General features: G+C 34.4%; 1 protein-coding gene across 2 annotated transcripts; it reads left to right on the top strand.

Moving 5' to 3' along the window:
* The first annotated feature begins 31,077 nt into the window (after positions 1-31,077).
* On the top strand, positions 31,078-32,613 carry LOC107902516 (uncharacterized protein At5g39865). Of its 2 annotated transcripts, none has more exons than XM_041112257.1 (2): positions 31,078-32,098; positions 32,228-32,613. In XM_041112257.1, exon 1 carries the CDS (start codon positions 31,262-31,264, stop codon positions 32,063-32,065), a length of 804 nt encoding a protein of 267 aa, XP_040968191.1. In that variant the 5' UTR covers positions 31,078-31,261; the 3' UTR covers positions 32,066-32,098; positions 32,228-32,613. The 2 variants fall into 2 exon arrangements, with proteins under 2 accessions (XP_040968191.1, XP_040968190.1); XM_041112256.1 differs by having other exon boundaries at positions 31,083-32,098; positions 32,191-32,613.
* The last annotated feature ends 33,896 nt before the right edge of the window (positions 32,614-66,509 follow it).

Here is a 66,509-nt window from a genome sequence, read left to right as displayed (position 1 = left end):
ATTCTATACTTGATTATGGTTAATTCTATACTTGATTCAAATTTTATCACTTAACTTATTAATGAAACAAAATTGTAATGTTAAATTTTAGTTCTTTTTATTATCACTTATTTAAGCATTTTATGCATGGGATAGGTTACTTGTGATAGCCCATTTTCGCTCAGGCCATAAAACAATAACCAAAATAAAATAATAATAATAAAAATATTAAAGTCCACAGTCCATTACAAAATATTATAGTCCAAATTTCCAATGGCCTAATATGGTCCAAAACCAACTCAACCCTAGCCCACAACACATAAACATTTTCAAAAAAAATCCTAAACCTTAATCCATGTGTGTCGCACAGCCTTCCTGATGCCTCCGCAGCACGTTCGTTGCCCGAGGTCTGACATGCGTCTACGGCCTTGCACCAAAATGGCAAGGGTCAACCTTTCTCTCCTCCGTTGACTCTGCTAGAGATATCTGCAAAGAAAAAGAAGAAAACAGTGACAAAAGAGCAACAGAAACAACGAAAGAAAAAAGAAAATATATGTTGTAAATCGGCTATAAAAGCCATCACCATCAATGTAATATTTTACACACAAGATTAATAAAAAACTGAACTCAAAATTCCAAAAGGTGATTTTTTTATATATATTTTAGTTTCTTACAAATTTATTTGATAAATAAAATATAAAACAAGTAGTAAAAAGGGTTGAAGCTTACCTGCCTCTTCGTACCACGCCACTATTGGAGGTTTCCTCCATTCACGAAAGCCATAGAAGCCCTTTAGGGTTTCGTTTTGGCTTCATAAAAAAGGGGTATACGAGAGGTCGGGAGGCAGAGAAGGGCGTCAGCCGAAAATTTATTTTTCTGTTTTAGGCTTTCGCCTTTGTATCTAAACCTAGGTTTAAAAAGGGCTAAAAAAAGGCTATTTTCGGCATTTCTCGACCACCGAGAACGGCAGAGCCCGTCACCGTCAGCCGATGACCGCCATGGGACTCACAGGAACCCTAGGCCGGAAGGGGAGAGAGTTTTGAGAGAAAAAACAAGAGAAATTTTTTTTTTTAGAAAATAAGGTAGAAGTGTTTTTTTTCTTCTGATTTTTGTTATTTATATAGGTGTCTATACGGCGTCGTTTTGGACTTAAGTATCAGTTGCCAAAACGACATCGTTTTGCTTAAAACCCGAAATCTGACCCGATCCACCCAGAGGATCCACGCGTTTTTAACTAATGGTCTATTTGCGCGATAGGTCCTTCCGCTTTTGAGGCTTAGTTTGATCAGGTCCTATTTTTTTATTTTTTTATTTTTCCAAGCATTTTTATTTTGTTTCAATTTGGTCCTTAGACCATTTTAAAAGGGAAAACCCCTAAAACGGTGTCATTTTGACACGACCCACGTCCGACCCGATCCTTCCCCTAGGATCCGCGTGTTTTCACTAGAGGGGATATTTGCACGATAGGTCCTTCAGCTTTTCAAGCGTTTGCAATTAGGTCCTAGTCCTTTTTTATTCTTTAGGAATTATACCACATGATATTCGTGTGCTTTAATTTAGTCATCGGTTCGCTGATCTCCTAGAGAAGGGACGCGTGTCTATAGGATCGAGATAATTGCTTATTTGGCCTTCGTTTGTTTTTGCGATTCCCACTTTGGTCCGCTATTTATTTACTTTATCTTAATTTATCATTTTAATTTGATTTGGGTTACGATTAAGTCCCTCAATCAGTTTAACTCTTTATCTCATTTACTTATTGGCTATATTCAATTTTTTTATATTTTCTTTTCACCGAGCCTTTGATTATTTATTTATTTTATTATTTATTATTATTTTGTTTATTCATTTATTTATTACTCCTTTTTACCTACCTAATAATTTATTTATTTATTTGCAACCCTTTTCATGGATTTTTTATTATTTATTTATTTACCTATTTATTATTATTACCTTGCTTTTATTTTAAAATCCATATTGTTCATATTTGTACATATTGTCATTATTATCATTTTTTGTGTGTGTTATTTTAGTATTCCTATTATTATTTTTGGCATCTTTAAGTCGTGTCTTTTCAATCATGTATTTTTTTATTTTAAGTTACTTTATCATTTTAAATACACATCGTTTTAAATATTACACATGTTATTTTTCAGAAAAGGAAAATTTAAAAATAGGCAATGTATCGTATTTGGAGATTCAAGAAGTCGTACCCTAACTTACGGGGTTTCAATTTTCTCGTTGAACCTAAATGACTGAATATCCTTTTAAAATTAAACTATATGAGATTTAATTAAATAATAAAAAGGCAAGCTTATTTTTAGATATTTCAAGGTGTTGTATCCTAACGTACGAGATGTAACCTTTTGTTACCTCGAGATAAGATGGCCTTTAACATACGTTTTGATTTATTCAAGTAATTTTTAAGTAAAAATAACATTAATATAAAGAGGGATCGTATTTTAAATTCTTTTCCAGTTTTCAACTTTCAGCATTAAAGACATCAAGTACTCAATTAGGTACCAATTTTGGGCATAACAAGGGTGCTAATCCTTCTTTGTGCATAACCGACTCCTGAACCCATTTTCTGGATTTTTGTAGACCAAAAACATTGTTGTAATAAATCAAACCTCTTATTAAAATAACCAAATTACAAGGTGACCTGATCACACCTCTTAAAAGTGATTGGTGGTGACTCCTATTTTTATTTTAAAATAAAAAGTCGACCTTTCAAAGAAAAAAAAGGTTTCGACAGCTTGGCGACTCCACTGGGGATACTAGGAGAGTCAAGCCGTAAGTTGATTACTTTTAGTCTTTTTTAAAAAAAATAATTATTTGATTTAAATTTACGATCCCTTCATTGCATTTCATCCTTAATTTTTACGGTGTTACATAATGATATATTTGCTTTATTGGTTCAAGTCTCTAGGTATATTTTCGCATATTGCATTTGCATAATCGCTCGATTTTACCCTTCTTAAGTGGGAGTGAAAGGCTATTCCTTTGTGAGGTTTTCACCTCCATATAAGATAGTGAATCGCTTTCGAGATACATCTGTACCTATGTCTTCGTGAGATTTTCATCTCCGTATAGCCATATAGAAATGTATTCCCCTGAACTGAACTTGGTTCGTATGAGCTTATAATGGGTGAGGATCGAGGAATCTGTCGGTTCAGGTACCTTTTTTTTAGAATCGAATCGCATATAATGAGCCCTAAAAGTCTACCCTAGGCAAGACCATACCAAACCCTAGTGGTCACCCGAATAAGTGTTCTATTTATTATTTCTTGTTTGCTTTAAATTCTAGCTTGGTATGGAATGTACTGACTTGTTTTGTTTTGCTTTGACTATGATTGCATGGCATTTTCATCATAAAAAAAGGTGTTGATTCACGTTCAGTTACTAAATAGAGAGCTTGCCATGGAAAAGGGATTTCTTGATAAAGTGGAAGATAATGCGACTGTTCGAATATGGTCCAAGAAAATGCAACCAGAGAAGGGTGATAGTCTAACAGAGGGGTACATGTCAGAATTGTGGGATTTCACTCCCATCAGTGTGACTCAGAATAATCTCCAAGAATTGAAAGAAATATAGGACCAATGAGAAGATAAAACAAAACAATTATTCTACTGTAACTATGGTGATACCCTATTTACTCGATGTCAAGGTAGATAAGCACTTGTTTCGAGCTCTGACTCAATTTTGAAATCTCGCCTACAGTTGTTTTACCTTTAGGAAGGTAGATTTGGTACCTATTGTGGAGGAGTATACAACTTTGCTTCGATGCTCGAGGATTCCAGTCAACAAAGCTTACTCTAGAGCTGCCAATGTCCCGACTTTCTTAAAGAAGCTAATGAGCATCATGGGGATGAGTGAAAAATGGGTTGCAGTCCGGATTAAGCAAAAAGGAGATAGTAAATATATCTCTTGGAAAAGTTTGCGAGATTTGATTTTGGCACATCCGGACATAAAGAAAATGGTCAATATCTTTTCCTTGAGTATTTACAGGTTAGTAATCTTCCCTAAAGCACTAGGGCACATAGATGAGACAGTTTCAGATTTGTTTGATCAGCTTGGCAAAAAGGTTGCTCGTCCTGGCAATCTTGGCCAAAACATTCAGATCTTTGAATGTATGTCAGAAAGCTGGTAAAGGAAAATTTATCGGGTGTGCGTAACTTTTGTTAGCATGGTTCCATAGCCACTTTTGGAAGGTAGAAAAGGCTATTATCAAGTATTCTCTGAGAACTACTCTCTATTGAAAGAATTAGCGGCTAAATCGAGGTGAGACGAAATTTCAAAAGAAAAATGGATGGCAATTCTCTAGAATCTCCAAGATGAAGACGTTGAATGGAGGGCTCATTGGATGATCCCTGATAAGATTTTGTACCGGTGTGGAGACTTCGATTAGGTCTATCTACTCGAGATATGAGGAGTTGTTGGATATGCTCCTCTACTTGTGTTGATGCAGTATAGATTGAGGCAGTTCATACCAGTAACGCAAGGGTTGGCTCAATGTTAGTTTTCGTATAAGGTTGATAATTATAAGAAAAAGGTTCGAGAAATATCTAACGCTTGGAACCAAACCCACAGAATGAAAAGATTTGCTGTAAATCTTTTGACGACCCCCGAATATGATTGGTAGTGGGGTAAAATAGTCAATGACAACATCCTTGTGCCAAGTCAAGAAGGCACTCGATGAATGGAAGAACACCTACAAGTGATCCCGTCTAAGCTAAAGATCATAAAGCAGGATTTTTAAAAAAAAATTCGGAGCTAGTAAAGAAGATAGAACAATTGGAGGAGGAAAAGATGCAGTTAAGATTAGATGTTGACGTCCAAAAGTTAAAAGCCGAGAAATTGAGAAAATGAAAAAATAAGGTTGAGGAAGACTTGGACAGTCTAAAAATGGATTATAAGAAGTTGCGCTTGTCGATGTGGACTGCTAGGTTGGGAAAAACATCAGAACAATAGCAACAAGAAATCAAAGAAGAAAAGAGTATATCTGATCAATGGGAAAAGAAATTCCAAGATGTTCGAGTTCAAGAAAATGCTCTAGAAAGAGACATATTGGAAAGCCGACATGAAAAGGTAGGATTAAGAGCCCAGGTAGCAGAACTAGAGAGGTCACTGCACCAATATCGTATTCGTAATTCCACGATTGAGCTAAGAGTAAGCCTAAACAAGATTGAAGAGTTGAAAGGAAAGATAGGAAAGCTTGAGGCCACATTGTAAAATTGTGAACTTCGAGTTAAGTTTCTTGAAACAAACAATGAACACTGACAATAGTAACTCTAACGCTCTCAAGGTTAGATTAGGGATAGAGATTACATATGGGTGAAGCTGTAACTCAAGTATAGGAAGTAGCCAACCATCTACAAACCCTAGCAGTTCAAGCCAACATACTGAGCTTAAAATACGAACTAGAATTGGATCGAAGCCAAGAAATAGCTTGGCTTCTTAGGAAAGTTAAGGCTTTGAATATTAGGGCAAAGTCGTATGTAATCTGTTTTATGTAAAGAAATTTATTTTTTAGTAAAGTTATTCTAATAGAATTGAATCAGAATCAATGCCTCTTTTTGTATTCATTTCATTCATCTAAATTACGTTTCATCATATGCATTAAGTTTCATAAAAAGACCCTAATTAATTAAAATTATGACAGTTACCTTCGAAACAAACAAGAGTCTACCAACTAACTATCGTTACGGTACTCGTGGCAAAACCAAAGTAATGGATCAAAGGTTAGAAAGACTAGAACAGATTCAGAATGACATGCAAGATCAGTTGCAAGTGCAGTTGCAAGAGCAATTAGCGAAAGTACAACAGGACATGAGGGATTAAATACAAGAATCCAAAAGAAGTATGTTAAGCCAATTGACGCAGTTGTTGGCTGGAGGACTTGAAAAGGGGAAAAGCACTGTGGTCAACTCAGGGGATGATAATGAAGACCCTGCTTATCCCCCAGGTTTTACCCCGATAAATGTCCAAGCCCAACCAGATGCATACTTACGAAGGGTACTCATCCTCATCAGACCCCAATAGTATCAAGTCGGTACCTCAGCACTGATGAACTATCCAACAGGTTCAGGTTCCAATCTTGGAGATAATCCAACAAATTCCGTTGTTCCTAATCTAAACAATATGGCAGGAATGGATAAAGTAACGGTAGAACTGTCAAAACAACTAGAAGATCAGGGCAAGTGGTTGGAAGAAAAATTCAAAGTAATGGAGAATACTGATTACCATTACGAGATTGATGTTAAAGATTTGAGTTTGGTCTCAGATCTAGTACTACCACCAAAATTCAAGACTATAGAGTTTGAAAAGTATAATGGGACTAGTTGTCCTAAAGCCCACATCACTATGTTCTACCAAATAATAGCGGGATACGTCAATAATGACCAAGTATTAATCCACTACTTCCAAGATAGTCTGATCGGGTCAACGACCAAGAGGTACAACTAGTTGAACCGTGCCAAAATCAACTCATAGAAAGACTTAGCACAGGCTTTCATGAAGCAATACAGCCATGTAACAGACATGACACCTGACAAAATTACGCTGTAGAATATGAAAAAGAAGAAAAGTGAAAGCTTCAGGCAGTATGCCTAAATATGGAGAGAGGTGGCAACGCAAGTCCAGCCACCTCTTTTGGAGAAAGAAACAACACTGCTTTTCATCAATACTTTGAAAGCCCCGTTCATCAACCATATGTTGGAAAGAGCTACGAAAAGCTTCTCAAATATAGTAATGTCTGGTGAAATGATTGAAAATGATGTGAGGAATGGGAAAATAGAAGCGGGAGAAAAAGCCAAAAGATTTGCCCCGAGGAAAAAAGAACATGAGGTAATAATGCAAGCATATATAATAAAGGATATTCCAAACCAGTCACTATAGACTAGCCAAAAGCCATAACTACCAACCATCAGGGCCCCCAAGGTAAGAATCTAACTCAAGGCCAAACATAGAGAGGCTCCAGTTCACACATATCTCAATGACATATAGGGAGCTGTATCAAAGTTTGTTCGATGCATATATGGCATCCCCATTCTAGTTAAAACCCATGCAACCTTCATTCCCAAAGTGGTATGATGCGAATGCTCCACGCGAGTACCATGCAGGAATAATGAGACACTCAATTAAAAACTACATCGCATTTAAAAAGTTGATTGAAAGATTTATTAAAATGAGAATTGTAAAGTTCGACGACCCATTAGGACCTAATGTGGTAGGAAATCTGTTACCTAGTCATTCTGATAAATGGGTAAATACGATAATTAAGAGAAGAGGTAAGAGAACCAAAATTGATGTGACAGAAGTAAAAACCCTATTGAGATAGGTTTAGAAAAAGATGGTAGAGAGAGGATTAATCGTGCAAGATTTAGAGGAGATACTCAAAGGAGTGAGGAACTACTGTGAGTTCCATGATGAAGAAGGTCATGAGATCCAAGAGTGCATTGAGTTCAGGGCCCTGGTGTAAAATTTTATGGATAATAAAGAAATTGAATTTTATGAAGATGTCAAGGGTTTGGAAGGAGGAGATGTTTATGCTTCAGAGGAAGGATCAATGGAGAAAGTCCATAAGGTCAATCACCCGAAAATGATTATTTCACGACCAATAAGCAATGGCACCAAGGGTCATAATTCAAAGACCCGTAGTTTTTCCCTACAAGGACAGTAAAAGAGTTCCATGGAATTATGATTTCAACTTGACGATCCTGGGAAAAGAGAACCCGGTTACCACTTAGAAGAGAACTAGGATGTGAGTTTCTACATGTACAGTGGGAGGCGTTATGATCCATCAAATGCAAGAGCTGAGCCGTTAAAAGGAAAAGCCTTGGCAGTTGAACAAAAGAAAAAGAAGACGGCCAGACTTGAATCACCCGTTAATGAGCCGGTAACTAAGAAAGAGGCTAAAGAATTCTTAAAATTCTTAAAGCATAGCGAGTATAGTGTTGTAGAACAGCTACACAAACAACCAGCTCGTATATCAGTACTAGCCTTACTCTTGAGCTCAGAGACTCATCGTAGCGCGTTGATGAAGGTGTTGAATAAAACTTATGTCGCTAATGATATCGCTATGAACAAGCTGGACCGTCTGGTTAACAACATAAGTGCTGACAACTTCATCTTTTTCAATGATGATGAAAAACCTCCAGGGGGCATGGGATCCACAAAGGCCCTACATATCACTACCCGCTATAAAGGATATACATTGCCAGAGGTGCTAATAGACAATGGCTCTGCACTGAATGTCTTACCTCTATCCACGTTGAACAGATTACCGGTGGATAGCTCTCACATGAATACATGCCAAAATTTATGAGATCATTCGATGATGGAAAAAGAAGGGTGATAGGAAGGATTGGGATACCCCTTTTGATTGGTTCAAACACGTATGAGGTAAATTTCTTGGTGATATGGATCAAGCTTTCTTATAATTGCTTGTTAGGGAGGTATTGGATTCACTCAGATGGGGCAATATCGTCATTACTGCACTAAAAACTAAAGTTCATAACAAAGGGTTGACTGACAAAGATAAATGCAGAAGAAGACATTATTGCATCCGTAACCAGTGACACGCAATATACAGAGGCAAACAATGAAGCGATAGAATATTCTTTCTGATCTTTGGAATTTGTGAATGCAACTTTCATCGTTGAAGGGAATAAGGTCCCGATGCCCATAATATCTAAAACTACGAGGATGGACGTACAATTGACAGTTGGAAAATGAGCCTTGTCTGAAATGAGACTCGGGAAATACTTCCAAAAGAGAGTCGAGGTACCAATTCTGATGAAAAAACGAGATCATTTTGACTTGGGATATAAGCCAGATGCGAAGTAAAAGAATAATCAGCTAGAAAAGACGCAAGAAATGAGAAGAGCGCGATTAAATGGGGGAGAGGTCAAATGGGAACCAATGACTTTTCCTCATATATCTAGAACTTTCATGTCAGGAGGAACTATTCACCCTGAACGGAAGATGTCAATAAAAGAAACCGTAAAAAAAATATTGTGAAATCTAAACATCAACGCCACATCTGAATAAGGAATTGAGGGAGAAAATTTATCAGGTATCTGCCCCTATGTACCTGGAAGTGTTCTGAACAATTGGACTACGGAAGAGATTCCTGTAATTTTTAGAGCTAATTCAAAGTAATGTTCAAAACACGCTTATTGTTCTAAGCCTAGGAGCAATAAGAATCCTTTTCTGAAATAGGCTTATGTCCAGCATCTTTATTTCAATAAAATACATCTTTGCGTATCATCTTGAGCAAATATTCTTTTACTCTTTCCATTTCATTCAAAATCATACCATACAAATAATTATTCTTAGATTATTTTGTTATTTGGATCTTTTTTCATCCGTATAATAGGTCTCCAAATATCAATGATATGAGCGACGCTGCTACTAACTCAGAGTCTCCTTTTGAGCAAGATATGTGTATTGAGGATTTTCAGGAAGATGATTGAAACTGTAACCTATCTGTTGATTTGTTGAGGATGGTAGAACAAGATGAGAAACAAATCCTACCTTACAAAGAGTCAGTGAAAATGGTGAGCTTAGGAGAGGAACAAGAGGTGAAGATTGGAGTTTGCATTGCCACAGAGACAAAGCGGGACCTCATTGAATTACTCCAAGAATTCAAGGATGTCTTCTAATAAACCGTAAATTATACATATTTTTACCCCATGTTTAATGCATTTTATAGATTATTTCTCATTAGAATTGGTGAATTCGATACTCCTAATGCTTTAATTTCATGTTTTGTACTCAGGAAAGCACCAAGAGTCAAAAGGAGCCAAAAACGAGCCAAAAGGGGACCAAACGGACCAAATCGAGAAGATGACACGACCATAGGCCTTGCCACACGGGCATCTCACACGCTCATGTCTTTTGAGGGTGTCGACCAAGGCTTTCACGATTCACACGGCCTGGCCATTGACCTACACGGTTGTGTGCAATTTAACGGATCGAACACGGTCTGGCAATCACGTCACACGGCCGTGTCACACGGGCGTGTCCCTGTCGAGCCCAAGTTAAGTCCAATTCAAAAAAGGCCACTTTTGAGGGTTTCTAGGCATTTTAAAGCCTATAAATATGCACTAGAGAAGGAGGAAAAAGAGACGGAGAATAGGGGGTAAGGAATTACTCCAAGGAAGCCGATTGATCCGTCTTAGAAGCCGAATTCATCATCAAGACTGAAGATCTCTCATCAATTTCCCTTCAGGAGTTTTGGGTTTTCTTTATGTTTTGTATTCTTTATTCTTTTGAGATGTTTTCTTATTTAGTTATGAACTAAACCCCTAAATACCTAAAGGGAATGAAACCTAAGACGAATCTTGTTATTATTTTCTGAATCGTATGATAAATATTTAACTTGTTCTTGATTATGTGTCCTTAATTCTTGTTTTGATATCCTAGGATACTGATTTAAGACACACTCTTATTCAGAGGAGGAATAGACCCTATCTAAGAGCACATTTGTCATAATTAAGCGGAGTTGATTGCGCGCCTAGAAATAGGGTGACAAGATTTTACCGGATTAGGGTGAAACCTAATAAAGGGATCCATAGATCGAGTTAACGCAACCCTAGAGTGTTAATTAGAGAAAAGTCTAGGGATTAGACGTTATTAGTCTTGAATAGGGATAATAACATAACTTAGGGATCCCTACGGAACAAGTTGAATGAATAAATCGTCCGATTCGGGGCCAGAATAACAAGTAAAGTCTAGGTGGATTTTTCCTTAGGTATTGTTTTCATTCAATCGATTTTCCCAAAAGCAATTCCCCAATTCTTTTCTCTGTGCGTTCTTAGTTTAATTAGTTAATTAAAACAAAACCCCATTATTTTTAGGCTAGATAATAAAAAGACAACAATTACTAGTACTTTTGGTTCCCTTAGGTACGATATCACGGTCTTTCCGTTACTATACTATTGTTCGATAGGTACGCTTGCCTTTTCATCATGATAATAGTTAGTCTAAGTTTGATCTTCATTATAAATATTTATTACTTGTTATGAATCACGCGATCATCTTCGCATGGTCATATCAAGACATACTCGGGTTAAGTATTGATATCATGGTACACTGGCTCCCTATAAAGGAAGAGTGTAAGCCAGTTCAACAGAAGCTCTGAAGGATGAGGTCCGACGTTTTGCTGAAAATAAAAGAGGGGGTTAAGAAACAATTCAATGTTGGTTTCTTACAAGCGGTTAAATACTCAGAATGGGTAGCCAATATCGTCTCAATCCTTAAAAAATATGAGGAAGTACGAATGTACGTAGACTACAGGGATTTGAACAAAGCCAGCTTGAAAGATAATTTCTCATTGCCTCATATTGGCACCTTAGTGGACAACACGACAGGTTATCACTGTTCTCCTTCATGAATGGTTTTTCGGGATACAACTAGATAAAGATGCATCCTAAAGACAAGGAGAAGACCACATTCGTAACCATGTGGGGAACATTTTGCTATAAGGTAATGTCATTTAGACTAAAAAATGCAGTAGCAACGTATCAAAGAGCCATGGTAACCTTGTTTCATGACATGATACACAAAGAAATTGAAGTTTATGTTGACGACATGATTGCAAAATCCAAAACTGAAAAGGAGCATGTGCAAGTCTTAAGGAAATTTTTCTTAAGGTTGAGAAAATTTTAGCTAAAGCTCAATCCAGCAAAATGTACCTTCAGGACTAGGTCTAGAAAATTACTATGATTTGTGGTCAATGAAAAGGGGATTGAGATTGACCCAGATAAAGTCAATGCTATACAGGAGCTACCTCCGCCGCGTACCCAAAAAGAAGTTCGAGGTTTCTTAGGGAAGTTAAATTACATCTCTCGTTTTATTTCACAACTAACGGAGAAATGTGACTCCATATTCTATCTCCTTAATAAACACAATCCAGGTGTATGGGATAGGGAGTGCCAGAAAACTTTTGACAAGGTCAAACATTAATTAATTAACACCCCTGTACTGATGCCACCTAGTCTAAATAAACCACTAATACTGTACTTGGCAGTATTTGGAAATTCCATAGGATGCGTGCTTGCTCAACATGATGAGTCAGGAAGAAAAGAAAGAACAATATACTATCTTAGTAAGAAATTCACTGAATGTGAGATAAGATACTCACCAATTGAGAAGTTGTGTTGCGCCTTGACCTAGATACCCCGAAGACTGAGACAGTACATGTTGTACCGCACAACTTAGCTTATCTCAAAAATGGACCCTCTAAAGTACATGGAGTAGACTGCTTTGAATGGAAGAATGGCCTAGTAGTAAATTCTGCTTTCTGAATTTGATATAGTCTATGTGAATCAGAATGCTATAAAAGGGAGCACAATAGCATATTTTCTAGCCAGTAGAGCTCTAGAAGATTACGAGCCTTTGAACTTTGATTTCCCAAATGAAGATCTAATGTATGTTGTGGCTACTGAAGAAAGCGCTCAAGAAAAACATCCTTGGAAACTAAATTTTGATGGAGCTTCAAATGCTGTAGGTAATGGAATCAGGGCAGTCCTGGTATCCCCAAATGGAAATCATTATCCTTTTACTAGTAAATTGGATTTTAATTGCACGAATAATATGGCAGAATACGAAGCATGCATCATCGGTATCTATGTAGTCATAGAACACAAGATCAAAGTGCTAGAAGTATATGTGGATCCTGCATTAGTGATCTATCAACTCAAAGGTGAATGGGAGACTCGAGACCCTCAATTGACCAATTATCGAAGGTGGTTCTTGAGTTCATTAAAGAGTTTGATGACATCATCTTTTACTGCCTCCCATGAGATGAAAATCAAATGGCTAATGCTCTGGCTACTTTAGCTTCCATGATCAAAGTGAACAAATAAGAGGATGTAAAACCTATCCAAATGAGTGTTTGTGAGGCTCCGACTCATTGTTACGACATTGAAAAAGAAGAAAATGATGATCACCCCTGGTACCACGATATACTGCGATATGTGAAGAATCGTTAGTACCCTAATCAAACAGCCAAGAATGATAAAAGGATGTTGAGAATACTAGCCAATGATTATGTCTTGGATGAGGAGATCCTATACAAAAGAAGAAAGGATCAAGTGCTACTAAGATGTGTGGACACTGTTGAGGCTAAGAAAATCCTGGAAGAAATTCATGAGGGTGTTTGCGAGACACATGCTAATGGTTTTACAATGGCTAGGAAAATCATGAGATTCGAGTATTATTGGTCCACCATGGAAGGGGACTGTACTAATTACGCCAAGAGATGCCATAAGTGTCAAATTTATGGAGACAAAATTCATTTGCCTCATTCACCTCTTCATGTTATGACTTCTCCATGGCTTTTCTCTATGTGGGGTATGGATGTCATTGGGCCGATCTCGCCAAAAAATTCTAATGGGCATCGATTCATCTTTGTAGTCATTGATTACTTTATCGAGTGGGTAGAGGCCGCTTCATATGCCAACATCACAAAGTTGGCAGTCAGTAAATTCTTAAAGAAAGAGATCGTATGCCAATATGGGATGCCAGAAAAGATTATATCTGACAATGCATTGAATTTGAACAACAGCATGATAGCGAAAATCTGTAGTCAAGTTAAGATCAAACACCACAACTTGTCACCACATTGCCCAAAAATGAATGGTACGGTGGAGGCTGCCAATAAAAACATTAAGAAGTTCGTGGGAAAAATGACTGAGACTTATAAAGATTGACATGAAAAGTTACTATTTGCCCTCTACGCCTATCGAACGTCTGTCAGAATCTCTATCGGGGCAACACCTTTCTCTTTGGTTTATAGAATGGAAGCGGTTTTGCTCATTAAAGTCGAGATTTTTTCCTTTTGAGTTTTGTCAGAACTAAAGTTAGATGAAGCAGAATAGATCTAGTCTCGATATGATCAGTTGAACTTGATCAAAGAAAAGAGGCTAAGAGCTATCCATCTTAGTCAGATGTACCAAAAATGAATGATGTGAACTTACGACAAAAAGGTTCGCCCAAGAGAATTCCATGAGGGGGACCTGGTATTGAAAAAGATCATTTCTATACAAAAGGACTTCAGAGGAAAGTGGATGCTAAACTGGGAAGGACCTTATGTGGTAAAGAAGGTATTTTCTAGAGGAGCACTGATTTTGAACGAGATGGATGGTAAGAACCTACCTAATCTTGTGAATTTAAACTCAGTTAAGAAATATTTCACTTGAAAAAAAAAAGGGGAGAGGCCAAGGTAAAAACTCGCAAAGGGCGCATTAAGACCAAAGGGGTTTTGAGTCAAAAATCGGGAAAAGAGTAACTCAAATTTTGATCGAAGATGGGGCATGTGGTGGTCTTATCCCCTCAAAATTAACAAAGAGGAGGAACGCTACGTCTTAGGGCATCAAAAAAGTACTCTAGATCTCTTAAACACATATCAGGCTCAAAATGATTCTCAAGAAGTTTGTGCAAAGAAGCTCATGCTGCAATATTTGGGGCACCTAATTTCAGCTTACACATTTTGTATTTTAGCAATGTTTGCTATTTTGATTAATTCATTTCGAGCTTTGCTCCCAATAAATTTCAATCTTACTATTGTTATAATATTTTTCAAGCATTTTTACATTGAAATAATGATTAATGTACTAACAATATTCAAGTAAAAGGATTTCTTGCATATTGCTCTTAAAGTTTTCTAAATAGTACAAGGACTTAAAATAGGACCACTAGTCAGAACAAACCAAATCTAAGAGTTGGAAAGCTTTGGGAACGATTAGTTTAAATTATGATTATTTCCTCGAGTTTTTTGTCAAAGATACCAGCTGAACAAGAAGGTAAGGTAATGTATCAGTGAAAGAATCTTGATGAATAACGAGCAATGTCAACCTAAGCATTAAAAGGGGATCATTCTCGAAAAATGACATTCTACATTCATGCAAACATCATTTATACATATCTAATTAGGACTATTTGATTCATCCTGATCATGACATCCTAATCACTAGGCATAAATAGGCCCATGAAATGGATTTTACAGATCATGTTCCTCAGAAAATGGTGTAACAAATCAAAGAAACCTTAAATCCTATGCCCCTGAAGTTGCAGTGGGAAGGATTGAGGCTACAGTGACGAATCTTATCTCCTTGAAGTTACAATGGAAAAGATTAAATTCATAAATTTTATCTCCCTAAAGTTGCAATGGAGTAACTACAAATCTCATCTCCCTGAAGTTGCAGTGGAGCAGATGGAAGATAGCAAATCTTATTTCCCTGAAGTTGCAGTGGAATAAATTAAAGCTACAAGTTACAAATCTTATCTCCCTAAAGTTACAGCGAATTAGGTTGAAGATAGCAAATCTTATCTATCTAAAGTTGCAGTAGAGCAAATTAAAGCTATAAATCTTATCTCCCTAAAGTTACAGTGGAGCAGATTGAAGTTACAGATCTTATCTCCCAAAAGTTGTAGTAGAGTAGATCGAAGATAGCAAATCTTATCTCTTTGATGTTACAGTAGAGCAGATTGAAGCTACTAATCTTATCTCCCTGAAGTTACAGTGGAGTATATTGAAACAACAAGTCCTATACCTCTAAAGTTATAGTGGATCGGATTAAATCTACCATAGCAAGTCTTATCTCCCTGAAGTTGCAGTGGAATAAACTAAAGTTACAAGCTATGAATCTTATCTCCTTGAAGTTGTAGCGGAATAGGTTAAAGATACTAATATCTCTCCGAAAATGCAATAGAGTCTATTAAAATTACAATTCCTATACCCCTGAAGTTGTAGTGGGTTAGAATGATGCTACTTAAAGAAGAGGAGTACCAAAAAAGTTAAGATTCTGCGAAACGGGGCAAAATTGGTCATTCTTAAAAGTATTTGCTCCATTCTCGTTACACGACAACGAGTAAAGAGGGGCAGCTATAATAGCTCATTTTCGCTCGGGCCCTAGAACAATAACCAAAATAAAATATTAATAAATAAAATATTAAAGTCCACAGTCAATTATAAAATATTAGAGCCCAAATTTTCAATGGCCCAATATGGCCCAAAACCAAATCAACCCTAGCCCACAACAAATAAACGTTTTTATAAAAAAACCTAAACCCTAATCCATGTGAGCCGCACCCCCTCCTCGTGCCTCCGCAGCACACTCGCCACCTGAAGTCTGACGTGCGTCTGTGGCCTTGCACCAAAATGGCAAAGGTCAGCCTTTCACTCTTCCGTTGACTTCGCTAGAGATACATGCAAAGAAAAAGAAATGAAACAGAGACAGAAGAGCAACAAAAACAACGAAAGAAAGAAGAAAATATATGTTGTAAATCGACTATAAAAGCCACCACCATCAATATAACATTTTACACACAAGATTAATAAAAAACTGAACTCAAAATTCCAAAAGCTTTTTTTATATATATATATTTTAGTTTCTTACGAATTTATTTGATAAATAAAATATAAAACAAGAAGTAAAAAGGATTGAAGCTTACCTGCCTCTTCGTACCACACTACCATTGGAGGTTTCCTCCGTTCACAAAAGCCATGGAAGCCCTTTAGGGTTTCGTTCGGGCTTCGTAAAAAAGGGTACACGAGAGGTTGGAAGGTAGAGAAGGGTGTCAGCCGAAAATTTAGTTTTCTTTTTTATGCTTTCGCCTTTAGATTTAAATCTAGGTTTAAAAAGGGCAAAAAAGGGCTATTTTCGGCATTTCTCTACCACCGGGAACGGTGAAGCCTGTTGCCGGCAATCGGTGACCGCCGTGGGACTCGCCGGAACCCTAAGCTGAAGGGGGAGAGGGTTTTGAGAGAAAAACAAAAGAAAGAAATTTTTTAGAAAATGAGGGTAAAAGTGTTTTTTTTTTCTGATTTTTGCTATTTATATAGAGGCCTATACGACGTCGTTTTGGACTTAAGCATCAGTTGCCAAAACAACGTTGTTTTGCTTAAAACTTGAAATTCGACCTGATTCGCCCAGAGGATCCGCGTGTTTTTAACTAATGGTCTATTTACACGATAGGTCCTTTTACTTTTGAGACTTAATGATCAGGTCCTGTCCTTTTTTTATTTTTTTATTTTGCCACGCATTTTTATTTTGTTTCAATTTGGTCATTGGACCGTTTTAAAAGGGAAAACCCCTGAAACGGTGTCGTTTTGACACGACCCGCCTCCGACCAATCCTTCCCCTAGAATCCGCGTGTTTTCGCTAGAAGGGTTATTTGCGCGATAGGTCCTTCTACTTTTCAAACGGTTTGCAATTAGGTCCTAGTCCTTTTTTATTCTTTAGAAATTATACCACATGATATTCGTTTGCTTTAATTTAGTCCTCAGTTTGCTGATCTCCTGGAGAAGGGACGCATGTCCGTAGGATCGGGATAATTACTTATTTGGCCCTCGTTTGTTTTTGTGATTCTCACTTTGGTCCGTTATTTATTTACTTTATCTTAATTTAACCTTTTAATTTGGTTTGGGTTATGATTAAGTCCCTCAATCAGTTTAACTCTATATTTCATTTACTTATTAGCTATATTCAATTTTTTTATATTTTCTTTTCACCTAGCCTTTGATTATTTATTTATTTTATTATTTATTACTATTTTGTTTATTCATTTATTTATTACTCCTTTTTACCTTCCTAATAATTTATTTATTTAATTTCAGCCTTTTTCATGGATTTTTTATTATTTATTTATTTACCTATTTATTATTATTGCCTTGCTTTTACTTTAAAATTCATATTGTTCATATTTGTACATATTGTCATTATTATCTTTTTTTGTGTGTTATTTTAGTATTCCTATTATTATTTTTGGCATCTTCACATCGTGTCTTTTCAATCATGTATTTTTTGTTTATTTTAAGTTATTTTATCGTTTTAAATACACATCGTTTTAAATATTACACTTTTTATTTTTCAAAGAAGGAAAATTTAAAAATAGGCAATGTGTCGTATTTGGAGATTCAAGAAGTCGTGCCCAAACTTACGAGGTTTCAATTTTCTCGTTGAACTTAAATGACCGAAAATCCTTTTAAAATCAAAATATATGAGATTTAATTAAATAATAAAAAGGCGAGCTTATTTTTCGAGATTTCAAGGTGTTGTATCCTAACTTATGGGATGTGACCTTTTGTTACCTCGAGATAAGATGGCCTTTAACATACGTTTCGATTTATTCAAGTGATTTATAATAAAAGTAACATTAATAGAAAGAGGGGTCGTATTTTAAATTCTTTTCGAGTTTTCAACTTTCGACACTAAAGACATCAAGTAATCAATTAGGTACCAATTTTGGGCGTAACGAGAGCGCTAATCCTTCCTAATGCGTAACCGACTCCCGAACCCATTTTCTGAATTTTTGTAGACCAAAAAAATTGTTTAATAAATCAAAACTCTTATTAAAACGACCAAATTACAAGATGGCCCGATCACACCTCTTAAAAGTGATTGGTGGCGGCTCCCATTTTCATTTTAAAATAAAAAGTCGATCTTTCAAAAAAAAAAGTTTCTGACATTACTAATATACCTTGCCAACATTTCTATATGATACATATTATGATTTTAAACTATACTCTAAAATTTCATGTGATCATCTTATAGTTAAGGGTATTCACCGTTCCAGGTGAAATCTAGATTCAAGTCACACTAATTATGTTTGATGTTTGGACTTTACTTTATTATTATAATTAAAAAAAAACAAACTATACCCTAAAACACATTCCTCATATGTTATTAATTATTTATTCATTATAAATTCTTTGATCTCTTACTTCTACTCTGGTCCTGTTACATTTGCAAATCTTTTTATTAGATCCACTTTTCTTTAAATATTAATGGTCAAATTATACTTCATGTCTTCAGTTCCAATTTAGTCCTATTGTCATCTTTCACTACTAGTATTATTATCGATGTGACGATGTCGGAATTTTGACAACATTACATTTCAATGTGAGTTCAGAAAGCAACGGTGCCCGATTTGGTGGCCTTCTCAATCGGAGATGGCGGCACTGACAATAGAGAATAATTGTGGCACAGAGCAGTTTAGGTTATTGTTTTGAGAAAAGCTTTTTCCTTTTTCTTTAGTAGGTGAAAAGAATGAAGAGTTAGCAGAAAAATGGTTACTTCAGTCTGTAATTCTTTGCGTAAAAAAGGTGGAAGTGGGGGTTTTTTTTGCCAATAAAAAGAAATTAGTAATTTCTTTGACCTAATTTGCTTTATTTTTATTATCTATCATTGAGATAATGAGATTTGGTTTAGGAAAACGTGACTGGGGGTAGGAGAATAAGCAATTAATGCATTAAAAAAAATCAAATTTAATAATTTCCTCAATTTAGTTAATTTGCTTGCAAAACGGGAGGGGTAGGTGAGGTGTAAACTGATTTGCATGATGAATGTTCAATTTATTTATTCAGTTAATTTCACGACGTTTTGCATGATTAATTTTGATTTGGATTTTTCGTTCAACCATTAACTTAGTATTAGTATTGGTATTGTTGTTAAATAAGTAAGAGTAAGTGATAAAAGAAAATCAAAAGTGACAGAAAATTAAAGATGGTTATCGAATTAAGAAAAATTTCAAACATTATTTTTAAAGGGAAAGAAATGAAACATCTCAAAAACATCTTAGTCATAAAAAAATATGTAATAAATTCTTAATAAAATAAGGTATTAGACGTCATGAGATACTCAAGAAATTTAAATCATGACGTGATTTATTAATTTAAGATATGGACTAAATCGTAAAAATATAAAAGTATTGTGGTTATAATGTAAATATTCAAAATTTATCCGGTTAAAAAATAAATATGGAAAAATTGAATGACCAAAAGTGAAAATGACCTAAAGGAGGAAAGGACTAAAGTGTAAAATAAATTGGTAAACGGGAACCAAATTGAAAGTGAAAAAATAAAAGGGACTAAATTAAAATTTTACCAAAAGTGAGAAATGACACCAAAGTGATTGTTAAGTGATTACAAGGGCAAAATCATCATTTCTCAATCAATATCAATTTCATGAATTCTCATTATAATAATTGTTGAATTTAGATATTGAAATATAATTGATGGAATATTTTATTATAAAATATTTTAATATTTTAATTAACTAAATTAAAGGATATATTTGTATGGAAATATGAAGAAATTCCTTCATACTCTCCATGCTCCAACGTCGCCAGCACCATTATAAAAGGGGAGAAGTTCTCATTTTCTTTGAAAAATTCCATAGGAAGCAAATCGGAAAGATAAAGTAGAGATCCTAGTGAATATGTTCCAAAATTTATAAGCAAAAAATTATTATATGGAAATGGAAGTTAAGAAAATTAAAGGAAAAGAGAAGGATAGTGATGAAGTTGAGAAAGAAATGGAAGAGAAGCAAAAGAGAAAAATTATTGTCAAAAGAGGTAAGTTTTCATATTAACTTTAATTGTATTTCTATGAGCTGAATTAAATATGTTATGAATAAAATGTATGAGATGTGAATTTTAATTGAAATAGTAGAGATAGAAAGTATTTGATGAAATATGGTATATAGAAACACTAAGTTTTCAAGTGAAAGAGAAGTATATGATTTGTATTATGAGAAGTCTAAATTGAATAGTAATCAAAAGCATAATGATTATGTATGTATAAATGAAAGATAATACAAAAAATCACGGAAAAGTAAATATTATCACTAAAATAGTTTCTGGATAGCAACAAGTAGCTTAACTTTAAAAATTCACCAAAAAATGTAGAAGGTGAGTCTAATTCAAGAGAAATAAACAAAAATATTATACGAATTTTGTATAGAAAGATAAATAATATTTAGTAGAGAAGGGTCAGAACTGCCTAACAGCAAAACATGGAAAGATTTGAAGAAAAATTGGTATTAATCTACTTTGAACTAAATTCTGAAATTTTGAGTTAGTTTCAAAAACAACTGGCTAATCTTAATTTTGATTTTTTTAGGTCGAGATAAAAATAATTTAGTGATTGCTATTTAAGTAGACAACTCTGTTAAGAGTATAAGGTAATTAGTGAAAGAATAATTAATATTACATATAGGCATGTTATACTAAAAGCCAAAGATTCTTATATATATACATGTACATATAGGGTTTGGAATGAGAAGGAGGAAGAGGAAAATAATAGAAGATTTGTAATGCTAAGAAGATGTTACAAGTGATGAAATTGCTAATACATAAAAGAAGTTTAAATGAGGTTGTTGGGACATTAACTGATAATTGTTATATGATGAATTAATGAAGTTTTAGTTGATAAATTGAAGTATTATATAGATTTAAATTGATTGATACACATGTGGGGGATTATGTGATATTGATCTTAACACGAAAATGAAAAAGTTTTGACTTATTTAATAAAAGAAGACTCAAGGTTGCGACATTGGTTACAAAATGTCGCGATATGAGCAATCAGAAAATTTAGTGTCACAACAACCCCATGATATCGCGACATAATATATGTATGTAAAAGATGATAATAGAGAATCTTTTAAAAAACAATATTTATATAAATAAAGAAAAGACGAAAATTACAAATTTAGTTGAAATGGATTTTTCCTAAAAATAAAAAAGATAAAAACAACATTATTGTTTTAAACTCAACTAATAATTTCAAATTTCAAAAACTAAATGATCATATAATAAAAATAAAAATTTAAAAGAATTTTAAATTTCAAAAACCAAATAATAAAAATTGAAAGGAAGTAAAGAGCTGCCGTGGCCTATAAAATGAAGTTATTGATGAAAAATAACAATCAAAAGTGGATTGAGTTTTGGTAGAGAAGAAATCAAAAGACAATGAGAAAAAGTTTAGTCATTACGTTGTTAGTTTTGGTGTCGTCGACAGCATGTTTGAAGGCTGACGCTGAAGCAGATTGCGGTTGTCATTGTCATTGTTCCTTGTCACAAGAGGCCTATGTTATACCACAAGAAGATAAATCTTGTGTATGTTTGTGCTGTACGCCACCACCAGCCTCGGCTAAACCAGTTTCACCGCCTCAAAACAAACCACAACCACCCCCATCAGTGGCTACACCGAATCTTTCCTCTGAACCAAAACCACAACCATCCCCATCAGTGGCTAAACCGAATCCTCCCTCTGAATCAAAACCACAACCCCCACCAGTGGCTAAACCAAGCTCTCCATCTAGGGAGCCATCGACACCGGCAAAGCCAAGTCCGTCATCGCCCAAATATCCGAATCCTTGGGATTATTGCCACGTACCAAAATGGGCTCCGTATATTGTGAAATATCGTGCACAATGTTGGTGTTCATTGGAGAAATTCAGAGGTTGTTTCACCGAGATTTGGGCAGCAGCATCGAATGATTATATGAATGTGGGTAAACAATGTTGTGAAGCCTTTAAGAAGGTGGATGAAAATTGTCATCGTCTAATGTTCGGTCGGAATAGGTGGTTTGCTTATAAGCTCAGGCAACATTGCTCTCAGTTTTAGTAGAGTTGAAATGATAGGGTTTTTAGATTATTTTAGGCAATCGGTGTAACTAGTTGTAATAAGGTTTCATAGTTTTATGTCATGGACGCATGCGGTTGTCGTGGACATGATATATTGGGTAGCGGTCGACGTATAGAACTGTGTTTAAGCCATTTCAGTTAAATAAATAAAACGAGAAACTTATTGTTCTATATTTGGTTTTTATAACAAAATGCACCATTAATTTTTTAGTTAAATATTAAAAATTCAAATAATTACATAAATTTAACGAGCAAAATAAATATTAATTTTTTTTACATTTAATTACTTTTAGTCATGTTATTATGATTAAAATTCTTATCAAATTTATCGAAACTGTTTTATCTTTATTTCATTGTATAGAAAATATCTTTGATCATACATGTTAATAGCAATTAACAGCTCAATAATTAAAATATTACAATATATTAATGTAACTGACTAAAATAATATTTTAAATATAAATAAAAAAATAACTATTTTAATAGTTTCTACTTGTGTCTAATATAACTACAACATTAGTTTTTGTTTTTGTTTTTCTTTTACTTTTGTTGTAATTGATGAGTTCAGGTAAGTGCTTTTTTGTAACACCCCCTACCCGTATCCATTGTCGGAATAGGGTACGAGGCATTATCAGAGTTTACTGAACATTTTCAGATAATTCTGAGTCATTTATTATTCATATTTTAGAAATAATCATAACGTCTCTCTATTGGGCCCTCGAAGCCCCAAACATACATTAGAAACCAACCGGAATTAAATCGGGATTATAAAAAAAATTCGTAAAATCTTAAATTTTATTTTCATCTAAGTACTTACTATTTCAATGCTCCTTATAATTAAACATGTTACCGTTCAATCAATAGTTTGGCACTTGTCTAAGCATCAAACAACATCACTGTTAGTATACTTGCACACATTTCATCTAAATTCAATATTGATATACTTATTTTCTCTACATATCGCACTTGAGTTTAATAATAGTCTCAACTTACATAATTTCCTTGTATCAACATATCAAAGATAATCATATATGTACATGTCATGAAACATATCATGCTCTTACCATTTCTTCATAAGCATATATCATTCATTTCATTATATCAATATTTCATGCTCCATCATTTCCATATATTTTATGTATATTTATTCCGGTAATGGTTTATATCAAACTTGACATAAATTATATTCCATGTACTTATACTTATTTTGTTTATTTATCTTCATAATTATTCCATACAACTATTTTGTACATATATTTCCATATGACCAGTTCTTGTAAACATTTCACACAACCATTTCATATAACCATTCGTCATCTGATAAGTATTACCTGAATATCAATTGTTCAATAGATGTCATAGCGTCTCCCATCCACGGTCTTATTTATCTTTGACATGATGCCATAGTGTCTTTCAACTATGGTCTTACTCATTCATTTTCTGTCATGTTGCCATGGTATCTTTCAACCATGGTCTTATTCTTTTCATGTCACGTTGCCATGGTATCTTTCAACCATGGTCTTATTCATTTCATATCAGGTTGCCATGGTATCTTGCAACTATGGTCTTATTCTTTTCATGTCACGTTGCCATGGTATCTTTCAACCATGGTCTTATTCATTTCATATCACGTTGCCATGGTATCTTTCAACCATGGTCTTACACATTTCATATCAGGTTGCCATGGTATCTTTCAACCATGGTCTTACACATTTCATATCAGAGAGCACACTCCCGCGAACCTCATCCTTACAGTGGAATTGCCAGTCCAGACTAAATCCCCTGTAATATAAACTCATAGAGTATTGTCAGGATTACCAGTCCAGGCTAAATACCCTACAATGACAATTACTCTAATGAGCTTGGATCTGAATTACCAGTCCAGGCTAAATTCAGACCCTAATTCGGATTACCCATCCGGGCTAAATCCATTTTACACGTATTCTTCGGGAGGGTTGTATTAGAATAGGATCACTCGTCCGGGCTAGATCCTTTTTACCGTCAATTCCTTTTTACCGTCAATTTTCCTTTCATTCAACCGGGCTTTATTTTCAATTTATATCGAGTATTAGCAATATTTCATCAATTATCATGAATTGAACATTCAAATCATATTTTCATCACATAACCACATATTTCAAGTATTTAAAATACAATTCAAGTTACACAAACTTACCTCATTGCTTGTTTGTGTTTATAATTTCATTAATCCGATATCTTTTATTTTCCACGATCAAGTCTCATTTTGAGTCGTCTGGATCTTTATAAATAAATTTGATCATCATTTTCATTCATTTCATATTCTAATGCATTTAATTAATGCTTTAGGAAAATTACCATTTTGCCCCTAAACTTTTAATTAATGACGATTTCATCCTTAGGGTCAGGAAAATAAAATTCTTGCAATTTAATCCTTATTTCTAGATATTATTCTCATACATATTGATAAAAATCCATGAATTCTATAAAATATCAGAATTTTCCATAATTTCAACACTTTTCAATTTAATCCCTAAAACATGTTTTCCCTCAATCTTGAACTAAATTAATAATTTCATTCAATTTTATAATTAAATAATAAAATAATCCATTTCATGCAATTTGGTCATTTCTGACATTTTTACAAAATTACCCATAAAGTTTTACTTTTATTCAATTTAGTCCCTGAGCCTAAAACATGCAAATTAGCCATGCTAGATGAATATTCATACATATTTTTCCTCCTCCTCCTCTCCATTCCACATCCTTAGTGTATATAACACACTTGTAAGTAACATTATCTATAATTTTTATTATTTACTTTTATGAATATTCAAGCTGTCCATCTGTGTCATAGTCACTAAATTATTTATAACTCGAGCTACGGAACTCCAAATTAAGATCCGTTAATTTTTACTGAAACTAGACTCATATATCTTCTTACCATAAAATTTTAAGAATTTTTAGTTTAGCCATTAGGTACATTTTATTCTTTAAATTCACCCCTATTCTGTTGTCTGACAGTTCCGACCCTTCTTTACTAAAAATTAATTATCTCACAGTACAGAACTTGGATAATATTCCCATTGATTTCTCCTGAAAATAACTCATTATGAATTCTGAAAATATAACTTTAATCCTCTAATTATTTTTCTTCAATTTTTGGTGATTTTTCAAATTCAGAACAGGGGAACCCTAATTCATTCTGACCTTGTCTCACAAAATTCATTATATCTCATAATTTACAATTCAATTGGTTACACCGTTTCTTCTATAAGAAACTAGACTCAATAAGCTTTAATTCCATATTTTATTAATCCTATAATTCAATTTCTAAAATTTTTGGTGATTTTTCAAACTTATACTACTGCTGCTGTCCAAAATAGTCTTGTGCAAAATGTTGATTTTCTACTTTTAATTTCAATTTAATCCTAACTAAATTCACTTACTTTTCTATCTTAATTCATACTTTATTTCTACTCAATTTTTAACTAAACTCATATTTAACTATTAAATTTCCAGCATATTTTCCTAATTTCGAAATTTCATCAATTTAGTCCCTACAACATAAAACTTATGAATTAATTTACAATTCAATCCTTATTTCATTTCTAACTTGAATTCCTATCAATCTAACCCCTAGTTCATCTTTTTATTCAACATGAACAATATTTAAAATCTAATAACTTTCAAAATATTCACTTAATTTCATCAAAACCTTGTCCCAAAGCTTCCAAAACATCAAAATTAAGTAAAAATGGCTAAATTGACTTACCTATTTAACTTTCAAGCCTTGAAATCCCGATTTTTCCCTTTTTCCTTCTTTCTTTTTTTCCTTCTTTCTTTCCCCTGCTCTCTGTTTCGTTTCATCCTTCCTTTCTTTTTCTATTCTTTTTCTTTTTTATTCCTTTTACTTTATATATATATATATTATAATAACTTAATAATAGCTATAATAAAATATCTATTTAATATCAAATATCTATTTTACATTTGTATACACATATATTATTACATTTGTCTTTCTTTAATCTATTTATTATATAAATATTTTTACTTAATAATAATATATAATTTAATAATATATTTATATAATAAGTAAATATACATGTATTTTACAAATGTATGTATATTAGTATCACATATGTCACTATACATACCATACATTTGTCAACTTTTTATTTATTTATCATATAATATTAATTTAATAATAATAAATACATTAATATTTACTTAAATAATAAGCAAATAAATATATGTATTACAAATGTGTGTATTATATTTATTATTCTTGTATTTTATTTTTGCCATACACTTGGCACTCTTTTTGGTTTATTTACTTATTTAGTCCTTTTAATTTTCTTTATTTTATAATTAAACTTTCACACTTCATTCAATTTAATCCTTTTATCTAATTATCCTTTATTTAAGCTAATTTGCTTCATTAAACTTTAATTAATCACTCTCTTAACTTCGTAAATATTTTTAATAAATATTTACAAATCTATTATTAGAAACGGAGACCCGAAAATATACTTTTTTGATAACTGTAAAAATTCGGGTCATTATATTTTTTCGTTTTTCTTTCGGTGATACTTACTTATATCAAACATTGAATTTCATTTGTTAAATTAATTAATAATTTAACATTTAATATTTACTTCATTTTATTAAATGTTATCTGTTAAACAATTTAATAATATTTATATGCATTTTAAAAATATTAATTTAGTTGTTATTATTATTCAACGTTAATAAATGAAAAGTAATACAATTATATTTTTAAATAATTTCTCTTGGGTGTATTTCCTATAGTAACGTTTTTTTTTCTTACAAATAAAAATCCCTTAAAATGTAAAAAAAAAATTTAATTAGGCCTTTGTATTAAATTCGTACTCAATTAAGTTTTTATCATTAACTAAAATAATAAATTATGGCCTTCAATTAATGTAAAAACTGGTTCAACTGCTCAACTCCAAGTCAACCGATTTAATGGTTTTTTCCGGACTGATACCCTTATTGATTTTTAGTATTTTTTACAATTTTTATTATTTTTAAGATTTCTAATGTTATTTTTTTTATTTTAAGTATTTTAACTTTTTTTTAAAACTTATTAGTTTTTTTATACTTTTATAATATTTAAATTTTTCATAATTTTAATAAGTTTATATCAAGGTTTTCAGAACTAAACTGGTGATCAAACCGATCAAGCCACTGGTTTACCAGTTAGACTAATTCATCCAGTTCAATTAAATAAAAGATTAAAAAAAATCAGTTCAATCGTATGATTCCAGGTCAACCGGTCTAATAGCTTTCTTCGGACTGATACCCTTACTAATTTCATTCTAAATGGTCCAACCGGTTGATCTGGTCTAATTTAAATTTTTGCGATTTTTTTATAATTTTTATAAGTTTATATCAATCTTAATACTCTTTATATTTTTTATTATTTTTATAGAATTTTAATAATTTTTTATAAAATTTTAGATATGTTTTATAATTTTTTATAAATTTTCATTTTTTTAATATTTAATAATTTTTATATTTTTTATATTTTTTATGATAAAAAAGATTAGATTAAATCAAAAGCTGACACATGTCACCATTTGATTAGTTCACCAATTTATTTTAACGGTCAACGTGTTCAATGACAAAAATTATTAATTGATTATTTTAATTAACAAAATTTTTTAACTAAGTGTAATATGAAGACTTAATTGATTTTTTACATTTTTTAAAATTACATATAAACCTTTTTTCAATGTATTTTGTATCATAACTTAGGCTGAATTACTAGAAAATGTCCATTTTTTTTTCAAAATAATGGAAATAGGTCACTTTTGTTAAAATTGATAGAAATGGGTTGATTTTACTAAAACGTACCCTGGTGTCATTTTCAGGGAAAATCCAAAAAGAGCACATTCAACTGAAAGTATTTTTCCTCGTGTTTTGCCACATCAACACTAAAACTAACAACACCAATTTTATTTTTAGTGTCACCTATTAATGTAAAAATAAAACTTACAAAACAAGCATTTATATAGATCCAAAGTCTCATTTCTTTTTTTTTCTTAAGCAATGGGAGATATGAGATATGTGTATATATAGAGTCATGAATAGATTTGCAGCTTATTCCTAGACGATGTGAGATTGCTTCCTTAAATTGTGATATATAGAGAATGTGTATATATAGACTCATGAATATGTTTAATTATAAAAATTAAATTTAATATAATTGTTCAATTTGCGATTTCTTTTTTCATGAAGACATATGATTATAAAATTTAAGTTGTGATCAATATGTGAATTGATTTTTTGTTAAAATACATTCCTTAAGAATCATAAAGTGATTAAATTTATACGATTAATAATAAACTCGATGTCTTTTTTTAATGTTTAACTATTGTATTTAAAGTGATTGATTTATATAAAAAGTGCAAATTTAAAGTCTATATCTAATATATTAAAGAAACAAAGTTAAAAATATATATATTTTTTAAAATGAGTATTTAGAATTATTATTTTCCACATTGCATACTAGTTAAAATCTATATTTAATATACTCAAAAAATAATTTTAAAATTTTTCTAAATATATATTTAAAATAGTTGGGCTTAATTTGAAGATTTATAATTTACTCTGAAAAGAGTTATGATTTAAGGATAATGCTCTTTCTTTTTTCTTGCACAACTTTCAATTTTATCTTTTATTTGATATGATTTAGAGCTACATGTTGGAAATCAGAGTCCAACACTTGTCACAAAATCTAGAATTGATTTGAATTTTTATTTAAATATTTTTGAACCATTAAATTTAAAATCGATGGGTTGGCCAATTTAATCATCAATCTAGATGTTACAATATTTGTAAATTTTTTTATTTAGTCACACCAATAAATTTAACAAAATGATTTCAACAATGTTAACAATTAGACTTGTATTTTTAAATTCAAAAAATAGAGAAATTAAATTATTTGGAATAAAAATAAAAGGCTTAAATTCCAAACTTATCAAGAATACTGGGATTTCAATCTATTTTAACAAATAATAATAATATGTATGGACGAAAACAAAAATCAAGATTTGTCTCTGCACAAAGATAATAGGGGGTCATACTATTCCAAATTCTTTAGGATTTGGAACTGCGATACTCAAAAATTGGTGAAAAAAAAGATTTAAATTAAATAATTTTGGTTTTTATCTAAATAAAATAATTATTTAGGCATTGTGGTGGAAGACCCCTATTCATGTGTTTATATATACACATAGTCTATATATTACAATTTAAATAAGCAATCTAACATTCTCTAATATTGTAAACTTATTCATGAGTCTATATATACAAATATCTTATATCTCATATTATTTAAGAAAATAAGGGAAATGAGATTTTGGATCTATATAAAAGTTTATTTTGTAAATTTTATTTTCACATTAATAAGTGGCAAAAAATATTAGTATTACCATTTTTAGTGCTGAATGAACAAACATGGGAAGAAATACTTCTACTTAAACATAATTTTTTAGATTTTTCCTGAAAATAGCATTAATTGAACGCGTTTTAATAAAATTAGCTCATATCTGTCAATTTTAATAAAAGTGGTTTATTTCCCTTATTTTTTTTAAAAATGGTTCTTTTATGATTATTCAGTCCACAACTTTCATGAAGAAAAACAGTATAATTATTTTGAATATCTATACCACTATATATAAGCGCCTTCCACAATCGACACCAACAATGGACACCTCAACTATTTTTGACACGAGTATAATGGGTAAATTTGAATTCCAAACCTTTTACTTTTTTAGATTATAAAAATGGTTAAATTTCAATTTTATATTTATATTATTCTCAAATTGAAGATTTAATCTATACATTTTAATTTTGACATAATTTGGTATCTCAATTTTTATAATATCATTAATTTAAATACTTTATTGTAATTAAAATGATTAAATGAATCTTTAAGAACTATTAGCATCGTTAAAATATTTTATTAAATTTAGATACACTGTTATTTTTTATTACATAGATATTAAATGAGTTTTTTTATTATGTTAAAATTTCAGACCAACAAATTTAATAAAAAAATTAACAATATTATTAAATGAACCTCAAATTTTAAATTAGAAAAGTATACGAATTAAATTTTTATTTTATAAAAATTAAATTTTAAATATACGAAGAGTATAAAATTTTGAGTAAATTATAACATTTAAAATCTTATTAAATAAATGTATAAGATAAAAAAATTGATTTTGTTTGATTGCAAATTTAAATCCGAAACTTGGTTTTATCCTCTGGTTAATGAATAGATTTTTTATTAAAAAAATTAATTTTTTTTCAACGGTTGAGATGTATCCAAAAACTTATCTAATGGTGGCGATAGGCTTTTCTAGAAAATTCCCAAATGACAGACAACCAAAAACCGAGTCATTCAGAAAAGGCGGTGAGTCGGTGGCCGCTGCCGCTTTCTTCATTTTATTTTTAAACTATTAATAATCCGACCTACAATTTATTTAATTAATATTTAAATAATAAAATGGAATTTTGATCAGTCAAGTTTGAAAAAGGAAATTAAGTTGAGATTTTATTTTAAAAATAGTATTGTGTTTTTAATATTGAAAATTAAATATATTAAAATGTTTATAAAAAACAAAAAGGTAACAAATATTCTTGCTTTGATGTTACGTTCGCATAAAGCAAAAGCTCATTCCCACCATTTCCTTCTTTATCTAAAACAACAAAAAGAGAAAAACTGACAAAGAAAATAATAAAAGCAGCCATTAATTTCCATCCATTCTATTCAAGAAACTGATTTTCCTTTCACTCATTTCCCAAAAGCTTGAATTTTCCGATCTGGGTCGATGGCAGAATTGGACAATAGCAGCACCAGCTCATCATCGGGATCGACGCTCTTCAATCGCTCCTTCACGATGCACGCAAACACAGCTGAACCTGATGCCCCCAAAGTTCATCTTCTTCTCAACAACCCATCGTCTCTTAATCGAGCAGCTTCCATTTCCAAAATTTACAATTCAATCGATTCAGTCAAAGGTAAAGTCAAAAAGCTTTGCAATTTATTCGAGTCCGCGAAATCTTCATTAACCAGTAAAGAACTTTCCCCTAAAGTTGTTTTAAGACCCACGAAATCAATCGGGTATTCATCTTCGTTTTCTTCGAGTTTTAATAACCCATCGATAAGATTACCCGGAACTGAAGATCGGATCGTTTTTTATTTAACTAGTTTACGAGGGATTAGAAGGACTTACGAAGATTGTTATGCTGTTCGGATGATATTTAGAGGGTTTAGAGTTTGGGTTGATGAAAGGGATGTTTCCATGGATTCAGCTTATAAGAAAGAGTTACAAAGCGTTTTGAGAAAGAAGAACCCGAGTTTGCCTCAGGTTTTTATAAAGGGAAAGTATGTTGGTGGTGCTGATGTGATTAAAAGCATGTTTGAAGTTGGGGAATTGGCTAAGATTCTTGAGGATTTTCCAAGGATACAACAGCCTGGGCTTGTTTGTGATTGTTGTGGGGATGTCAGGTTTGTGCCTTGTGGGAATTGTAATGGGAGTCGAAAAGTGTTCGACGAAGACGAAAGGTTTCTTAAGAGATGCTTGGAATGCAATGAAAACGGCTTGATCCGGTGCCCCAATTGCTGTTCTTAACACTTTGATTGCTGCTGCCTGCAGGATGTTAAGGTATATATACATAATGAGCTTGGTTTTTTTTTTTCGATTGCCGAGGTATATCAATGATGGTCTGATGTGTTCTGTATGAACCATTTCATTAGTATTTAGCTGATGATCGTTTGTTGATGACGAAATTAGCATCACCACGTAATCGAAATGCCGTATTTGGAGATCATGCATTTTTCAGCCACCAGGCAAATCGGGAGAAGATGGCCGGGCTCTGTAAGCTCAATCTTATCGTGTCCTATGGAGTAAGGGACGTTGTTCCATGCCAGAGCCATACCATAATGCTGCGGTCGGGCGTTTGGGCATTCGATAGTGAAGGAGATCTTTTGGTTCTCCTATCCTATATGATGCTGTAAATATTTATTTAGTGCTATCTTAATGTAATGCACTTGCGTGTGTTGCAAGTGACAGATTGTGAGAATAGACTAAAATTTATGCTTATAGAGTTATGGTCCTGAATTCACTTTGTAATCGAAGAAACTTGAGTGCCAATATATAAAAATTCATTCGTTGGTACCCATTGTGGCAATGATTTCTGGTTTGTTGTTATCTTAATGGAAGTGTTGACGGTATGCAAAATCTGGTTTGAGTATTGAGTGCATACGTGGTCCCAACTTCTGCAAATGTCAACTATCTACTTTAGAGAATGAATTGAACTGATATCTACTTTGTCCCAATTTCTATCAGGATTTAGAGAGATGTTTTAAATGGTGGATTATTTTAGGTTGTGTTATTCGGATTCAGGTGTAAGTGTCTACTACGAATATGTCCATACCATGTTTAATTAATTATTACTTGAAAGAATAAGAGTGAGGTCAACGTAAATGTTGGCAAATTACAAGTGGATGATGAAGAATGCTATCTCTGTTTTTTTTTATTTGTTTAAGAGTCATGAGTTACATGAGTAGTGCTAACTGGATTTCTGCTGGTCAATGATGTATTTTTCTTTAAATTTTAGCTTCACTTTGACTTTAAATTTTGCTGTAAGTCAATTCCAATTAGCTGTTCTAGTTTCCGGTTTTTGATTTTTTTTTTTTTACTTTTGACTCTTCAATTCTTTGGAAATGCTATCTTTTATAACTTCTTAAAAAATTAAAAAGGGTTAATGTACTACTTGCCTCCAAAATTGTATCTAATTATCACTTTGACACTTAAAAGGATTCTTTTATCAATTTGGTACTTGAAGTTCCCAAATTGTGATATATGTTACCTCCAGCCGTTAACGCATGATGAGGCATGCTCTTAGTGTGCCGCATCATTCAATTCATGTTTTCTCTATAAATTGTCACGTTCAATAATCACCAAGAATGGGTATAAATTGTCACGTTCAATAATCACTAAGAATGGGTGAATTGATGTTTTAAAATTATCAAAAAGAAAAAATCAAAGGAGATTCAAGAATCTTGAAGAAATATTGGGTAGAGGGGAGGGGGTTCGACGGTGGAGAGAAAAAGGAAAAAAAAGTATATTTCTATTATATATATATATATCTTGTGAGTTGTGTTGATACAAATTTGTGTGTAATACTTTCAATGAAAAGAAATTATTCCGACATTAATAATGGTTATAATTTTTTCTCATGTTATATATACACATTAAGAACATTTCGAGACGATATATGAGAATAACACAAACATAGAAATGTTTTATTTGCTTCATCTTCTCTTGTATACATTCATTGTGTGCTGTATTTTCTCTATTAAATTTTTATATTTAAAATTTCAATTTGCAAACACTCATTGCTAGTTTGCTCATCTTCACTTTGTTATAAGAAGCACGCTTAAGGTCTTTGGGGTATAAAACCTTAAATAGATTGTAAAAAGTTTCTAGTTGAGTCACAAAATTTTAGTTAAGTTATAAAAACTAAGAGAAATGTTCTATCTTAGACTTGTGAAAGAAATAAGGTATAATTCAAGTATAGTAAATTGAGAAATTCTTGGTTGAAGTATATCAAGGTAGTAGAGGTAGACAAATACTACATTAACCCAATAAAAAAATAAAGATATGTATTGGACAATTTGCACTCAAATCCAAGTAAATTAAAATTTTGAAATTACACCTAAATATTGGATGTTTATCACCTAAATTCTTCCCAAATACGAATAACAAATATCCAAAAGGTTAATATTCATATTCGTTGCATTTGGATTTTTTTAAGGTAAAAACAAGAAGGGTAAATTACACCAACAGTCACCCAACTTTGGGGTAGCTTACAAAACAGTCACTTAGGTTTCATTTCAATTACTCAACTTTTGAAAAGTTACAAAACAGTCATTTTTGCCGTTTTTCGTCATAGATGTCACGGAAAAGTGACATGGCAGGTGACGGCGTCCTTGGTGTCAAAAAATCGTCCAACTGGCCGGTTACTCTTACGTTAACAGCCCTACCAGCACTGTATAAGTTCGAAAAAAGTGGGAATCGACTTTAAAGAAATGAAAGTTTGGAGTCGCCACCAATCCTTTTTGTTTAGGTGTGATCAGGTCACCTTGTGGTCGATCATTTTAATAAAGCATTTTGGTTTATTAAAATAACGTTTTTGGTCTACGAAAAACTAGAAAATGAATTTGGGAGTCGGTTACGCGTGAGGAAGAATTAGCACCCTCGCAACGCCCAAAATTGGTACCAATTGATTATTTAATGCCCTATCGTTGAAAATTTGAAGAAAAAAATGTTAAAATACGATTCCTTTAAAAATGTGTGAACAATTCGAATTGGATTTTAATATTCACTCGTTCAAAGAAATAAAATACCACATCCAGCACGTTAGGACACGATATTTTAAGCCTCCAAAAACTGAGATCACCTCATAATTTCTAGAACACACAACGAAATCTAAAAAGGGAATCTCGTTATTTGGCCAAACGAAGAAAATCGAAACCCAGCACGATTGAGCATGATTTCTCAAAATTCCAACACGAAACATTGCCTTGTTTTGAGGAATTTCCAAATAAGCAATTATAAAACCAGCTCCAAATGCTTTTTATTTGGTTAGGAATACCATGTGAAAACAATATGTTTAAACCATTTCGCAAATACTAATATTAACAGGCTAATGAATTAAAAACAAATTAAAAGAAATTCGAAGCAAAACAATACAAATAACATGTAACAAAATTTGAAACAGGTAAACAAGTAAATGATATGAAGGAAACGCAATTTAGAAATACCAATATGCAAACAATCAATTATAGACATAAATCTTGAGATAAATAGTTTTGCATGAAGGTTTGAAATAGACCAAGAAAATAATTAAATAAAAAAACAATGTATCTATGAAATTCCAAAATAAATGATGTGTATAAAACAAGGTAAGTGATATGCAAAATAATATATATGTCCATTTAGGTAAAATATATACATGAAATTAAGAAAACTTAATATAAATAAAATATATAAACTCCAATAATATATGAAAATATTTGGGGATAAACAGAATATATGTATATATATCAAGGTAGGAAAATAAATATCATATAAATCTCTAAGGTATAGAACTATATAAAAGAATTTTAAAACCAATAAGTCATATAATAAATCAATGAAAAAAATATACAAAAAGGAAAATAAAAACTTAACAATATGTAATTAATTAAAACAGTATAAAAGAAAATAATATACAAAAAAGATGGATAAGAAATAAATTATAAAGAATATAAAATATGAATTAAAAACTTAATTGAAAAAATAGGTTAAAATCAAAAGGATAATTTGTAAATAAAAAAAACTGTAGGACTAAAATGCAAGGCGCATAAACTAACGAGGGCTAAAAACAAATAAACCAAATGCCTAAAATGAAACATTTAAGCACGGAATGATTTGTAACGGCACGCAAATTCTAGGGACAATTTAAAAGAGTCAAAAAAACATAAATAGGGCTCAATTGAATGTTAGTGTGAAAGAGGGAGACTAATTGCGCAAATCCCCCATTCATAGCCAAAACACGCGGTCAAACTCTCTCCTCCCCCAAATGTTGTTTCATTTTATTACTTAAAACCTGCTTTAAAATTTTGCTTTAAAGAAAACCTTTTAACTTTTGTTTTTTTTAAGAAAGAAAACCCTAAATGCCTTGCACATTCTCTCATTTCCCTCACTCTCCCTTTATTCTCCAGCCGAAAGGCTCATTTCAAGCCCTCAATCGCTCCCAAAATCTGATCGTGACCAACACAGCAAGGCCCTCCGACGTTGTGAACGCGATATAACTCCGGTAAGCACCTCGTTCTCTCTTATATCTCGTATTTGTGTCGAATGAAAAAAGAAAAGCAGAATAAAATTGCAACAAATAATCACTTTTGAAGTATTCTTGGTTGCTTTCTACTGATCTTCGTGTATATTTTGTATTATAATCTGTATTCTGTTTCCCTTGAAAAGAAGGGAAAAAAAGCCCCATTTACAAATAAAATTCGAAGGCTTTATAGCCAAAATACAAACAGTTTCCTGCTGTTTCTTTGCTCATGTCGCAGGTCACAAAGACGTGGAGGAAGAACAGGCATGGGACGTGCGGAGTGGACGTGTGAGTGGAGTGCGTGAACTGCTGGTGGCTGCATTCCTGTGGCAAATGGAAACTCCAAAAACCTGGGCCTATCGGGCTTGTTTAATTTGGGTCTGTATTTGGGGCCAAAATTATATTTCAGGCTAGCACTTCAAAATTTGTAATGGACTATTTTAATTCATACGGCCTGGGAAAAATTTGGGCCTTACAGCTGCCCCTCTTTGCTCATTATCGTGAAACGAGAATGAAGCAAAGACCACAAAAAGGCCAATTTTGCCCAGTCTTGCCATATCTCGGCCTCTTTATGCTCATCTTCTTCAAGTAACCCCATGCCAATCCACTGCATCTTTAGGGGTATAGGAATTGTGTTTTTAATCCCCTATACATCTTCAGTCTGCTCTATTGCGACTTCAAGGAGATAAAATTTGTAATTTTGAGCCTACTCCACCGCAACTTCAGGGAGATAAGGCTCACTATCTTCGATCTGCTCCGCTACTGCTTAGGGAGATAAGATCTGTAATTTCCAGCCTGTTACCCTACTGCTTAGGGGGTTAAGGCTCACCGTTTTCGATCTGCTCCACTACTGCTTAGGGAGATAAGATCTGTAATTTTTAACCTGTTACCCTACTGCTTAGGGGGTTAAGGTTCACCGTCTTCGATCTGCTCCGCTACTGCTTAGGGAGATAAGATTTGTAATTTTTAACCTGTTACCCTACTGTTTAGGAGGTTAAGGCTCACCGTCTTCGATCTGCTCCACTACTGCTTAGGGAGATAAGATCTGTAATTTTCAGCCTGTTACCCTACTGCTTAGGGGGTTAAGGCTCACCGTCTTCGATCTGCTCCCCTACTACTTAGAGAGATAAGATCTGTAATTTCCAGCCTGTTACCCTACTGCTTAGGGGGTTAAGGCTCACCGTCTTCGATCTACTCCACTACTGCTTAGAGAGATAAGATCTGTAATTTCCAGCCTGTTACCCTACTGCTTAGGGGGTTAAGGCTCACCATCTTTGATCTGCTCTACTACTGCTTAGGGAGATAAGATCTATAATTTTCAGCCTGTTACCCTAGTGCTTAGGGGTTTAAGGCTCACCATCTTTGATCTGTTCCCCTACTGCTTAGGGAGATAAGATCTATAATTTCTAGCCTGTTACCCTACTGCTTAGGGGGTTAAGGCTCACCGTCTTTGATCTGCTCCACTACTGCTTAGGGAGATACGATCTGTAATTTTCAGCCTGTTACCCTATTGCTTAAGGGGTTAAGGCTTGGAATTTTCAGTCTACTTCCTTTCTACCTCAAGAAGATAAGACTTGTATCTTCGACCTACTCTCTTGCTACCTTAGAGAGATAAGGCCGATGGCTAAAATTTGCTTCATAGCCGATACATAGAGATAAGACTCACCATTTCCGATCTGCTCGATAGCCGATACATGGAGATAAGATCTATAATTTTCAGTCTGCTTCCTTACTATCTCATGAAGATAAGACTTGTATCTTCAACTTGCTCTTTTGTTACCTCAGAGAGATAAGGCCGGTGGCTAAAATCTACTCCATAGCCAATACATAGAGATAAGACTTGCCATTTTTAATCTGCTCCATAGCCGAGACATGGAGATAAAGATTTGTAATTTTCAGCCTGTTACCCTACTGCTTAGGGGATTAAGGCTCACCGTCTTCGATCTTCTCCACTATTGCTTAGGGAGATAAGACCTGTGAATTCATCGATGTTGCCACACTGTCCTCTAGAGAACATGCCTTGTAGACTCGGTTTCATATGCCTATGCTTATACTAAATGATTAAGATGCTATGATCAAAATAAATCAGAATGCTCCTAACTAGGTGTGTATGAATGATATTTGTATGTAATGCAAAATGTCATGAGAATGGTCCTTTTTAATATTTGGGTTGTCATTGCTCTTTCCATCAAGGTTCTGTCACCAATATACTATCCTGTCTTCTCTACTCAGCTAGTATCCTTTTATAGAAAATCATCTTCTTCAATTCATCCCACTACAACTCAGGGGTATAGGATTTGTACCATCTTCTTCAATCAAATGATCTACTACACCTCTCTCTGGGTAACATGACCAGATGCGTATGCAGAATATCAATTTTCTTTTTCGAGCTGATCCCATTTAATGCTTAGGTGAACATTGCTCGTTATTCATCGAGGTTGTATCACCGATGCAACATCTTGTATCTGATACTTTTGAAAAAAATCTAAAGAGATAGTTACAATTTAGACTTCTCTTTCCAGCCCTTAAGTTTGGTAAGTTATAAACAATAATCTTGTTTCAGGTTCTTGTACCATTTAGAAACTTTCAGAATAATATGCAGAACCCCTTTTGTGAAGGTATTATTAGTCCATTAATCATTATTTCAATGCAAAATGCTTGAAAAAGATCATAATAATTGATAAGAGAGAAAATAATTGGGAGCATAGCTCAAAACAAATATGTTAATCAAAAGATAGTAAACGTAATAATAAGGAAATTTATTGAGACTTATCTTGAAAAGAATAAGGTAATCAAAGATAGCAAATTTAAAATGGGCAAAATGGAAAACTAGATGCCCCAGATATCACAACTTGAGCTTATTTGTACTAACTTCTTGAGGACCATTTTGAGCTCAATTTGTGTTTAGGGAATCCGGAGTACTTTGTTGATGCCCTAAGACGTAGCATACTTCTTCATTGTTAATTCAGACATAGCAAGACTATTGTCTACCCCACTTTGATCCAAATTTGAGCAGCCCTTTTCGGGTTTTCAACTCAAATCCCCCTTGGTCTCAAGGCACCCTTTACGGGTTTTCGCCTTAGCCTCTCCTGTTTCTTTTTCTTTTCTTTTTTGTGTTTTTTTAAACTATTAACTGTGATTGAATCTGAGTTCACTGAATTGGGCAGGTCCTTGCCATCCATCTCGGACAATATCGATGCTCCTCTAGAACAAGCATTCTGTACTACATAAGGTCCTTCCTAGTTTGGCATCCACTTTCCTCTAAAGTCCTTTTGTATAGAAATGATCTTCTTCAATGTCAGGTCCCCAATTCTCAAGGATGAACCCCCTTTGTCACAAGCCAGCATCATCTGACCGTGACAGATATCCTTCAAATTTGACTGATCATATCAAGATTGGATCCATTCTACCTCATCCAAGTTTTAGTTATGGCAAACTTGGAGAAAAGAAATAATAGACAAAACACTTCCAAAACTAATGATAAAGGTGTTGCCCCGATGAAGGTCTTAGCCGACGTTTGATAAGTATAGAGGGTAAACGGTAACTTCTTTATGTTAATCTTTACAAGTCTTGGTCACCTTCCACAATCTTTTTTGTTGTTTTTGTTTTTATTTTTTCTTTCTTTTTTCTTTCTTTCTTTTTGGTTGCCTTTGCTGCACTGTGATATAGTGTCTAATCTTTGAATAGACTGTAATCTTTTGACATTGTGTAGTTGTATTAGACATGATCTTTTCTGATATTACCTTTCGGTACCCTTTTTTATGACTATCGACCTTGTAACATTGGCATATGAAGCGACCTTCACCCTCTTCGTGAAGACATCGACGACTACCAAGATGAGTCGGTGTATATTAGATGAGAATAGCCTGACAACATTTATGTCCCGCATATAGAAAATCTGTGAAGAAATGAAAGTGTCACATAAGTCTTGTCTTCCTCCATTTGGCATTTACGGCATTACTGATACAATCCCCTTATTTGGTGGATTAGCAGTACCCGAACCTCATAATTAGCTTAGCTAACGTAAAATCATTAGCATGTGTCCTTCTAACACCTGTATGGACCTTTTTAGCATCCACAAGTCTTAGTAGCCCAGGCATATCTTGATACGATCATGCGAAAACATCTTTGAATTCTTAAAATAACTCTATGATGTCTCGCTTTGTCTTTGCAGTGATGCTGGCTTCAATCTTTGCCTCTTTCTCTTTTTCTAAGCTCACTGACCACTGACTTTTTGTAGAGTAAGATCTTTTTTTCATCTTGCTCTACCATTCTTAACAAATCAGAAGATAAATTACAATATCTGTCATCCTCAAAGTCTTGAGATCTGCTTAAACACATATCTCACCCTAAAAAGGGAGTCAGTTACAGCGTTGCTCACGTCGTTGATATTTGGGGACCTATTGTAGGTACAAAGGCATATTTTCAAAGAATAAATGATCCTAAAGATGATTATTTGTATGATATGATTATGAATGAAGAATAAAAGAATATTTAAAAGACAGTTCAAAAAACAAAAAAATGTGTACTATGAAATGGAAAAAATGAAAGTATATTTGCTTAATAAGATGTATTTTATTGAAATAAAAATTCTGGACACAAGCCTATGTCACAAAAGGAACCTTATTGCCTCTAGGCTTAAAGCAACAAGCGTGTTTTGAATATTACTCTAGATTAGCTCTAAAAATACAGGGATCTCTTCCACAGTCCCATTGTTCAAAGCACTCCCAAGTATGTAAGGATTTGGAAACTTTTATTCCCCGATTCTCTCTTCGGATATGTCATTCAGATTCTCTGATATTCCTTCCTCATAATCTTGACTATTGGGTTTACCCCATTATCATTATGATTGGGTAACGGATTTCTTACGTCAGGTGCATCATTGAATGTCACAACACCCATTTTAATGAGCCTTTCGACTACTCTTTTAAAAGAGGTGCAGTTCTCTATCGAGTGTCCCGTGACTCCTGCATGATATTCACATTGGGCACTTACATCGTACCACTTGGGGTATGGGGGTTACAACGGTTTTAAGTAAAACGGGGATACAACATGTGCATTGAATAGACTTTTGTACAGCTTCCGATATGTTATTGAATGGGAGTAAATTGGAGCTTCTCCGTGTTTTGCTTTGTATTGAGCTCTTTTCTTGATGAAGCTTGCTGGCCCGTGACCATCGTTCTTGGTTGATTTACCGTGATTAGTTTTGCATAACCCAAGCTCACATTGCTAACCTCGTTTTCTCTCTTTTTCGGGGCTGACCTGCTGGTGCTTTCCCCAGCTTCTATCTTTCCACACTTTATCGTATTCTCTATCATTTCACCAGACATCATTATGTCCATGAAACTCTTAGTTGCACTACCTAACATGTGATTAATGAAGGGTGCTTTCAAAGTATTAATGAAGAGCATGGTCGTTTCTTTTTCCAGCAATGGTGGTTGGACTTGTATAGCAACTTCCCTCCATCTCTGGGCATATTACCTGAAACTTTCACTTGATTTTTTCTCAATATTCTATAACATGATCCTGTCAGACCCTATGTCCGTCACATGGTCGTACTGCTTCATGAAGGCCTGTGCTAAGTCCCTCCATGATCTGATTTGGGTGCGATTCAACTGATTGTACCATTTAGCCGTAACCCCAGTCAAACTGTCCTGAAAGCAGTGAACTAACAACTGATCATTGTTGACATGACCAGTCATCCTCTAAAAAACATCGTGATGTGGGCCTCAGGGTAGCTGGTTCCATTGTATTTCTCAAACTCTGACATTTTGAACTTCGGAGGGAGCACTAGATCCGGAACCAAACTTAACTCCTTAGCATCTATTCCGCAATGATAATCAACACTTTCCAACCCCTTGAATTTCTTCTCCAACCATCTGTATCGGTCTTCCAATTGCTTTGGGAATTCCGCTCTTGCCTTTCCTGCTTCTGCTGCATCGTCGAGGTCAGGGTCTATAGGATTTGCCCGATTGTCTTCAAGGTTAGAACACGAGCTCATTGAGACATTTATCAGTGCTGAAGTACCAGTCTGATATTGCGATTTGATATTGACAGACACCCCTTGTGGTGGTACTGGGGTATTTGTTGAGGTGAAACCTGGAGGGTTAGCAAGGATCTCACTGTCATCCTCAGTATTATCCATAGGACTCTTCCCTTTTTCTGGCCTTCCCATTAGTAGTTGAGACAATTGGTTCATCATATTCTTTTGAGTTTCTAGCATATGATCCTTCATATCCTGCTGAATCTTGGCCAACTGTTCTTGCATCTGTAATTACAGTTGATCCTGCATTTCCTTCTGCATCTGTTCCAGTTTTTTCAACCTTTGATCCATAGCTTTGGTTTTTTTCCGTGTGTAGTATTAAGGTTCCAGGGTAACTATAACATGTTTCCTAATTAATTAGGGTTCTTTTATGAAATTTAATGCACATGATCCGATGTAATGCAAATGCATGAAATGAATGCAAAAAGAAAGAGAGGCATTGATTCTGAATTCAATTCCATTTAAAGAACTTTTCTAGAAAAAAAATTTCTTTACATGAAACGGATTACACATGCGGTCTTGCCCTCATATTCTAAGCGAAGACACCGGTCAAATTTTGTAAACTTTTAATAGATCACTAGCTCATTTTTGCTTGATTCAGGCCACGGTCCACTGCTCACTCTTCCCCACGATGCTTCGTTAGCTTCTTTAAGGAAGTTGACAGCTCTCGAATAATCTTTGTCATCTTGAATCCCTGGATAAAGACACAAAGTCGTGTATTCCTCCACGAACTATCAACTTTCTCTCTTGTTGTGCTTGCTTGGACCATAGTCGAGCGACTGCATTATAATTCAGTTTATCAAGAAATCTATTTTCCATAAAAAAAACTCTCCATTTAGGAACCAAATATAAATCAACACCTCTTCTCTATGATGATGCAATGCAATACATTCATAAACAAAACAAAACAAAACATGTTTGCACAAATACATAAATAGCAAATAGAGCACCTACTTGGGTAACTACTAGCGTTTGGAGGCTCTACCTAGGGTGGGCTCTTAAGGCTCGCTATATGTGGCTCGGTTCTAAAAAAAAGGTACTTGAACCAGCAGATTTCCCAATCCTCACCCATTATAGGCTCATACAGATTGAGTTTAGTTCAGGGGAATACATTTCCCTATGACCATGCGAAGGTGAAAACTTCACGAAGATATAGGTACGGATGTATCCTGAAAGCAGTCCACTAGCCCATGCAGAGGTAAAAATCTCACTTAAAAGGTGTGACCACAATAGTCATGCAATGTAATGCAAAAGTATCCTAGCAAACACAAGGATCACAAATAAATGCAACAAAAGAATCGTGATTTTCAAATCAGTTTTTAATTTTCGACAAAAGGACAGAAAATAATCAATTTTACGGCTTGACTCTCTTATTGGTCCCCAGTGGAGTCGCCAAGCTGTCAAAACCATTTTTAAGTTTGAAAAAAAACGGGGATCGACTTTAAAAAAATGAAAGTTTGGAGTCGCCACCAATCATTTTTGTTTAGGAGTGATCGGGTCACCCTGTGGTCGATCATTTTAATAAAGTATTTTGGTTTATTAAAACAACGTTTTTGGTCTACGAAAAATAAGAAAATGGATTCGGGAGTCGATTACGCGTGAGGAAGAATTAGCACCCTCGCAACGCCCAAAATTGGTACCAATTGATTATTTAATGTCCTATCATTGAAATTTTGAAGAAAAAAATGTTAAAATACGATTCCTTTAAAAATGTATGAACAATTTGAATTGAATTTTAAGATTCACTCGTTCAAAGAAATAAAATACCACATCCAGCACGTTAGGACACGATATTTTAAGCCTTCAAAAACTGAGATCACCTCATAATTTCTAGAACACACAACGAAATCTAAAAAAGGAATCTCGCTATTTGGCCAAACGAAGAAAATTGAAACCCAGCACAATTGAGCACGATTTCTTGAATTTCCAACACGAAACATTGCCTTGTTTTGAGGAATTTCCAAATAAGAAATTATAAAACCGGCTCCAAATTCTTTTTATTTGGTTAGGAATACCATGTGAAAACAATATGTTTAAACCATTTCGCAAATACTAATATTAACAGGCTAATGAATTAAAAATAGATTAAAAGAAATTCGAAGCAAAAAATAGAAATAACATGTAACAAATTTTGAAACAAGTAAACAAGTGAATGATATGAAGGAAACGCAATTTAGAAATACCAATATACAAAAAGGAAAATAAAAACTTAACAATATGTAATTAATTAAAACAGTATAAAATAAAATAATATACGAAAAAGATGGATAATAAATAAATTATAAAGAATATAATATATGAATTAAAAACTTAATTGAAAAAATAGGTTAAAATCAAAAGGATAATTTGTTAATAAAAAAAATAGGACTAAAATGCGAGGCGCATAAACTAACGAGGGCTAAAAAACAAAATAAACCAAATGCCCAAAATGAAACATTTAAGCGCGGACTGATTTGTAACTACACGCAAATTTCAGAGACAATTTAAAAGAGTAAAAAAAAGCGTAAATATGCTCAATTGAATGTTAGTGTGAAAGAGGGGGACTAATTGAGCAAATCCCCCATTCATAGCCAAAACACGATGTCAAACTCTCCCCCTTCCCAAATGATTTTCATTTTATTACTTAAAACCTATTTTAAAATTTTGCTTTAAAGAAAACCTTTTAACTTTTGTTTTTTTAAAAAAAGAAAGAAAACCCTAAATGCCTTGCACATTCTCTCATTTCCCTCACTCTCCCTTTATTCTCCAGCTGAAAGGCTCATTTCAAGCCCTCAACAGCTCCCAAAATCTAATCATGACCAACGGAGCAAGGCCCTCTGACGGCGTGAACGCAATATAACTCCGGTAAGCCCCTCGTTCTCTCTTATATCTCATATTTGTGTCAAATGAAAAAAGAAAAACAGAATAAAATTGCAACAAATAATCACCTTTGAAGTATTCTTGGTTGCTTTATACTGATCTTGGTATATATTTTGTATTATAATTCGTATTCTGTTTCCCTTGAAATGAAGGGAAAAAAAAGCCCCATTTACAAATAAAATTCGAAGGCTTTATAGCCAAAATACAAACGGTTTCCTGCTGTTTCTTTACTCACGTCGCAGGTCACAAAGACTTGGAGGAAGAACGGGCGTCGGGCATGCGAGGCGGACGTGCGAGTGGAGTGCGTGAACTACTGGTGTGCTATTGTGGAAACCCAATGATGCGATCGTTGAGAGCACCAAAAATATCCTATCCCTATAAAATAATAAAAATAAAAAAATAAAAAATAATAGTATAAGGGAAGTAGGGTCAAATCCTCAGGAACTTGATTTGTAGAATTGCTTGTTCCTTGAAATCTTGAACAGAATCGTGCCCAAGAAAACCTGCGTACTTGAAAAAAATAAAAAAATAGAATTAAAAATTTTGATCAAGAAAAAAATAAAATAAAAACAGAATTAAAAGTTTTGAAATTGCGAAAATTTAAATTAAAATAGTAGAGATAAATAGAGTTGAGAAAAAGCTTCTTATAAAGAGATTCTAGCCTCCGGTTGTCTCGATCCGCCTTGGGTTCAGTCTTTAGCTTTTAGGTGATCCTTCTCAAACAGAATAAGCTAGTTATAGTGGAAGAGGATGCCTACGACCACCAACTCCAAGAACTTAGACTTACGATTTAGAGGAACTTGACTCTAGCCAACAATCACTTTTGTGGGATCATCTTATGCTAGATCATTACTTCTCAATGGCGAATCCCACGCCATTTTGTCTCTTAGGCTCGCCAACCTCTGACGCAGTAAGCTAACGAACCGACTATGCAGCCTTCCCAAAACATACAAAGCGGTCGCCTTTGCACACATTGAAAAGATCACCTTTTAAGGGACATTGATGAAAGCGTCAGCTTCGTAATGCGGAGAAACAATGAATACTCGTCGAGATAGCTCAATACGAATTCTAAGCCTCATGAACCCTTTTTGGGGAACTTTAACTGTAACGACCCAAATTTCAGTGGTGTCGGAACAGTGATTCGAGATCACTAAATCTGACAAATGAGTAGAAAATATTATTAATTTAATGAAAATAAGTTAGATGTGAAGTTAGGAAAATGATTGAAATAGTGAATGGTATTTTATAATAAATACTAAATGATTTGGAAGTGAAAACGAGGTATTGAGACCTCGAAATATTAAACCGAGCTATAAATATTTTTATAAATATTTATGGAGTGTTAGTAAGCTATTGTTAAAGTTTCGTCAAGATATTTTAAGGTTTCGGTAGTCAATTGGGTAAAAAGGACTAAATCAAATTAAGTGCAAAATTGTGAAATGTGATTAAATAGCTTTAGGAATAACTAAAGGAGGACTAAATAGGCAATTAAACACCTATTATTGGGCTGGACGGCATGTGTGTGCTGGAAATATTGAAATTAGGTGTGAACAAGGGGTAAAATTGGAAAAGAAGTAAAAATTGAATAGTTAAAAATGGAATGTAATTGGAAATCTAGAGATTTCTTCAATTTTCTTCATCCTCTTCAATTAAAAACAGCCATTGAAGAAACCTTAGAGCTGGTTTTTCATATTTTTACTGCAAGTAAGTTCTAATCTTAATTATTTCTTGAGATTTTTGTGTTTTTGGGATTTTTACAACTAGGTCCTATCATCTAATCCATTAGTTTTTGATTTCATGGTTGATTTTGAAAGTTGTCATGAATAAGTGCTGGAATTTTATGATGATTTAACATGGAATTAAAGCTTTAATTTGTTTATATGTTGATTTTATCGAAAGAATTATAAAGAAAGTGAATATTTGGGGACCTAATTGTAAAAGAGATTAAAATTAGGGTTTTATGTGGAAATTTTAAATCTAAATGGTTGTGAAATAACTTATAATGTCTTGATAAAGTGTTATTTGAGAGGAATTAGCTCAATTGATGAATAAATTGACCAGGGATTAAATTGTAAAAATTAAAAAGTTTGGGGTAACAGTATGATTTCAAAAATTTAAGGGCATAAATTATGAATTAGAATATAATTGAAATAGATGCTAATGAAGGAATGATTTTATAATTATAGATCAAGAAAACGAAGTGAATCGTGGAGAGGAAAAATTATAAGAATAGTCCCTGAATTTCTACGACTTTTGCAAATTAGCCCAGGTAAGTGCATGTGGCTAAATTTTAGTGATCATTTTTATTCTTATGAATTTTATAATGAGTTATACTATATGATTATGATAAAACCATGAGCAATGTAAAAATATGAAATTGAAAAAATGATCATATTGAGTAAAACATCGGATTGAGTACTTTTGTCCAGTGTTAAACGATGAACTGACAGAAAAAGACTATGGTTGGACCATGGAAACAAGTGATAAGCAATATCTGTATAAGACCATAGGATTAAAGTGATACAAGTGATCCGTATAAGACCATAGTTGGGCTATGGTATCGGAGAAAAGTGATAAGTGCTCCCGTGTAAGATCATTTTCAGGAAATGGCATTGGTATGATATATGACTCGTGTAAGACCATGGTTGGGCCATGTCTTCGGAAAGTGAAACCTGATCATGTGTAAGTCCATAGTTTACTATAGCAAAGTAAAGACGAAGTACTCAATTCCATATAGTTTCTTAATTAGAAAAGAGATGGTAAGCGATAAATGGGCCCAAAAGAATGAAGTTTAAGTGTGAGTAATATTGAATAATACTAAATGAAACTGATTTGATTTGTGAATGTCAGGAGAAATTAATGAATTATATATGATATGAATGCTTTACCATATTTGGTAAGTTTACTTTCTAAGTTTATAAACTTACTAAGCTTTTACAAGCTTACTTGATTGTGTTTGATCTGTCTTGTAGATTAACGTGAAAATGGAGGATCGGATCATCACCGAAAATCACACAACCCAAACGTTCTCCGGTAGTTTTTGGGTTATTATCTTTTGATTTATATATCATGTATAAGTATTTGGTTGGATAAAGTTAATGATGGTTAAAGTATGTAAAGGGATAGCATAGATGTATGAAACTTAGTTTAATGGTTAAATAATAGTTTATTAATATAAAATGCATATTCTGGGCTTAAATTGGTTGATTGGTTGGTTGTAATTTATGTATAATTGTGTTTAAGTGCAGGTAATGGATGAACGGGTGAGAAAAGTAGCCTAAAACAACCTATTTTCATCCACACGGTAAGCCACAGGCCTATGATATGACCGTGTGTCCCCTGCATCCTTAGTTGTAAAGTCAGGATAGTATACGGGCAAAAGACACAGCCGTGTGTCTTGGTCGTGTGAAGGACACGGGCTTCAAGCATGGTTATGTGTCAAAATTGTATGAAAATGGATTAAAAATGGTGAAAAATCAGTTTACCACACGGCCTAGCCATATGGGCGTGTGCCTAGGCCGTGTGCACCTTTGATACTTAAGAAATTGCAAGTCACAATTCTAGACGGGCTGGCCATACGGCCATGGGATCCCACGGGCTGGCCACATGGCCATGTCCAAGGCCACACGGGTGTGTGCCCTTATCTTCAAGGAAAAATTTCCAAAGTTTCCAGTTTAGTTCCGAACCACTTCCAAAGCATATATTGGGCCCCGTAGGCCCATATTAGGGACTTTATGGTGAAGTTTGAGAAGAATTAATTTGGTATGTAAATTTTATGACTCGGTTCTGTATAAATGATGTGTATAAGTCTGGTAATGCCTCGTAACCCTATTCTAGTAACGAAAATGGGTTACATTTAGTGGTATCAGAGCTCAGTTTAGTCGATTCTCGGAATGATCGTGTTGTGTAAAGTGATTAGAAATACATGCCATATAAATATATGATAGTGTGATATGTATGATCCAATCTAACTCCTGATTATAAAGATGTCAGATAGACCAGAACGTACAGAACAAGAAGAATAGGTAAATAGTAGAGTACAGACTTTTGAATAGGGGACCAGTAGTGAAGTTCCGATTTCTTTGATAAGGGAACGAGAACTTAAAGATATGATTTATGGAATTATGAATCAATCGTACAATGAAACAATGTAAGAAAGAAACTCAGCTCGACAACCTCCTCCCCTACTGCACCACTTGTAGTTCCCCCGGTTGCCCCTCCACCACCTCCGACAGCTGAATCTAGTAAAAGTACTCTGTTGGAAAAGCTCAGAAAACTTAGGGCCGAAGAATTTTGAGGAAGAACAGATGATGATCCTGTCAAAGCTGAGTATCGGTTACAAAATATAATGAGGGTTTTTAAACAAATGACATGCTCACCAGATGATTACTTAATATGTGTTGTGTCATTATTGAAAGAAGAAGCTTATAACTGGTGGGAAACAATAAAAGCTGTGGTACCAGTTGAGAAAATCACTTGGGAATTTTTCCAGAATGAATTTAAGAAGAAATATGTTGGTAGAAGATATTTGGATAAGAAGAAAAGAGAATTTCTCGACTTACGACAGGGAAATAAGTCAGTGGCTGAATATGAGAGAGAATTTATTTATCTCAGCAAATATGCATGAGATATTGTACCCACTGAGGAAGAAATGTGTATCAGATTCGAAGAAGGGCTAAATGTTGAGATTAGAATGATGATAGGGGGCACTGAGATACGAGAATTCGTTACTCTATCAGATCGTGCTCAGAAACTTAAAGAAGTATATAATAGAAAGATGCAATGAGATAGAAGGAACAAGGAATCTTTCAAGTGCATCTAAGTCATTTTCAGCTTTACCAGCGAAAAAATCTAAAAAGGAATTTAGACGAGCCACTTCAGCACCGGAAAGATCGAGAAAGAATAGATTACAGGGCATTTGATAGACCTGCTGTTAGCGTGGGTAGTGTACAAAATACCCAATAGCCTAAATGCCAACATTGTGGAAGAAGTCACCTTGGTGAATTTAGAAGTAAGTTAGGGGCTTGTTATAAATGTGGGTCCACTGATCACTTTATTTGTGACTGCACCCAACTATAAGTAGAATAAATGGAACAGAAGGAGAAACAGAAAATTCCACCTCAAAAAGGAAGGCGCTCTGGTCAGAACAATGCTACAGGTGCTACCCGTTCAGGTATGAGAGAATCAGCTAATCGATCAGATGTCAGAACACCTGCACGTACCTACGCTATTCGAGCGAGAGAAGAGGCGACAGCTTTGGACGTAATTGCTGGTACTTTCTATCTTAATGATGTTACTGTGTATGCATTGGTAGACCCTGGGTCTACACATTCATATATTTGCACCATGTTAGCATCTGAAAAGAATTTATCTATTGAGCCTATTGATTTCGATGTTCAAGTTACTAATCCCTTAGGCCAGTGTGTAATAGTTAATTTAATATGTCGTAATTATCCACTAAGAATAAAAGGTTGTGAATTCCCTGCTGATTCGATGTTGCTACCCTTTTAGGAATTTGATATTATTTTGGGAATGGATTAGCTAATGAAGCATGATGCAATAATGAACTGTCGTGAAAAATAGATCAGTTTGAAATGTCAAATAGGGGATATGATTTCAGTTGGGTCTAAAAATCTGGGTGATAATATTAGTATTATTTTAGTTTTCTCTGCTCAGATATTGTTACGTAAAGGAAACGAGGCATTCTTGGCCTATATTCTTGATGCTCGGGGTTCCAATTCAAAGTTAGAACAGATGCCAGTAGTTAATAAATTCCCTGATGTGTTTCTTGAGGAGTTGCCAGGTTTACCACCTGATAGAAAAGTAGAATTTGTGATAGATGTGATTTCGGGAACAACTCCCATTTCAGTGACACCGTATAGAGTGGCCCCAACTGAATTAAAAGAGCTGAAGACATAGTTACAAGAGTTGTTAGATAAGGGATTCATCAGGCCGAGTATGTCACCTTGGGGAGCACATGTTTTATTTGTGAAGAAGAAAGATGGTTCTTTGAGGTTATGTATTGATTACAGGCAGTTAAATAAAGTAACGGTAAAGAATAAGTATCCCCTGCCTCGTATTGATGATTTATTTGATCAGTTGAAAGGCGCAGCAGTATTTTCAAAGATAAACCTCCAATTCGGATATTATCAATTGAAAGTAAAAGAGTGTGATGTGCCGAAGACTGCTTTTCGAACCGGGTATGGCCATTATGAAATTTTGGTAATACCATTTGGATTAACCAATGCCCCTACTGTATTTATGGACTTAATGAATCGAATCTTCCAACCCTATTTGGACAGATTCGTGGTTGTGTTTATTGATGATATATTGATTTACTCAAAGACGAAATCTGAGCATGCTCAGCATTTGAGAACAGTGTTACAAACTTTGCGGGAGAAATAGTTATATGTAAAGTTTAGTAAATGTGAGTTCTGGCTTCACGAGGTTGCATTTTTGGGTCATATTGTGTCAACTGATAGAATTCATGTTGATTCGAGTAACGTAGTGACAGTGGTGAATTGGAAAGTTCCAAAGAATGTTACTGAAGTACGAAGTTTCTTGGGATTAGCAGGATATTATAGTCGATTTGTCAGAGATTTTTCAATGATTGTTTTACCATTGACCCGGTTGTTACAGAAGAATGTTAAATTTGTATGGTCGGAAGAATGCCAACAAAGTTTTGATCAGTTAAAGAAGATGTTGATAGAAGCACCAGTGTTGACTCAACCGAAATCTAGTGTGCCGTTTGTGGTATACAGTGATGCGTCTCTAAATGGTTTGGGTTGTGTTTTGATGCAGTCGGGTAAAGTAGTAGCATATTCTTCTCGACAACTAAAACCGCACAAGAAGAATTATCCTACACATGATTTGCAATTAGCTGCAATCGTGTTTGCTTTAAAAATATGGAGACACTATTTATATGGTGAGAAGTGTCATGCGTATATTGATCACAAGAGCCTAAAATATCTGATGACACAAAATGAGTTGAATTTGAGACAGAGGCAGTGGTTAGAATTTTTGAAAGATTATGATCTTATTATTGACTATCATCCGGGGAAAGCGAATGTTGTAGCAGATGCACTTAGCTAGAAATCGTTATTGTTTGCTCTCTGAGCATTAAATACTGAATTATCTGTTAATGAAGATGGTTCTATGTTAGCAGAATTGAAAGCAAAACCTGTATTCTTTCAATGAATTCAAGAGTTGCAAGATGAAGACCGAAATTACTGTTGAAACGACAAATGGTCTTGGATAAGTTGAGCTTGGAGTATTCCATGGATGACAGTGGTATGTTATACTATCAAAATAGAATTTATGTTCCAAATAATCCAAATTTGAAGAAAGATATTTTATCAGAAGCTCATAGTAGCATATATTCTATTCACCTGGGAAGTACGAAAATGTATTGCAATTTGAAGAAAATATATTGGTGGCCCGATATGAAACAGGAAATTTTTGAATATGTAGTAAAATGTCTGATTTGTCAACAGGTGAAAGCTGAACATCAGGTACCGACCGGTTTATTACAGCCTATTATGATTTTGGAATGGAAATGGGAACATGTCACGATGGATTTTGTATCCGGGTTACCGGTGACACCGAAAAAGAAAGATTCAATATGGGTTATTATTGATCGGTTAACTAAATCGGCATATTTTATTCCAGTCAGGGCAAACTATTCACTTGAAAAGTTGGCAAAAATATATGTTTCAGAGATAGTGAGATTACATGGGGTGCCAACATCTATTATTTCTGATCGAAATCTGAGGTTTACCTCAAGATTTTGAGGTAAATTACAAGAAGCTTTGGGCACCAAGTTAAACCTCAGCATAGCTTTTCATCCCTAGACAGATGGGCAATCAGAGCGGGTAATTTAGATATTAGAAGATATATTAAGGTGCTGTGTACTTGAATTTGGCGGCAGCTGGGAAAGGTATTTACCTTTAGCTGAATTTACTTATAATAATAGTTATCAGACTAGTATCAAAATGGCCTCATTTGAAGCTTTATATGGAAAGAAATGTAAAACTCCATTCTATTGGACTGAATTAGGTGAATCAAAGTTAGTGGGAGTAGATTTGATTCGAGAAATAGAGGAAAATGTTAGTATTATACGATACAGATTAAAAGCTGCTTCCGACCGTTAGAAGTCATATGCAGATTTGAAAAGAAGAGATATAGAGTTTAATGTGGGCGATCGAGTATTTTTTAAAGTGTCACCGTGAAAGAAAGTTTTGCGGTTCAGTAAAAAGGGAAAACTGAGCCACGATTATCGGGCCATACAAAATTACTGAAAGAATTGGTCCAATAGCATACAGATTGGCTTTGCCTCCGGAACTTGAAAAGATTCATGATGTGTTTCATGTGTCTATGATGAGACGATACAGATCAGATCAATCACATGTAATTCTTCATACGGAGATAGAGCTTCAACCGGATATGACTAATTTAGAGGAACCAGTGAAAATTTTGGCACGGGAGATTAAAAAATTAAGAAATAAACGGGTACAGTTAGTTAAAGTACTATGGAATCGTAATGGGTCAGAGGAGGCAACCTGGGAAACGGAGGAATCAGTGAGATGACAATATTCGCATTTCTTTTTAGGTACGAAATTTAGAGGACGAAATTTCCTAAAAAGGGGAAAAGTTGTAACGACCCAAATTCCAGTGGTGTCAGAACAGTGATTCGAGATCACTAAATCCGAGAAATGAGTAGAAAATATTATTAATTTAATGAAAATAAGTTCGATGTGAAGTTAGGAAAATGATTGAAATAGTGAATAGTATTTTATAATAAATACTAAATAATTTGGAAGTGAAAACGAGGTATTGAGACCTCGAAATATTAAACCGAGCCATAAATATTTTTATAAATATTTATGGAGTGTTAGTAAACTAGTATTAAAGTTTCGTCAAGATATTTTAACGTTTCGATAGTCAATTGGGTAAAAAGGACTAAATCAGATTAAGTGCAAAATTATGAAATATGATTAAATAGCTTTAGTAATAACTAAAGGAGGACTAAATAGGCAATTAAACACCTACTGTTAGGCTGGACAGCATGTGTGTGCCGGAAATATTAAAATTAGGTGTGAACAAGGGGTAAAATTGGAAAAAAAGTAAAAATTGAATAGTTAAAAATGGGATGTAATTGGAAATCTAGAGATTTCTTCAATTTTCTTCATCCTCTTCAATTAAAAACAGCCATTGAAGAAACCTTAGAGCTTGTTTTTCATATTTTTACTGCAAGTAAGTTCTAATCTTAATTATTTCTTGAGATTTTTGTGTTTTTGGGATTTTTACAACTAGGTCCTATCATCTAATCCATTAGTTTTTGATTTCATGGTTGATTTTGAAAGTTGTCATGAATAAGTGCTGGAATTTTATGATGATTTAACATGGAATTAAATCTTTAATTTGTTTATATGTTGATTTTATCGAAAGAATTATAAAGAAAATAAAAATATGAAATTGAAAAAATGATCATATTGAGAAGAAGGCGAACCTTAAAGAGATGCCCTCAAAGTTTATATCAGTGTTAGAAACCCATTTTAAGAACACCGAGACAGCACTTAAAAATCAACAAGCTTCGATTCAAGGACTCGAAACTCAGATAGGTCAGCATTCCAAACTAATCTCCGAATGACCACAAGGTAGCTTGCCAAGTAACACCGAACCTAACCCAAGGGAACAGCTCAATGCAATTAATATTCAAGATGACAAAGGAGTCGTTGAGCCTGAACTAGAACCGAGGCAAGAAACTGTGGTAAGCAAAGGTCAAGGTGAGGTAAATCAAGATACAAACAAACCAGTAACTGTCGAATATAAACCCAGTGTGCCATACCCTAACGCGACAAGGAAAGACCGTTCAGACGAATAATTCGGTAAATTTTTTAAACTTTTGAAAAAATTACATATTAACTTACCGTTTATTGAAGCTCTGTCGTAGATGCCAAATATAATGAAATTTTTAAAAAAGATTTTAGTAAATAAGCGAAAGTTGGACGAAGCGTCGCATGTGGAGCTAAATGCAGTCTGCTCAGCTATTCTACAAAATAAGCTACCCCACAAATTAAAAGATCCAGGGAGTTTTACAATTCCTTGCTTAATTGGTAGTTTAGATATAAGTCATGCATTAGCTGACTCAGGGGCTAGTATTAACGCCATGCCTTACAAAATATTTAAGCAACTAGGTCTTGGGAAACCTAAACAAACTAGGATGAGCATTCAATTGGCAGATAAAACTATAAGATTTACTAGGGGTATTATTGAAGATGTACTAGTGAAAGTAGATAAGTTCATATTTCTCGTTCATTTCGTTGTTCTAGACATAGAGGAGGATAATAACACCCCTTTGATTTTAGGGAGGCCCTTTTTAGCAGCTGCTAAAACAATTATTGATGTTGGCACAAGTGAGCTTACACTTCATGTGGGAGACAAAACGATCACCCTTCAAGCTCGTAATCCCGGCATCACATCGAACATTGAAGGTAATGGTCCATATCAGTCTACTAAAATTGACAATATAACAGAACCTACTTTACAGAAACTGAGTTTCAAAGAAGTTTACGAGTCATGTTCCAGCAATGATAGAGGACACATTCATGAAGAACGAAGGCTACAAATAGAGGAACTAGACGAATGGAGAGCATATAAATTGAGAACACACGATAAACTAAAATTATGCCAGAAAGAGTTCGATACCTCCCTAAATTTACTTAAGGTTGGTGATAAGGTCTTCTTAGCTGCCGCAATCCCCACATTGTCACTACCACACCAAATGAGGAAATCTCTCTTACGATACTCAGTATTTTTCCATTCAGTACGGTGGAGGTGAGTCACCCCAAGTTCGGCTCTTTTAATGTAAACAATACCTGATTAAAACCTTATTTTGATAAGATTGATAATAGAAATGATGAGTATAAACTCTTTGAGCCACCATGATCATTCAATGGAAAGGTAAGTCGAGCTTAGACTATAAATAAGCACTTCTCGGGAGGCAACCCAAGCACTAACTATATTAACTTCATTCAAAATTTAGTATTCAATATCTAACTTATTAACGGAGCTCTTTTATACGATTTTTCCACAGAGACACGGCCAAGCACACGGGCGTGCTTATGGTCGTGTGAAAATAGGGCAAGAAATCCCTCAACACGGGCTACGATAAAACGCCACGGCTGTCCAACATGGCCGTGGCTGAGCCTGCCAAACCAATACAGGCGTGCGACACACCTGTGGGGAAGACCCGTGGTTGAAACTGAGAAACTAGCACGGCGTTCGACACGCCCGTGGCAAGTACCCCTGGTCGAACCTGTTAGATAGACACGGGCGTGGGGATTTCATACACAGGCGTGGGAGAAGCGAACAAAGCTAGGCACGACCGTGCGACATGGCTGTATGCCTCATACTCCCAAGACATACGGGCGTGGAATAGTAGCCGAGCATGACCTAAATTGTAAAATTTGAAAAACAATGGCTCACCTTTAGGGTACACGGGCGTGGCCTTAGGCCATGTGGCCCTTCCCTATTTAAGCAAACCACTATTCATCTTCTTCCCCCTTTCAAAACCCTACCCGAAATCTCCCCTTCTCCACTCCCTAATCCCTATTTCGGCCACCATCCCCCAGATTCTCACTTCCCCAACCCCCAAACCACCCTAAAATTCACCCCCTATATTAATCCTCACTTTCCATTCTCTTTTCCCTCCATTTTTCCTCCACACGGCTGCACTCCTGCGCCACATGCCCGTACTCACCACCAACACGCCCGTGCGCCACCCTACAGTAGTTTTTGGTACATTATGTCATCATCGAGGGGCAAAAAGGCCGCAGTCCCATCCTCAAAGAGACGTAGGGGACTGGGTTCTTCCTCGGTACATGCTACAGCTGAAGTTCGGCACCCGTTCCTTGAGTTTCTGCACACTTCGCAAGAGGAGCTATTTCAAATACTACGCGAGTGACCCCCACTACAGGTCGTTGTATCGACTGGGCTGCCGTGGAGCAAGTCCAGCTAGCTGATGCCATCCGCGCTCTCCTATCCACAGACCCATGGAAAAGGTTCTTCGCTATTTCCGAACCCACTTATTTAGAGCTAACTTTAGAACTATGCTCTACTTTTCATCTACAGGTGGTAATGACGAACAATGATGACCGCGGCACCATTCAATTTCGATTAGGCGGTCTAGTTCACGCGATGAGTGTCCCAGAGTTTGGAATCGCTCTGGACTTTACACTGATGAATTTATGGAGGAGGAGGACATGAATGCACTATTACGCAATATCCACATTTCTCCCTCCTTGTGCAGGAAGGCTTTGGTACCACTCTCTTCCACCTACGACCCCAGCCGCTCGAAGGCCTCAGCTCTCGCCCCTTCTCTACGCTATGTCCATGCCATATTGGCACACACTTTAACCGAGAGGAGAGAGAGCACCGGCATCGTCAACATCCACGACGCCTACTATTTATAGTGCATGGCGAATGCACAGGTGATCGACTTGGCATATCTCATCACTTTCGCCATTCGTCATTAGACCGAGCAGCATCGGAAGGGAGTGATCTCTATCGGCCCCTACATAACGTGCCTCGCCAGACACTTTGGTCTCCTCAACACCGCGGCTCAGTCATCAGCGCTTACATTGATAGGTCAGATGTCCTCATAGGGCTTCACGACTATGTTACACATGAAGATGATCGAGCGCCAACGTGTGACCGATCCTCCTCAGTACCATCTCACTCATGCCATTGACGAGGAGGATCCTGAGGATGTTCCTAATGATGTCCCCCTACAGCACGAGGAGCCTTCTACCGCACCACCTAGGGAGCAACCAGTTCTTGCGGCTGCTTCATTGGCACACCTTTCTGACCGATTCGCTCACTTAGAGCAGTATTGCACTACACTGTTCGAGATGATTCACGAGCGAGATCGGCGACGTGATAGATAGATAGACGACATGCAGGCCATGATGCAGCAGCTGTGCCAGCACTTCCACATCGCCGCTCCAACTCCACCACCACCACCTAAGGGCCCCACTGACGAGAATAATTGAATCCTCCTATGTTTTTATTTTTGTTTTTATTTTCATTTCAATTTTATTATTTTCTTTTGAAAGAAATATCTATATTAGTAAATTTTACTTTCTTTATTTTGCTGGTATTTCTACCAAGTAATCCCACTACGCTCTCTTCCACACCCACTCTTAATAAGCTCTTCATGATTCTATAGACTTCCAAGCAAAGCTGCTAGGAATATTTTAAGGAATGAGGAAACCAATAGGGAACAATACCCCACGAGTGCCATGTTCAACAACCCAATTTCTTCATCTAGCAAAGAACAGTGGCATCTACCACTTTCCCCAAACACTCCAGCCTCAGAATCAAGCTTCGCATCCATAAATCAGGGAGCTTCACCTCTTTCCCTATTATGATCTTCTTTATTTTGAATATTCTACCTTTTTACATTGAGGGCAATGTACATCTTAAGTGTGGGAGGGTGAACATGAACATGATGCCTAACTTTTTGCATTATTCTCAAATCCCTGAATTTGGTCTTGTGCTTAAGAGATTTTCTCATAATATTGATAGAATGAATTTTGATTGGTCTATAATTATTGTTGATATGTCATGAATTAGACCATGGGAATTATGTATGATTATTTGATTATAGGACATTAGAAAATCGAACATGATAAGTTGATATTTTGATAACTAAAATTTTTAGATTATTTTCTTGAATTGAGGTATTATCTTGAATTCTTAAGTATACAGGAATGACATCAAAAACCCAAATTTTTGGTGAGATTTTTGAGCCTTTTTGAGCATATAGTTTTCTTTCTTACTCACTTCTTTTGTGGTTTGAGTGTGTCAACATTGAACTGTTATTTTAGAACTTGCTTCGATTATACATGTTGAGATCACACGTATGATTTGATATACTGAGATGATAAAGGCACTTATGATTTAACCCATTTACTCCATAAAAAGCCTTCCCACATAATTAAACGCTTAGTGAACCTCCTTGAGCTTACTAAACCTTTTTATTGATTAACCCTCATCATTAACCCATTAACCTATTATTATTGAAATTCTCTTACTTAATTTGACCCTTTTTATCGAGATTGAATTTAATATTGTTACCTCACTATGTTCACCATTTTTTTACTGAATCATGAAGTATGATTTCTATATTGTATTGACTTGATTTGTTCTAAAAAAAATCAGTATTATTATAATTCTCAGCAAGCTAAAGTTGTCATGAAAAAGAGAGCTCATGTAATATAGTTCTAGATATTTGTTTGTAATTCAGTAATTAAGTTTTTGATAGTCGGGTAACATATTGAAATTACCTCGATTCTAACCTTTTTCTTTTCAGCTTGTATCCATACCCGTAACCTAAACCCCTTTACAACCATGCAAATACCTTTTGATTTGTGTATCATATCATTTACAAGTGATGGAGATTTGATTTTCATGTAAGCCTATGGTAATAACTTCTTATGTTAGACAATCAAGTGCTTAATCTTGAACCTTAAACACTTTGAGTGATTTGAGTGAATCTTTAGTTATGTTAGACAATCAAGTGCTTAATCTTGAACCTTAAACACTTTGAGTGATTTGAGTGAATCTTTAGTGAGGATGTCATCTCTTGTATATTTAGGACTAAAGTTAATTACTTAGAGGAAGGAGATTACCTATGATTTTATTATCAAAATATTTGATTTAAATTGTTTAAGGCTTTTAATGCCCCTATTGTTGAATTCTCACAGTATGATTTTCTATGGAATAGTTTGTAACATTATAAGTAATGATTATATGATTGAAAGAAATGAATTCTAGTAGTAAATGAGAGTTTTTCTTGAGGACAAGCAAATGCTTAAGTGTGGGGGTATTTGATAAATACCAAATCATACATATTTCTACCCCAAATACTTAGCATATTTATGGATGTTTATTACTAGATTTGTGGATTTTGGCACTTTTAATTTGGTTATTTCATGGTTTGTAATCAGGAAAGCACCAAGAGTTAAAAGGAGCAAAAAAATGAGCCAAAAAGAAACAAAACAGACCAAATCGAGAAGATGACACGGCCTAAGCCGTGCCACACGGGTAGCTCACACGCCCGTGTCTTTCGAGGGTGTTGACCAAGGCTTTCACGATTCACACGGCCTGGCCATTGACCCACACGGCCGTGTGCAATTTCACGATTCACACGGCTTAGCAATTATGTCACACGGGCGTGTCCCTTTTTCAAGAAGTTGTATTTTACACGGAAAATGATACTTAGGAAAGAAGAAAGCCAATCCAAAGCCTATATAAACACCCTAAGTATGACTTAGAAAGGGAGCTCCCTCCAGAACTTTTCTGGAGTACAGAGCCATACGCCATGAATTACTTGAAGGAAGCCAGACGATCAATCCCAAAAGCCGGAGCTACTCCAAGACTGAAGATCTCTCTCAGAATTCCTTCAGGGGTTTTAGAGTTTTCTTTATGTTTTTTTTATTTTTATTATTTTTGAGATGTACTCTTATTTTATTATGAACTAAACCCCTTAGATACCTAAGGAGGATGAAACCTATGATTGATCTTGTTATTATTATCTGAACTGTATGATAAATACTTGATTTGTTCTTAATTATGTGTTCTTAATACTTGAGTTAATATTACGGATATTGATTCATGATTTGATGTGCTTATGCAGAGGAGCAAAAGTCCCTGTCTAAGAGTAGATTTGGCATAATTAAGCGGAGTTGATCGGACGCCTAGAAATAGGGTTACTAGATTTTGCCAGATTAGGGTGAAACCTAATATGGGAGTCCATAGATCGATTTACTGCTTCCCTAGGGGTTTTAATTAGAAAGAGATTTCAATTAATTAAACTGAGGGTTAGACGTTATTAGTCTCGAAAGAGATAATAATATAGGTTAGGGAGTCTCAAGGATCAAGTTAAGTGAATAAATCGTCTGGTTCAGAGTTAGATAACAAGTGAAATCTAGGTGGATTCCTCCTTGGGTGTCGTCTTTATCAATTGCTTTTCTTCAAGTCTTTTTCCAAATTTTCTCTTTGCTTTAGTTTAATTAGTTAATTATTTTAGTTAATTAGTTTAATAAACAACCCCTCTTTATTTCTAGGTTAAATAATAAAAAGACAGTTATTACTAGTACTTTTGGTTCCCTTGGGTACGATATCCCGGTCTTGCCATTACTATACTATTGTTCGATAGGTGCGCTTGCCTTTTCATCGTGATAATAGTTAGTCTAGGTTTGATCTTCATTATAAATATTTATTACTTGTCACGAATCACGCGATCAGCTAGATTTGGGTTCTCGTCAACCCTAGCGTTAAGCACTTCTTCTGGTGAGTCGACTTCTACTTTTTTGCTTTCAAGAGTTTGAGTAGGGTTTTCGTTAACCCTAGACTCAACTTCGTCATCGACTTCAATTTCTGGTGGTAGGTTACTTTGAGTCCCAACCACTCCTGACTGTTTTTTCCGTAACTTTGTCTCATTGCGATTAGCTCTTACAGTCTTCTCTATGTCTAAATCAAACGCAAGAATACCTAGAGCAGATCTGGTCATAAGAAACAAAGAAACAAGATTAGTATGTTACCAGTCCCCAACAACGGCGCCAAATTTTGATGCGATCGTTGAGAGCACCAAAAATATCCTATCCCTATAAAATAAAAAAAATAAAAAAATAATAGTATAAGGGAAGTAGGGTCAAATCCTCAAGGATCGGACTTTCACAATTGCTTGTTCCTTAAAATTTTGGACAGAATCTTGGCCAAGAAAACCTGCGTACCTAGAAAAAAATAAAAAAAAAAGAATTAAAAGTTTTGATCTGAAAAAAATAAAATAAAAACAGAATTAAAATTTTTGAAATTTCCAAAATTAAAATTAAAATAGTATAGATAAATAGAGTTGAGAAAAAGCTTCTTATATAGAGATTCCAGCCTCCAATTATCTCAATCTGCCTTGGGTTCAGTCTTCGACTTTTAGGTGATCCTTCTCAAACAAAATAAGCCAGTTACAGTGGAAGAGGATGCCTACAACCACCAGCTCCAAGAATTTAGACTTACGATTTAGAAGAACCTAACTCTAGCCAATAATCACTTCTGTGGAATCATCTTATACTAGATCATCACTTCTCAATGGCGAATCCCATGCCATTTTGTCTCTTAGGCTCGCCAATCTCTGACGCAGTAAGCTGATGAACCGACTATGCAACCTTTCCAAAACATACAAAGCGGCCGCCTTTTCACACGTTGAAAAGATCACCTTTTAAGGGACATGGACGGAAGCGTCAGCCCCGTAATGCCGAGAAACGATGAATACTCGTTAAGAAGGCTAAGTACGAATCCTAAGCCTCATGAACCCTTTTTTTGGGGAACTTTGACAACCTTTGGCTAGATAGATTTAGTGGCTCATGCTTTTTTGGGAAAAAGAAATAAATATAATGGAAATGAAATTTGCATTGTAAAAATATGAAAAGAACAAAAGGCTAAACTTTTTGGGAGAAAGAGTGTTTACAGAAAGATGAGTCAAATTTGTGTCACTCCATCCCCTATTTATAGTACTAGAAAACCTAATCTATTCCTAATTAAATTCTAAAAGATCAATACAAATAATTAAAGATAAATAAAGATAAATGCTAAAATTAAACCTAAATAATAATCCTTAATAATTATCCTAATATAATTGGAATTAAAATTGAGTTTTGTGCTATAAAATCTCTTCTTTTGCATTTTTGCCCCCAAAGTTTTCCACTCTTTGTATTTTCGGCACCATTTCTCTCCTACTTCACATGCGGGCCCAATTTATCTTTAAATTCGTGCTTTTTGCTCCCAATTTTCTTTTTGCCTTCAATTTAGTCCCTACATGATAAAGAACCATAAATAGCTCAAATTAGTAGGATCATACTCAAAATAAACATATAATTAATACATAAAAATATGTCATTTTAGAGTATTATCACCCAGACAAATTAAACACGTCTTGGTCCAATGACAACCCAGGTAAGAGGTTTTTTGGGTGTAAGAAATTTGGCAGTGAATTTTGAAAACCATGTCGGTTTTTCAGCTGGTTTGATCCACCATTGACGCCCCGTTCACGAATTGTGCTGTTGGGTTTTCTGAAAAAAGTGAGAACATTGGAGGATGCAATAAGGAGGGAGAGAAGAACCTGGTTTTTGGTGCTTATATTTGTAACTATTTTGTTGTTTTTCAAACCTTAAAAATCAGCTTATGTTGTTGTTGTTAGCATTGAAAACCAACTTATGTTTTGTAATATTGTTGCTGGTATATTGTTGCTTATGTTGGTATGTATGGCTGCTGGCATATTGTTGCTTAACATATTTTATACATGGTTGCTAGTATACATGGCTAACCAGCTCATGTTGTTGTTTACAAACACTTAAATGACTTGAATTGGGATATTTCTGTTGATTACAAATTGTTTTTGTAATATTTTTGTTGCTTATAATAATTAGAAAGAATGTTTAATCTTCATTTTATTTGTATTTCTCAATACTCATATATCAGAAAAAGATAACAAATGAAAAAAAAACATATGTATTTCTCAATTCTCACACATTTTGTTTTTTCAATACTCATATGTTAGAAGAGAAGAGATAACACAAATAGCATGGATCAATGCTCATATATTAAGGCTAAAATGCCAAACTATTTACAAAAGGAATGAGCGGCAAAATATTGCCAAATTTTCCTACAATTCAACACAATTGGACAGATACGAATTATAGGGAAATTTACAAAAAATTTCAGTGGCTATATGCCTAAGTTTATCAACAGTAGCAATCAAAGGCAAATTTACAGAAAATTTATCTGCCTAAGTTAACAAATCAGTAGCAGGCAAATTTACACATTTTCAAAAAGTTAACAGAAAAAGGTTTGTTCACAACATCATCAATGGTCTGTCATGGATGACTTTTGAGTAGGAGGCATCCATCTAACGGTGGTTGGTTTTCTCTTGAATGAGAACTTTTCTCTTAGGCCAACTTGTTGATGAGTTGGGCAGTAGGTAACTGAGTTGGGACAGCCTATTGAGCTGGGGTACCCTCTTACTGATTTGGGGTAGCCTGTTGCTGAGTTGGGACACCAACTTTATGTCTTTTGACCTACAAGAACAAGAGAAATATGAAAAACAAATTCATAAACAGAAGTATACTATAACTTAACTTAAGGCAAATGACTTACTGGAATGTTTTGGCTAACTTCCTCTTTGCAACTCCTCTTATTGTGGCCTATTCTTTTGCATTTACTGTACCTTATGTCCACCCCTCTCTTGCTCAACCTTTCTATTGTTTGTGGTTCATCAGGTTCTTTCCTTCTCACCTTAGTAGGTCTGCCAAGTAGCCTTCTTAGTGTAGGAGGCAGTATTGGAAACATGTTTGACAAAGTGGCCCATTGTTTAGGACCCCTTACTGGACTTATAAAGTTGGAGTAAATTTGAAGCTGGGTTTGCTTGGTGTACAAGTTTGTACATAAGTCTCTAGGAACTCATCTTTTAGATGAATGACAGCCAATGCATGCATGCAAGGGATGCCAGTGAGATCCCAATTCCTACAAGTGTAAGAATTCTCAACTAAGTCCACCACATGATGGCTGCCAAGACCACATTCAACCCGATACTTGTCCCCACCAGCATGTGATGAAACACACCTAAAAAACAATCAGCATGCTTGGTTAAAAAGTAATCTCTAAAACAACATTGTGAGCAATCCCACCAACAATGATACACATACACAACCCTAAAATATAGTCACTACATGCAAATTATAAAAAAAAAATCACTGCATGCATATTAAAATATAGTCAACACACCAACAATCAGTATATGCATATTAAAAAACATTCACCAAAATAGCATGTGGCCAGCAACATGAAGTCAAAATAAAAGCATCAGAAAGATTAAAAATGGTAACTTTACCCCAAGGAATCTTTTATATTTACATCCAGCTTTTTCTTGATCTTTGGACACAACATTCCTTTCCATTTGTCAGCTTCTTCTTTCTTCTTGATAATAAGCAACATAATTTTGGTCCTTATTGTTTCCATCATGGTCAGAATAGGTTTCTCTCTTGCTTCCACTATCATCTGTCAGTAAACAACATAAATTATTAGTGAATTGCTAATGATTAGTAAGAAACAAAAAACATAGGGGTTTACCTTGTTAAATGATTCAGAAAGATTATTCACCAACATGTCAGAATGGCTCCTAATTGAGAAGTGAGACCTTAACCAGTGAGTAGGGTTCTTTTCCTTCAACCAATCATAAGCATGTTGATTGGTTTTCCTCAGTTCATCCATGGCATCCTTAAATCCCTTGTAGTACTTGTTCTGGCAGCTTTCCAAAGCGAATATTTCAATTCCTTTGTTCGAAAACTAGCCTTCTTGAAATTGGCATGTAGGTGTCTAACACAGTCTTGTTTCTACATTAAGAAACAACATACATATTGCTTCTAAAAGTCCCTGCATTAGAAAAAAAATAGTTTAATTCTTTGACAATCCCTAAATAGAAACAACATAAAATAAATAAATAAATGGAGTTTTACCTTTTGTTTGTCAGACATGAAAGATATTTGGTATGAGCTCCTAATTGAGAAGTGAGACCTTGACCAATGAGTAGGGTTCTTTTCCTTCAACCGATCATAAGCATGTTGATTGGTTTTCCTCATTTTATCCATGGCATCCTCAAATCCCTTGTAGTACTTGTTCTGGCAGCTTTCCAAAGCGAATCTTTTAATTCCTTTGTTCGAAAACTAGCCTTCTTAAAATTGGCATGTAGGTGTCTAACACAGTGTCTTGTTTCTGTATTAGGAAACAACATACATATTGCTTCTAAAAGTCCCTGCAATTAGGAAAAAAATAGTTTAATTATTTGACAATCCCTAAATAGAATCAACATAAAATAAATAAATAAATGGAGTTTTACCTTTTGTTTGTCAAACATGAAAGATATTTGGTACGAGCTCACAATTTCCAAGTCTATTGCATGCAACTCCAAGAACCAAAGCCATTATGCTTGGTTTTCACTTTCGACAACAGCATATAAAAGATGATAGATGCCATTATTTGCATCTATCCCAACAGCTGCAAGCAAGTAGCCACCATAGTAGCCCTTCAAGGAACATCTATCTAAACCTACTATCCTCCTACAACCAGCCCTATAGCCATCTTTGCATGCCTGCAGACAGACATACATCCTTTGAAACAACCTATTATCCAGATAATAGATTGTTGTTGTTCCCTCATTTTGTGTCCTAACCTCCAAC

The sequence above is a fragment of the Gossypium hirsutum genome, chromosome A05, assembly GCF_007990345.1.
Source record: "Gossypium hirsutum isolate 1008001.06 chromosome A05, Gossypium_hirsutum_v2.1, whole genome shotgun sequence".
NCBI lineage: Eukaryota > Viridiplantae > Streptophyta > Magnoliopsida > Malvales > Malvaceae > Gossypium > Gossypium hirsutum.
The sequence above is the reverse complement of the archived record's forward strand: the minus strand, read 5'-3'. Positions and strand labels throughout refer to the sequence as shown.

Excerpts from the sequence above, each read along its gene's own strand:
- LOC107902516 (XM_041112257.1), top strand. The coding sequence starts at position 31,262 with ATGGCAGAATTGGACAATAGCAGCACCAGCTCATCATCGGGATCGACG.